Source organism: Canis lupus, chromosome 23 (genome assembly GCF_011100685.1).
Source record: "Canis lupus familiaris isolate Mischka breed German Shepherd chromosome 23, alternate assembly UU_Cfam_GSD_1.0, whole genome shotgun sequence".
Classification (NCBI taxonomy): Eukaryota; Metazoa; Chordata; class Mammalia; order Carnivora; family Canidae; genus Canis; species Canis lupus.
In genome coordinates this window covers 42,107,212-42,162,657 of record NC_049244.1, presented here as the reverse complement: position 1 = coordinate 42,162,657, position 55,446 = coordinate 42,107,212, and the positions used below count along the sequence as shown (strand labels likewise).

At 35.9% G+C, this 55,446-nt stretch overlaps 1 protein-coding gene across 8 annotated transcripts; it reads left to right on the top strand.

Moving 5' to 3' along the window:
• The first annotated feature begins 11,992 nt into the window (after positions 1 to 11,992).
• Positions 11,993 to 46,461, top strand: LOC100688853 (phospholipid scramblase 1-like). Of its 8 annotated transcripts, none has more exons than XR_005377161.1 (9): positions 11,993 to 12,103; positions 22,101 to 22,269; positions 24,716 to 24,758; positions 27,747 to 27,967; positions 29,908 to 30,069; positions 33,500 to 33,530; positions 41,140 to 41,243; positions 42,725 to 42,884; positions 45,908 to 46,461. XR_005377161.1 is itself a non-coding variant. In XM_038571140.1 (8 exons), exons 2-7 carry the CDS (start codon positions 22,177 to 22,179, stop codon positions 41,226 to 41,228), a joined length of 639 nt encoding a protein of 212 aa, XP_038427068.1. In that variant the 5' UTR covers positions 11,993 to 12,103; positions 22,101 to 22,176; the 3' UTR covers positions 41,229 to 41,243; positions 45,908 to 46,433. The 8 variants fall into 8 exon arrangements, 5 of the variants coding, with proteins under 5 accessions (XP_038427068.1, XP_038427065.1, XP_038427069.1 ...); XR_005377160.1 differs by having other exon boundaries at positions 33,500 to 33,661; positions 45,908 to 46,436; XR_005377159.1 differs by lacking the exon at positions 42,725 to 42,884 and having other exon boundaries at positions 33,500 to 33,661; positions 45,908 to 46,427.
• The last annotated feature ends 8,985 nt before the right edge of the window (positions 46,462 to 55,446 follow it).

Here is a 55,446-nt window from a genome sequence, read left to right as displayed (position 1 = left end):
CTTCTATGATATTCCCAGTCTTCTATGATTACTTCACCAGTAGGGTGAAGTAATCATTATTCTTTAATTACAGCATTTTTAAAAAATATTTCATTCCTTTATTTGACAGAGAGAGAGCATAAGCAGAGGGATCAGCAGACAGAGGTAGAAGGAGAAGCAGGCTTCCCACTAAGCAGGGAGCCCAATGTGGGGCTTGATCCTAGGAGCTTGAGATCATGACCTGAGCGGAAGGCAAACACTCAACCAGCTGAGCCACCCAGGTATCCCAAACACAAGCATTTTTAAAGGAACAAAGGATATGGGACAAAAAGGTAAATCTTATAAGGGTATTTGTGGCCTTGTCCTGTTTTCCTATGCCTGCCTTAGAGTGGAGACTATACCACTTCAGCGACTCCTTCCCTCAGAATACTGTGACCTATGGAGATACAGTGTCATGCACTCATTCAGAACCGGGGTTCTCGTTGCCTGTCTTTTACCCAGAAGAGAACAAAGGAAAAGTGTCATTCTGTCACAGGTTTTCATTCTGTCGGCCAAGTTCTAAATCTTGGCTTCTAAATACACTCTCCACTTGAACTGGGCTCTTTAAGAAATGGTTGATCCTAGAGTTGTGTCAGGGAAAAGAACAAGACAAACCTCAAACAACTTGTAGAAAAAGCAAGGAGGTGCTTGATGGGGCATGTCTAAAAGATGAAAGAACCACCTTGAAAGGACTCCTACCAGCAAAATTAAAGACAATTTGAGCATCAAAATATTAATAGCAAGGCATTATTACTTAGTAAAATAGGATACCACGCATTCCTGCAGATAGACATAAGTGTGTAAATTAAAAGTTTGACGAGAACTAAAAGACCTATAGTTTCAAGTCACTAGCCCACAAAATATTTTTAAATTTAACAGGGGAAGAGTAATTTTACAGCAAAGCCTAGCAGCCCCTACCAAAATCAAGTGATTGACACGATCATCCTCAGAGATGGGGGGACAAAATGCAACTGAGTACCACCTGGCCAGATGCAGTAAGATGCAGCATCACGGGATCTATGTTGTATGAGAGAGCTCACAGTGATGGAAATTTTGTAATGCTCAGTGAGCTCACATTGGGTCGTGGTATGCCAGTTATCCAGTACTTGTGTTTATCTGGTCACAAACTGGGCTTAGTTTGCAGTTTGTTGTTATGCTTACTCTCAGGACACCTCCAGCTTCAAAGTCTTCCGGTATTCAAGATGTGAGTTAGTTTGCTAGAGGGTTTCACTAAATGTCTGCTCCTCAGAATCTGTCACTTGCAGCATTACCAGCCGTAATTCACTGTTCTTTTCACTCGGTGCTTGTTAGCCTGGGAGTGGGGAATGGGGGACAGAATGTTCTCTGATGTTCAGTTTAAGTGTCAGTTTTCAGCAAATACTGTAAGTCTCCTGAGGCCATACCCCAATTCCATGTAGTCTGAATTCATAAACTGTGGGGACTTGGCCAATTTATCTCTTTAATCATGTCATCATGCAGCGGGCACTCACAGAGAATCCAGGACTGGCTAGAAATCTCAGAGCTGTGTCTGGGTGTATTTATGGGAGGGGAGTTATTGTGTGATGGGGTGTCAGGGAGGAGTGTTGATAACAACTTTTTTTAAAGATTTTATTTATTTGAGAGAGCACATGCAGGGAGGAGAGGGAGAAGCAGGCTCCCCACAAGTAGGGAGCCCAATGTAGGGCTCAATCCCAGGACCCTGGGACCATGACCTGAGCTGAAGGCAGATGCTCAACCAACTGAGTCACGCAGTTGCCCTGGGTTGATAACATCTTTCAGTCAAAAGTACTCAACAAGTAGACAAACCTAATGATTCTAGTTAGAAACAGAATAAGGAATGTCATCCTAGTAAGTCAAGCTCAGTTAGCGTGTCTATCTTGATTCCCTTTGATAATTAATTAATCTGAATGAAAACAATAATCACTATGATCCCAGTAGCTAGAATAATAAGGCACTTTTTAAATATGATTCAACGCTCCCCAAGAACTATTATGCTCCAAAAAAAAAAGAAGGGAAGAGACAAAGAAGGAAGGAAGGTTACTGTTTGCAGTAGAAGCCAACTAAAAAAATGCACAAGAAATGATGGAATTAGAAAAATCACTATTTGCCAATTATCATCATAATTTGATTCCAGCAAGAAAACATTAATGGCTGCTAAAATCGGTGGTAAAAGTTTGAGGTTCCCCTATATTACTATATCAGTAACATTGTATTACGCTGTCCCAAGCAGCTGCCTATAAGATACCTATTAATCTGAAAAGAATAAGGTAGTGACTATAAAATTACTAGAGGATACAGTTCAGCTAAGCTTCCGATATTATCTAACAAATACCCTTTTTCCTCTAGTTTCCAATGTTCTTCATTTTCATCTGGCCCTCACCTTAAATCCATATTTCTACCATCAGTCTATTCATGATGACGTAGATGTTCTCTAAAACAGCACATATTTTCCCTACCACGTTCCTCACTTCCTTCTGGATACTGACAGCAGAGTCACTTATATCCATATTTCTGTGAACAGTTTACTTAAGGCAATCATAGCTTTTTCTATCATGCTCCTTAAAATTCTTCCAGTTTCTACCTATTCCCAAATCCCAAAACTACTTCTACATTTTTTTAAAGATTTTATTTATTTATTCATGAGAGACACAGAGAAAGAGAGAGAAGCAGAGACAGGCAGAGAGAGGAGCAGGCTCCATGCAGGGAGCCCGATGAGGGACTCGATCCGGGAACTCGATCCTGGGACTCCAGGATCACACCCTGGGCTGAAGGCAGATGCTTAACTAACTGAGCCACCCAGGCATCCCTACTTCTACATTTTTAGGTATTGGTAGCACCCGACTCCCAGATCCCAAAATCTCTACCAGTTTACTAATGCTGCTATAACAAACCACTACAAACTTAGTGGCTTTAAACAATACAAATTTACTATTTCATAGTTCTGGAGGCCAAAAGTCCGAAATGACTCCTACTAGGCATCATTAATTGAATATTTGTGTTTCCACAGAATCCATATGATGAACCCCTAACACCAAAGTAATTTAATTGCTCTAAGGAAGCAATTAAGCTTAAATGAATATAAAGGGTGTAGCCCTTCCAATAGGGTTAGAGTCCTCTCTTCATGCACACAAACCAAGGAAAGGCCTACGAGGACGTACAAAAGGGGGCATCTACAAGTCAGAAAAGGAGCTCTCATCTGACTGTGAGAATAAATTTCTGTATTTAAGCCTTCTAGTCTGTGATATTTTGTTATGGTACTCTAAGCAGACTAATATGCCAGATTAAAATAAAAGTATTGAAAGAGTTTCATTCTTCCTTGGAGGCACTAGAGTACAATCCTTTCCCCTGACTTTTCCATCTTCACAGGCCACCTATGTTCCTTGACTTACAGCTTCTTTTCATCGCTAAAGCCAGCAAATGCTTCCACTGTAACATTTCTATCTCTGACTCCAATTCTGCTTTCTCTCCCACATTCAAAGGACCCTGGGGATTTATATTGAGCCATCCTGGATAATCAGGGATAATGTCTCTATTTTAAGTTTACCTGATTAGCAACTTTAATTCTATCTGCCACTTAATTCACCCTTGCTATGTAACATAACACAGGGTTTAGAATATGGATATTTTGCAGCCACTCTGGAAAACTGTGTGGAGGTTCCTCAAAGAGTTAAAAATAGACCTGCCCTATGACCCAGCAATTGCACTGTTGGGGATTTACCCCAAAGATTCAGATGCAATGAAACGCCGGGACACCTGCACCCCGATGTTTCTAGCAGCAATGTCCACAATCGCCAAACTGTGGAAGGAGCCTCGGTGTCCATCGAAAGATGAATGGATAAAGAAGCTGTGGTCTATGTATACAATGGAATATTCCTCGGCCATTAGAAACGACAAATACCCACCATTTGCTTCGACGTGGATGGAACTGGAGGGTATTATGCTGAGTGAAATGAGTCAATCGGAGAAGGACAAACATTATATGGTCTCATTCATTTGGGGAATATAAATAATAGTGAAAGGGAATATAAGGGAAGGGAGAAGAAATGTGTGGGAAATATCAGAAAGGGAGACAGAACATAAAGACTCCTAACTCTGGGAAATGAACTAGGAGTGGAGGAAGGGGAGGAGGGCAGGGGTGGGGGTGAATGGGTGACAGGCACTGAGGGGGGCACTTGAGGGGATGAGCACTGGGTGTTGTTCTGTATGTTGGCAAATTGAACACCAATAAAAAATAAATTTATTATAAAAGAATATGGATATTTTTGTGAGGCCATTATTCTTCCCATTGTGTGTGTGGCTATCTATATATACGTGTGTGTGTGTGTATAGTACATACATATATATTTTTCCATAGGAATATCCATAAATAATATATAGTATTATGTTTCATTTGCTTTAATAGGATATCAATGGCATCATACTATATATAGCTTCTGTAAATGTTTCATTCACTATTTATTATTTTGTACCTTGTCTATGTTGATATTTGTATCTCTAGTTTGCACATTTTTATGGTTATATATAGTACCCTTTCTTTATGACCATAGTACCATGTGTTTACCTATTCCGTTCTGGATGGACATTTTCGTTGTTGCTAACTATGCTAGTTAATATGTTAATGTGGGTAGGCCTAGGTACCCAGATATTTGGTCACATATTATCCTACATGATTCTTGTCTAAAAAATAGACAAGATTAACATTTAAAGTAGACTTTGACTAAAGCCAGTGACCCTCCATAATATTGGTGGGCCACATCCAACCAGTTGAAAACCTTAATTAAAAATGATTGACCTCCCTCAGAGAAAAGAGAAGTCTGCCAAATAGTGCTTTCACACTCAGACTGCATCATCCTCTCTTCCCTGGTCTCCAATCTGTTGGCCTACCCTACAGACTTTGGACTTGGCCAGCCTCTATAATCATGTGAGCCAATTTCCTTAAAATCTCTCCTTTTTCCCCACTCTGACCCTCCCTTTTGCCTTTCCCCTCCCTCATTCTATTTTTCTGGAGAATCCTAATACACTAATCTTTCTCTATAGTCAATATTCTAGATATTTCTGTGCATGATTCCTTATATGCATATAGAAGAGGTTCTCTGAAGCTATTTCTATAATTGGAATTGGTAGTTCTAAAAGTATGAGCATTTTCAATATCATGAGATATTGTAACATGGCTCTCCAAATCAGTTATACTAATTTATAGTTTCAACAGTAGCATATGAGCATTGCTATTGCTTTATATACCCACCACATCTTGATATGGTCAGTTTTTGTCAACTGATATTTTTAAAGGAATCTCATTGTTCTAATTTGCATTTCTGAGATTTCTAGTGAGGTCGAACATATTTTGATTTCTTTGTTGGTTGTTCCTATTTCCTCTAATATGAATTACCTTTTTACAAACTTGAATCTTTCTTTTTCTTTTGGTTTGCTTATCTCTTTATCCATTCATTTGCAGTTCTTTTTCAGGATACCAATCTTTTATAAATTATATGCATTGCAAATATTTTCTCCCAGATTGTGGCTTTTCTTTCATATTGTTTGTGATGTCTTTTTTTGTGCAGAAATTTATTTTTTGTTAAAATTTTATTTATTTATTTGAGAGAGAGAAAGAGAGAAAGAGCAGGGGGGAGGGGCAGTCGGAGAGGGAGAAGGGAGCAGGGAGCCAGCAGGGCTGGACCCCAGGACCCTGAGATCATGACCTGAGCTGAAGTCAGAGGCTTAACAGACTGAGCACCCAGGTGCCCATGTGCAGAAACTTAAATACCCATATTTATCTATGCTTTTTCAGGATCTGAATTTTTGAGGTGTTTGTTTTTGTTTTGCAGGTTTGTGTTTCATAGGTCATTAATCCACTTGGAATTGATTTTTTTTTTTTTTGGTATAGTGTGAGAGACACCTAATTTTATTTTACATAAATAAGCACTCCAATATCAATAAATTCTTATCTTTTCCTAGGTGTGCAATGCTTAACCTATACCAGAATCAACTTTCACAGATTTTTTTTATCTGTTTCTTGGCCTTCTCTCCTGATCCATATATATGTGAAAAAAAAAAGCTCAATATTTTTGTATTAGTAATTCCCTTCAAATTTCCTTGACAGTGTATTTTCTCTTAAATATTATTTTGATTTGGTCCCTTTAAATATCGGCCTTTGAACCATGGACCATAGAGCAGGCAATGGAGAAAGGCATGCCACAGCAGAACATTTAATGGCTTATTAAAATGAATTAGTCTCTAGTAAGTTTACCAGGTATCAATTATTTATCTTAGGTTTTTTCTTGGTTTTATTTTGGAAGTAAGCTAAATCATAGTAAGAAAGATACATTGTAGTAAAAATAAAACTCTAGAAGTTCGTCAAATTTTGTCATTTAAATAGGTTACTTCAACACTATTTATTTTATATAAAATATTTTAGGATACACAATGTATATTTTTAAATTATTGAATATTACATCTTTTTATTAGAAAAAAATGATGGAAAGTAGAAGTTTTGAGGCTGAAGTATTTGTTGTGTGGACCTGATCAATGATGGCTTTATATGACTTGTAGAATAGTTTTATTTAATACTCACACCTCATGTAAGAAGAACCTAATTAAGTAATGTTTTGTTCTTTTTTAAATTAGTAATGTTTTAGAGATAGTATTAATGCAAGTGGTACTATGTGGATTATAAAATATGACATTGTATAAAACTAGGGATAGCTATTTTACTTACTAGTAAATTATTATTAAACTAATTAACCTAAGTTAATATTAAGTTCATTATGCATGAAAATGGATAATCATTAGCCAGAGAGTGAAGCAGAACAAGGAGAGAAAGGAGGCATAGCCCAAGAATGTTTGCAGCAGGGGTGTTAGAATGTAGTGAGAATCCAGCCATACTGGGGTCAGGTCTCATTCACACTGAATCTATATAAGCTTCACTCCCCCTGCTCCCCCCCACCCCCACCCCCGCCGACCCTGGCAGTGGGGCACTCACCACGTTATGTAACAGTGGCATTATGGTCAAGGAAATCCGAGTATTTAGAGGTATAGTCACCTGTGGACTTATTGGTGTCCTACTAGAGGAAAGTCTTGGGAGAAAATTGTTTCAGAAATTAAAGGAGAAATAAAGAAAGTATTTGAAGTATGCAAAGTGCCTTGACTTGCAGGCCCACAAGTTTCTAGGCATCTCAAGCCTCTTGTTTCCCCTGCTGACTCAGGTCAGAATCAGTGTAGTTAACAAATCATGTACCGCATGACTGTTTGGGACTGTTCCAATAAACAGGGACATGTTATCTAGTTTGTTCTACCAAAGGGAAAAACCCAGGCCTGGGTGTATATTTCCTGATGGCTATCATAAGAGCAGTCACAGCAAGCTTTAATTAAATTGCTGCCCTTGTCCTTCTGTAATTACCAGGAGTTTCAGCCACTTCTGGGTTTGGTGGGTGGAGAAGAGGAAGTCTCAGTGTAAATACTTAAAGAAGAATGGGGGGTGGGAGGAAGATCCAACGGACATCATGGTAACTCTAGTTAACAATTCTGTCCTGTATACTTGAAAATTGTTGAGAGTAGATCTTAAATGTTATCACACACACACACACACACACACACACACACACACACTAAATGGTAACTGTGAGGTGATGGATGTTTAAGTAGCCATATTATTGTAATCAGATAGATATAGATCACATTGCACATCATTAACTTACACAATGTTATTTGTCAATTATATCTCAATAAAGCTGCAGAATAAAGAAACTAAAGAAGAAAACAGATATTAATAAATACTCACTTATCCATCACCAAAAACAAACGAACAAAAATGCTTGTGATTTGCATCAGCTATGTTCACTGACTCATTCTTCAACCTGTGACTCAAAATAGAAAATACATACCCTGGAGACTTGAATGTTTAAGGAGCTTCTGCTGATTCCCATTTGTTTTCTTGCTCATTATTACTCATGCCAAACCCCACTTAGGCATCCAGGGTGAAGAGAATGAAATCTCCACAGAGAAACTCCTCATGTGGACAGAGGTTACACCCAAACAAAGTAGCCTTCATCCCAGATGATGAATAAAGAGCAAACATTCCATCATTTGAGCTTGTGACTTTGAGAGGAGCTTTGATTTAGGATTCATATTGACTAATCAATCAACCGAACCTCTCATTATTCAAATGCCTGCTAGTTCCAGGCAAGTAAGATAAATTCAAGGGGCTACAGATATAAGGCATCAAGGAGTAATGTAATGCAGGGGAATGGGGGAATTGGCAATACAGTCCAGCCAAAAATTTCTCAAATTAAAACAAACTACTTTCTGGTCAAATCCTCACCTGCAAGCTGAACTGATTAGTTCCAAATGCCCCCATTTGTACTGACCTACCAATAGGGTTGTCTCACTTATGCACTACTTTTCAGAAGCAAATAGTCTCTGTAAATAAAATGTAGGTACCTAACACAGCTTATTACAAACATCAGCATTTCTCATGATTAAAGGTGAGAAATGGGGCACCCAAGTGGCTCAGTTGGTTAAGCACCTGACTCTAGATCTCAGCTCAGGTCTTGATCTCAGGGTCATGAGTTCAAGCCCCACATTGGGCTCCATGCTGGGCATGGAGCCTACTTTAAAAAAAAAAAGTGAGAATATGGCAATTTGCAATTAGAGTTAGTATCCCATGTCTGCTACTTGTTTACTCTGTGACTTGTTTTCTTCTATCAGTTCTGTATTTGGGACAAATCCTATAACCTTTCCATGTCTCAGTGTCTCCTATGTCCCAGTGAGCATATTAATAGGGGGAATCAGTTCATTCACTTGTGGCTACACCTCAAAATACTCTCAATACACACCAGTGGATTGTTATGATGATTCAATAGGTTATTATATGGAAAGTTCCTAGAACCATGCCTGGCACATTGAGAGTAAGCATCACAATGGTGTTACCTATTATTATGTTACCTTTTAAAGTGAGATACTATTTTTGGTTTGATATCTGAGACTGTTTATCATACTTACATAGTTCAGTTTTCTGATTCAATTGCTTTGCTTTAAAAAAATACTTAAAAATATAATTTCTAGTTCACGTTGGAACAAGCATACCCATTCTGCCTAACTTATCAGCTAAGGATCTTGTAACACAGTGATTGTCAAACATTAGCATGCATAAAAATTACCTAGAAAGTTTGATGAAATGCAAATTGCTGGGCCCATTCTCAGAGTTTCTGACTGGTGGAGCTCAGGTGCTACCTGATATTTGCAATCTAACACTTTCTAATGTGATATTGATGGTCTTCATCTGGGAACCAGACTTGAGAACCATAGCCTTAGCAAATGAAATGTAATATTTCATGGGGAAAGAAATTTGAAAATGTAAATAGTAAATTTACTTCTCTCTGTGTATATAGATAACTACACACATATAATTAACAGATATATAAGACTTATATAGGATTATAAGATGTTCAACATTTATTTAACATTTCTACCATTGTTTAGTTGCCATTATTAGAATGTGTTTTAAATATATTATTTCATAAACATGGAGTTTTTATTTTCTCAGAATGACTAACCAATCAACTTGTCCTTATCGGATAAATCTTCACTGCTCATTCAGGGCAAGAAAGTATCCTAAATGTCCTTTTTGCCCATTTTCCCTTTCCTCAGTACATCTCCAATCAAAATAAATAAAAATTAAAAATACTTTTTCTTGCCTCCAAATATGATTTGTATTTGTACGTATGAGATTCTCCGAGATTTTCCTTCAAAAAGTGGTATTCCTTTTGAAAAAGTGTAATTATGAAGTGTTTTAAGCTATGTGATGTTGAATTCTCAATAAATATTGGTTACATAATAGTAATAAATAATTTAAGGAAGAACAAGGCCAATTGAAACAATAGTGGGCTTGTATTTTATAAATGAATTTTGCTTATTTAAATTTGTGTCTATGTTAACAGGATAACACTGAAAAAAATTGCTCAGCCAGCTGTTATAAAAGTGGCTGTAGGTACTCATATGCAGGATACTGACTCTAATTTTACCATACCTCACATATTCGTAACCTGTGTTTATGATGCTTTTTATGAATGTAGAAGGGAAATAAGATTTGAAGTAAGCAAAACTGGATGTTTCCAGCAAAAAGAAACAGATTTAAACTGATAACTGATTTTATTACATTTTCTTATCTTGCTGAAAGGTTAATATACGTTATCACATCCTTAAGAGAAAGACTTTATTCTTATCACTCTTTGTTAATGTGTCTAAGTGTCTAAGACATAAAATGACTTAGGTCTTCTCTCATGGTCAAATTATGGAACATAGCTTTTTGGAATTTTGCCAAAAGATCAGACAATGCTCCCAGCTCAGGTGACAGACTCAAGACTCAAGTCTCAGTCTTAAAGTAACAAAGCTCTGTAAACCCAATTTAGTGAGTAGTCTATTTCTCTCTCTTTTTTTTTTTTTCCATGCTTGGTTTTGGCACTCTTCTGTTTTATTGGCTAGTTTACAAATCTCTATCTGTGATGGGTGGAACTGATGTAATTTTTAACCGAAGAAATTTGCTAGGTTCACCTCCATGCCTCTTCGGTTTTATGACAGTTGATATTTAGAGAATTAGTCAAACTACTTAATCAGTAGAAGTTTCTTAAATAAATGATTTCATGTAGCCTTAAGGAATTAAAAGTAATTGATAGATAATTAAATTCAATCATATGAGCAGATAAGAAATAGGTAAAAACTATAGCAATTTGCTTATCAAATCAAAATATGATCAGGATTTGATTTCAGCTCCTGAATTTTCTAGCTGTGTGATTTTGGATAAAAATCTTAATGAGATTTCTCTAAACTTTGACTTCTTTATTTCTATAATTAAGTTAAAATTCCTTCTTTTTAAAGTTTTTGTTAGGATTAAATAAACATTGTTTACAATCATTGCTATTATGTTTATTGTTAATGCATCATTGATTTGCAACTCAGATGATGTTACACTATAAGCATTTTTTATGACTTTCAGATATTGCAGAAAGTTATCTGAGAGGCCATTTTTTTTTTTAAGAGTAATGTGATTCATCCCAGCATTGGGTATAGCTAGTGTTTTCCACACTGAGGAAATAAGTGCTCTCCTATACTACACTGAATATTTGTGACAAAGTGTAGGTTTTGATATATGATTCAAACAGTAATAATTACGTGTGTGTGTATATTTACTAAATAACTTACACACTCCATAGTTTTGTTTTCCAATTTTTGTTTTCCAAATTTTAGTTTTCTTACAGTTTTATCTTAAATTGTGAACTCAATTTTAATTCAGCTTGATTTATACATACCAAACATACTTGAATTTCCTTTAGTGTTCAAAAAAGAAGTATTTGAGAATATATGCAGGAACTGGAAAACTGTATAACTAAATGAAACCTGAAAGTATATTTTATAGGTAAGGAAATTGAGACTCTGTTTTTAAGATATATAAGATACAACTCATGGTATGAATATAACCCTTTAACAATTCTGGTTTTTGAGGTTTCTATATACCTTTTAATTTTGCATGAGTAGGAAACATAACTTTTCAATGACTGAAAGAAAAATTAAGAGGGCAACTTTGGATAAAGAGGTTTGTAAACCTTAACATGTCTCTTTCAAAACTCTGGAAATACTAGAATTTAAGTGAGACATGCTGTCTCTATATTTCTTTTAATAGTTTATTTATTTCTATTTTTTGCAACTCATGACACAAGGTTACTAGAGCCAACAGGGTAGAGTTCTGGGATGACTCATTTGAACCTTCCTGATCCAGAAAATGAAGAGGTTTTCAATGTGCTAATCTGGATGAAGGCTTATGAAGGGGGGCTTCTCAAGAACACCCCTTTGCACAAGGTGCAAAAAAGTAAACTAATATTGGGAGTGTAGGAGCCATACTGCAAGAGAATCATCAGTTTTATATCCTAGTACACATGGAAGTATTCATAGAACTAATTTAACTTCAAAGTTCTGAATGGAATGTTTCTTTGTCGTGGCTGCTTGGGTATCCTAACTCTTCGTCACAACAACTTTGAGAGGCTGTGGATGTGGGCCAGATAGAGCATCAAGCCTCTCCTAATTCACCTCCCAGGTAACCATTTCACATGGAGCTTCCAGAGACTGATGTGTTCCAACTCTGAGTCACCATAAATGACTTCTGCCCTTTTTTATGTCTATGGTCCTCTTTGTGGCCTTTCTGATGGAGATTTTATAACTTTTATTAGGAAACGATAGTGTTTAGGCCAAAAGATCTATAAATTTGCAGAGGCTTTATTACTTCTATTCTGATATAAGTGATAAGCTGGCTGCCTTTTTGGAGAGGATGCCTGGGTTCCTGGATTTAGGACAAATCTCTGGGATCCCACTGAGCTTTCAGTAGCCAAAGGAGGAAGCAGTCATTGTCTCCAGCTGGAGACTACCTATTCCATGCCTTGATCCAATCCCTCTTTTCAGCATACCTGGGTTCTCTTTCTAGCTCCTCTATTTATAAATCTAAATGACAACAAAACACTTCGAGGCTCATTTTTTTTTCTGTAAAACTGCAGAGTAACACCATTAAGTGACAAAACTGGAGTATTCTACTAAATTCTTCCCCAAAGATGACTGATTTTGACAGTCATCTCTACATGAGAGTGCCTTTGTGAAGTTCAGCAGTGCAGCAGAGATAGTCTGGCACACCTCTGGAGCAAAACATTATCAGAGAGTAGACACATTGAAGAGGGTAAGAGAAACAGCTTCACTTTACCCGCATCACCCTCCCCCAGGGCAGCAGAGCTCATTACCAAGAGACACCTTTTTTGGTTCATGATTTCTGCACAGGAGAACGTTGAGCATGTAGGTGAGAGGCCAGCTTCCCCAGATATGCAAAAGAGACCCACTTTTTTCTCACTCTATCCTGAATACTGAGTAGAACAAGGAGTATCTTGGAGAACGGATGAAGGGCTCTGGGAGGGCATCAAAGGACGTGGATCCCACCAGCTCCGTCACAAACTCCATCTATAGCCCAGCCTATCTCTCCTGCAGATCCTCCCAACCGGCCCACAGGCACCCACAACACTCCGTGTGCCTCACACAACACACATTCCTTCCTCATCACCATCTCCCTGTTCATACTCCCCAAAGTGGCAAAAGCTTTTTCAGATAGCTAGTGAGCACAAAGAAAGCCGGCCCAACTATATGGAACTTGAAAAAAATCAAGCAAACTTGTGCAATCAGCACTGACCGAGGGAAAGCAAACAAGAGCATGTGGTCTAGCTTTGCAGCACCAAGAGAAGGCATACAACCTTAAGGATTACTACCAAGAAGGAAAAAGAAATGTGGAGTGGGTACAACCATAGAAAAGTTCTGAGAAAACCTCAGAATCTCCAACAGTGCTGACAGAAGTATAAGAAAGGAAGAAGAGGGCATAATAGTTATTTAAAGTAATAATGGCCAAGAACTTCCCAAATCCGAGGATAGATTTGGACATTCAGGTTCGTAAAGCTCATCGGTTTCCCTAAAATTTTAATTCCAAATATTTTCTGCAAGACACATTACAATAAACTGTCAAAAAAATTAAGATAATAATAAAAATCACACACAAAAAAACCCTTCATATACACGGGAACCCCCATATAAAGCTATCAGCAGCTTTTTCTGAAGAAACTTTGCAAGCCAGGAGAGAGTGGATGATATATTCAAAATGCAGAAAGAAAAAACTGCCAACCTAAAATACTTTACCTGGATAAGTTGTCCTTCAAAAATGAAGGAGAAATAAAGACCTTCTCAAATAAATAAAAGCTAAGGGAGTTCATCACCAGTAGGCCTGTCTTTCAAGAAATGCTGAAAGGAGTTCTTCAAACTGAAATGAAAGAACACTAATTAGTAACATGAAAACTTATGAAAATATAAAACACATTGGTAAAGGTAAGTATATAATCAAATTCACAATATTCTCATACTGTAATATGATAGTGTGCTAATCACTTTAGTATAAAAATAAAGACAAAAAGATTAAGAATTACTATAATTTGCTAATGAATACACAATATAAACAGAGGTAAATTGTGATTTCAAAAACATAAAATGTGAGGGAGAGAAAAGTTTGGAGTTTTTGTATGCAATTTAAGTTAAGTAGTTATCAGTTCTAAATGGACTGGTGTAGCTATAAGATGTTTTATGTAAGCCTCTTGGTAACAACAAAGCAAAAACCTATAGTAGATAGAGAAAAGATAAAGAAAAGGGAATGAAAGCATAACACTATGGAAAATCATCAATTACAAAGGAAGATAGCAAGAGAAATATAAAATAGCTAGAAAACAATAAGATGGCATTAGAAATTCCTTGCCCATCAATAATTAGTATAAATGTAAATGATTAGGGTGTCCAATCAAAAAGCATCCAGTGGCTAAATGGACAAAAATAAAACTCAACTATATGCTGCCTAAAAATAGTTCACTTCAACTTTAAGGACAAGCCTGGACTCAAAGTGAAGGACTAGAAAAAGATATTCCATGAAAATGGAAAGCAGAGATAGCAATACTCATATTAACAAAATAGATTTTAAGTCAAAAATGATAAACAAGAGACAGTAATTATATGACAAAAGGTTCTATTAATGAAGAAGGTAAAAACAATCATAAATATATATATATGAATCCAACATCAGAGCAGCTATATATACATCAAACAAATACAAACAACTCTGAGGGGAGAAATACAATACTAACAGGAGACTTCAATACTCCATTTTTACCATTGAATAGGTCATCCAGATATAAAATCAAAAAGGAAACACTGAACTTGAACTATAATCAAACGACTCTAACGAACATATAGAGAACATTCCATCTAACAGCAGCAGAATACGCATTCTTTGCAAGTACATATGGAACATTCTCCAAGATGGATCAAATTCTTAGCAAATTTAGGAAGACGGAACCTATGCCAAATATCTCTTCTGATGACAATAGTATGAAAATAGAAATCAATAACAGGAGGAAAACTAGAAATTTTACAAATATATGAAAATTAAGCAAAACATTCCATTATAATCAAAGGGTCAAAAAACTAAGAGAGTTCAATAATATTTTAAAATAAATGAAATTGGGGATGCCTGGGTGGCTCAGCCATTTAACGCCTGCCTTCAGACCAGGGCGTGATCCTGGAGTCCCAGATCTAGTCCCACATCGGGCTCCCTGCATGGAGGCTGCCTCTCCCCCTGCCTGTGTCTCTGCCTCTCTGTGTCTCTCATGAATAAATAAATAAAATCTTTTTTAAAAAATAAAAAATAAATGAAATGAAATTGTAAATACAACATACTAAAATTTATGAGATGCACCAAAGCAGTTCTAAGAGGGAGGTTATAGCAATAAGTAGTTACATTAAAAAAAAGGAAAATCTCAAACATTCTCACTATACACATAAATTAATAAAAAAAAGAAACTAAACCCAAAGTTAGAAGAAGGAAAGAAATAACAAAGATCAATGAGAAAAAAAAAAGATCAATGAGAAATAAGTAAAATAGAGACCAGAAAAAAGAAATATCAACAAAACTGGGCTGATATTTTGAAAGGATAAACAAAATCAACAAACCTTTAGCTAGACTAAGAAAAAAAGTGAAGATAAATACATCAAATTAGAAATGAAGGAGACATTATAATTGATACCAGAGAATTATGAGACTACCATGAATGATGATATGCCATCAGTTAGATAACTTAAAATGGATAAATTCCTAGAAACATGCAACCTACCAAGACTGAATAATGATGAAATAGAAAATTTGAATTAGCCAATTCCTTGTAAGGAGATTGAGTCAGTAATCAAACAAATTTCAAAAAAGAAAAGCTCAGAATCAGATGGTTTCACTGGTAAATTCTGCCAAACATTTAAAAACTTAATGAAAATCCTTCCCAAACTTCTAAAAATTTGAAGAGCAGGGAACACTCCTAAACTCATTTGATAAGGCCAGCATTATCTTGATACCAAAACCAGGCCAAGGACACTACAAAGAAAATTATAGGTCAATATCTGAGATGAATACAGATGCAAAAATCCTTAACAAGATATTAGCAAACCAAATTAAACAACATATTAAAATAATCATACACCACGATCAAATGAAATTGATCAAACACCCAGAGATGCAAGGGTGTTTCAACATGAGCAAATCAATCAATGTGATATGACCCTTTAGTAAAATAAAAATGAAAAATCATATGATCATGTCAATAGATGTAGAAAAAGTATTTGACAAAATCTGATATACTTTCATGATAAAAACTCTCAAGTAATTGGGTATAGAAGGAATGTATCTGGATGTTTTCAAAGCCATTTATGACGAAACCACAGCTAAGACATCATACTCAACAATGAACAGTTGAAAGCTTTTCCTCTAAGATCAGGAATAAGACAAGAGAGCCCAGTTTCACCAGTCCTATTCAACATAGTATTTGAACTAGTAACTACAGTAGTTAGGCAGGAAAAATAAGTAAAGGGCATTCATACTGGAAACAGCAACAACAAGTAAAATTATCTCTGTAAATGATATAATCTTATATATAAAAGATTTTAATGACTCCTATAAAAAACTGTTAGAACTAATCAACAAATTCAGTAAAGCTGCAGAATATAAAATCAACATATAAAAACTAGTTCTGGGGGCACCTGGGTGGCTCAGCGGTTGAGCTCTGGCTTTCACTCAGATCACGATCCCAGGGTCCTGGGATCAAGTTCCTCATCAGGCTTCCCATGGGAGCTTGCTTCTCCCTCTACCTATGTCTCCCTTTCTCCATGTCTCTCATGAATAAATAAATAAAATCTTTATACATAAATAAACAAAATTAGTTCTGTTTCTATACACTAACAAGGAACTATCTGAAAGAGAAATTAAGAGTGCAATTTCATTTACAATGGCATCAAGAAAAATAAAATACTCAAGAATAAATTTAACTGAGGAGGTGAAAAACCTTTACACTGAACACTGTAAGAGATTGATGAAAGAGATTGAAGAAGACAAAATAAATGGAAATATATCCCATATTCTTGGGTCAGATGAATTAATACTGTTAAATGTCCAGAATACCAAAGGCCATCATAGATGCAATGCAACGCCTATAAAACATCAAAAACAACTTTCCACAAAGTTTTCAAAATCCTAAAATTCAAACTGAACCACAAAAATACCCCTGATAGCCAAAGCAATCTTAAGAGAGAAAAACAAAAAAGAGAGGCATACTGGTTTTAAACTATACACGAAACTACACTAATCAAAACAATATGATATTGGAATAAAGGCAGGCACATAGATGGAAAAGTATAAAGAGCCCAGAAAAAAAAACCATATATGCATATTTGGTCAATTAATTTTCAAGAAAGAAGAATGTATAATGGGACATGATAATCTTTTCAATAAATGGTGCCAGGAAAAACTGGTAATCACATGCAAAGGAATGAAACTGGACCATTATCTAACATCATACGTAAAAGCAATTCAAAATGAATGAAAGACTTGAATGTAAAACCTAAAGCCTTAAAATCCTAAAAGAAAACAAAGGGTTAAGCTTCTTAGCATTGGTCTTGGAAATGATTTTTTTGATTTGACACCAAAAGCAAAGGCAATCAAAGAAAAAATCAACAAGTGGCATTACATGGAACTAAAAAGCTTCTGCCCGGCATAGGAAACCATCAGTAAAATGAAAAGGCAACCTACTGAATGGTAGAAAATAGAAAATATTTGGAAACCACACATCTGATAAAAGTTAACAACCAAAATATATAACAAACTCATACAACTCTATAACAAGAAAGAAAATCCCATTTTAAAAAGAACAGAGGAATTGAATAGATAATTTTTTTTCCAAAGAAGAAATACAAATGGCCAGCAAGTACATGAAAAGGTGCTCAACATGACTAATCATCAGGGAAATGCAAATCAAAACCAAAATGAGATACCATCTCACACCTGTTAGAACAGCTATTCTGAAATAAACAAAAGATAAGTGCTAGAGAGGATGTGGAGGAAAGAACATTTCTGTACTCTTTGTGGGAAAGGTAAATGTATGCAAATAGTATGAAAAACAGTATAGTAGTTTCTCAAGAAATTAAAAATAGGACTACCATATGGTCCAGCCAATCTTCCTTTTCGGTATATATCCAAAGGAAATGAAACCATGACCTTGAAGACTCCCACATTAATTCCAGCATTATTCACAGCAGCCAAGGTATAGAAGCAACCTCTCTGTCAATGAATGATTGGGCCAAGAAAATATGGTATACACAAAAGAATTCTATTCAGTCTTAAAAATGAAGAAAATCCTGCCATTTTTAACAACATGCATAAACCTAGAGGTTAGTTATACTAAGTGAAATAAGCCAGTCATAGACAGGCAAATATTGTATGGTATACCTGTGTGCAGGATCTTAAAAAAAAAAAAAAAAAAGTTACATTCATAAGACATAGGGTAGCAAAATGGTGGTTGCCAGGGCCTGGGGAGTAGGGAAAATAAAGATAGGGGATCCCTGGGTGGCTCAGCGGTTTAGCGCCGGCCTTTGGCCCAGGGCGCGATCCTGGAGTCCAGAGATCGAGTCCCACATCGGGCTCCCGGTGCATGGAGCCTGTTTCTCCCTCCTCCTGTGTCTCTGCCTCTCTCTCTCTCTCTCTCTCTCTCTCTCTCAAATAAATAAATCTTAAAAAAAAAAAAAAGATAGTTTGGTAAAAGGGTATCAACTTCCTGTTATAAGAGGAACAATTTCTGAGACTCTAATGTATAATGTGTAACTATAGTTGATAACATTGTATTATATAATTTAAATTTGATAAGAGAATAGAACTTAAATGTTCTCATTGAAAAAGCAAGTAAATATACAGGTGACAAGTGTATTAACTAATTGACAGGAAGGAATCTTTTCACAATGTATACATATATCAAATCCTCACATTGTATACCTTAAATATCTTACATTTTTGTGAACTGTACCTCAAAAAAACAGCATGGTGATGCCATAAAAACAGACATATAGACAAATGGAACATAACTGAGACCCCAGAAGTAAATCCAGATAAGATGAACTAATTTTTGATAAGGGAGCCATTAATACTCAGTGGTGAAAGGATAATCTGTATAGGCATATCTTGGAGATATTACAGGTTCCGCTCTAGAACACTACAATAAAACTAATATCACAATAAAGTAAGGCAAATAAGGTTTTGATTTCCCAGTGCATATAAAAGCTTTCTTTACACTATACTCTGTTAGGTGTGTAATAGCATTATGTCTAAAAAACAATGTACATATATTAATTTAAAAATACTTTATTGCTGGGGATCCCTGGGTGGTTCAGCGGTCTGGCGCCTTCCTTTAGCCCAGGGTGCGATCCTGGAGTCCCAGGATCGAGTCCCGCATCAGGCTCCCTGCATGGAGCCTGCTTCTTCCTCTGCCTGTGTCTCTGCCTCTCTCTCACTCTGTGTCTATCATAAATAAATAAATCTTTAAAAAAAAAAATACTTTATTGCTAAAAAATGCTAATTTTCTTACCTTTGTAGTGAATCATGATCTTTTTGCTGGTGTATGGTCTTGCCTCAATGCTGACAACTGCTAACTAACTAATCAGGGTGGTACTTGCTGAAGGTTGGGATGGCTGGATGTGGCAATTTCTTAAAATGAGACAATAGTTTGCTATAACAACCAACTCTTCCATTCATGAAGGCAGAATAAGAAAATAATTATAATACCATCAAAAAGAACAAAGTATAATAAGTTTTACAAGATGCACAAAATCTTGAAAATCAGAAAATATTGTTGAAAGACATTAAAGAAAATCTAAATAAATTTTGTAGATCCTTGTGAATTTGAAGTCTTGATATTTGTTAAGATGGCAATACTACCTAATGTGATCTACAGAGTCAATTAATATCTATCAGAATCACAGGTAGTATTTTTGTAGAAACTGAAGTGACCCTAAAATTTATTTGGAAACATAACATGAAAACCAAAATATTCAAAACAATCTTGAAAAAGAAATAACCAAAAAAAAAAAAAAAGAAAGAAAAAAAAATAACGTTGGAGGACTCACTCTTCTCTCTTTCTAAACTTTTTTTAAAAGATTTATTTATTTATTTATGATAGACATAGAGAAAGAGAGAGAGAGAGAGAGAGAGAGAGAAAGGCAGAGACACAGACAGAGGGAGAAGCAGGCTCCATGCACCGGGAGCCCGACGTGGGATTCGATCCGGGGTCTCCAGGATCGCGCCCTGGGCCAAAGGCAGGCGCCAAACCACTGAGCCACCCAGGGATCCCCTCTTTCTAAACTTCTACAAACTAAAGATGCTGTGGGCTTAGGAAAGATAGACCTATACAACGATGAAATAGAATGAGTCCAGAAATACATCTTTATATTTAAAGCCAATTGATTTTCAGCAAGGGTGCCAAAATAACTCAATGAAAAAATAAAACACACAATCTCTTCAACAAATGGTACTGGAATATCCACTGTATATCCACATGCAAAAGAGTAAAGTTGGGCCCTACCTCACAGTATATACAAAAATTAAAAGGGATCAAAGGCCCGAATATAATACCTAAACATTAACACTATTAGGAAAATCAGAAGAATAAGTCATTGTGACCTTGGATGAAGGAATGGTTTCTTAGATGTGACACAGCACAAAGGTAACAAAATAGATAAATTGGACTACATCAAAAATTTAAACTTTTGTGTTTCAATGGGCATCATCAAGAAAGTAGAAAGACAATCCCCATAATGGAAGAAAAATATTTACACATCTTATAATGGGGCTTAATCCAAAACGTATAAAATCTCTCATAATTCATCAGTAAAAAAGACGAATAATAGATCAAAATGGGCAAAGGATTTAAAGACAGTGTTCTCATATATATATATATATATATATATATATATATATAGTCAATAACACATAAAAAAGCTATTCATTAAAACTAGCCATTAGGGAAATGTAAATCAAAACTACTATAAGATATGTCTTCACACCCATTAGGGTATCCATAATTAAAAAGACTGACAATAAAAAGTGTTGACAAGAATGTTGAGAAATAGAACTCTCATACATCGCCAGAGGTAATGTAAAATGCATTAGCCAGTTTGGAAAATATTTTTCAATTCCTTTAAAATTTAATCATAAAAATTCAAATAAACAGCTAAACTAAAAAGAAAAAAAAATCTCTTCAGTTTGCGTTTTTCTCTCTTCTGCTACCATCCTTTCTTCATTTCTCTTTATCTCAGCTCTCATGTCATAATATGATCATATGGAATGCAATCTATTTAAAACTCACTCTTGTATTCCCTAGCAAATATTTTTCCAAAACACATCCTTGAGTAATTATGATTGATGCTCATCTCTTGCATTTATGTTATCATTTCTTGTTTTTTTATTTTAATGTATCTGAATGACAGTAAATCTTACAATATTTGCCTCAAAACAATGTAATAAATTCCGTAATATCTTAAATGTGTTTATAAGCATGCAGAATTATCCTCCTAAATTTTGAGTTGGAAGCATGGATTTGTGCCTTTATTTCCTAAGTTTAATACTAACACAACCTGAGGAAGATACAGAGGAGAATAATGAGAATTTACTCAGGGCCAAAAAGAAAATTTTGATTCTATATATATTTGTTCTGAGTTTGTTAGAATCAAGGCACTAGAGACAGGTAGTTCCCCAAATCTCAATTTAAAATTTTTTATCTGCTCTTTATCCAGAACAAAATGTTGTCATGTCCACAATAACACATCCTCAACATTGGAGGGAAAGAATCCATCTAGTCATTGTCAAATGGTTCTGAACCTAAAGATGTAAATGTATTTAAATAGATGAGGGGCCATGTAGGAATGTGTATAACAATTTACACAGTTTATGATACTGGTATTAACTGAGACTTCTTTATTTCTGTGTTTCCTTTTTGGTTTTAGTGAGAGTCAGTCTCCATAAATAAAACCTTCAATATTTCAGTTGAAAACAATTTAAAAATAGGTATGGATGATGGTTTATACCATTAAATAAAGAAAAATAGACCTGAAATTGAAGTGGATTCCTGTCTCTAGCCAGGTTAATGTTTCTTTCATGTTAGATTTTACAGATAAAAAAAGAAATCTCTTCAATCTGTCACATTCTTGTGAATTTATGTAATCTTGATTGCTTGATTGATGGCTTTTTCTAATCTCCAACCCACCATACATGGGATGAGAGCACCAGGGACAATACCCAACTGTCCACCTGGACTGGAATATTTGACTCAGGTATGGTAATATGTTTCTTAACTTATTCAAGTGGTAATAATATGAATTTGATAGTCTCAAAATACAGTTTGTGTTATATGAAAAAATTCTAACTGTAGATTAAAATACTATCCCTATAACATTAAGATTTTTACATTTAATTTTAATTTTGATTGTAAATAATATAACATGGTGGCTTACAAATGTATTTCCTGGGAAGTCCATTTGAAAATAAATACTTGCTTTTTAAATTAGGAAATTGGGGACACCTGAGTGGCTCAGTCAGCTAAGCATCTACCTCTTGCTCAGGTCACAATCCCAGGGTCCTGGTTGGAGCCCCATGTCAGGCTTCTTGCTCAGTGGGGAGTCTGCTTCTTCCTCTCCCTCTGCCCCTCACCCTCCCTATCACAGGCAGCCCCAAAAGCTCTTTGTTGATTCAGAGTGTTTGCAGAGAAATGCAATTAAACTCTGGTAGTGTGGTATTTCTCACACCTTCCCACACTCACACACCTCTACCAGTGTTCAGGAAAAAGCTAGAAAACCAACAGTAAAACTAGAAAGGAACCAAAAGCTTTGAGGCCAATAGCCTCAACTTAGAAGATGCCTTTGACTCCATACCCATTGTATTCTATACAAAAAATATTTGAACTCTTCATGCACAGGTAATACCTGCTCCTGCTTCCATTGTTTTAAGCTCATCTGTCTGTATGGTAGTCATGTTTGTCTTTGATAGCTACATACTAAAAAGGCACTTTTATCAATAAGGTTTCTCAGAACATTTACAAAACTAGCTTTGAGGAAATCTAGATAGTTCTTTGCAGCAGCATTTGGATTAGTCATTGTGTTTTCTCACTATGATGTTGGTCTGTGTAAATAACCAATGAAGAGATTCTTCAGTTCATCATTTTTTTGTTTTGTTTTTTTTTAGTATAGTTGATATACAATGTTATATGGATTTCAGATGTATAACTTAGTGATTTGACGAAGTTGTACATTGTGCTATGTTCACCCAAGTGTAGCTATCATTTGTCCTATTACAACCACTGCTATTATTATGTCATTGACTATATTCCTTATGCTGTGCCTTTTATTCCTGTCACTTATTCATTACATAACTGGAAGCCTGTATCTCCCATGCCCTTTTATGCATTTTTTAAAAGACTTTATCTATTCATGAGAGACAGAGAGAGACAGAGAGAGAGAGAGAGAGGCAGAGACACAGGCAGAGGGAGAAGCAGGCTCCACGTAGGGAGCCCAATGCGGGACTCGATCCCAGGTCTCCATGATCATGCCCTGGGCCGAAGGCGACGCTAAACCACTGAGCCATTGGGCTGCCCTCCTTTTATGCATTTTGCCCAACTTCCCACACCCTACTCCTGTCAGGCAACCAATACAGTTCTCTGTATCTATAGGTCTGATTCTGCTCTTCATTTGTTTATTCATTTGTTTGGGGTTTTTTTAGGTTCCACTTATGAGTCAAATCATATGGTATTTGTCTTCCTCAGTCTGACTTATTTCACTTAGTAGAGACCCTGTAGGTACATCCATGTTGTCTCAAATGGCACAATTCCATCTTTTTTATGGCTGCATAGTATTTCATTGTATGTACAGATATATATCACATTTTCTTTACCCATTTGTCTATTGATGGACACTTAGGTTGCTTCCATATCTTGGCTATTATAAATAATGCTGCAATATGCATAAGGGTACATATATATTGTTTTTATTTTTAGTCTCTGTGATCCACCAGTGGCAGAGGGTTCGAATCCCTCTCTTTTCTTTTTTCATTTGTCTATTCATAGGATTACCAAATAAAATACAAGACACTTAGTTACATATGAATTTCAAGTAAACAAATACTTTTTAGATTAAGAATGTTTCATGCATTATTTGACATATATTAGTAGGAATAATTATTCATTATTTAACTGAAATTCAAATTTAACTGAGCATTCTGGGCGTTTTGCTTTGTTTTATTTTGTTTTACTAAATCTGGCAACCTTATCAATTTGGTCAAAGAAAATCACTTACAGCATGTAAGTTCTTCTAGTCTTCACTATCTTTCACATGAAATGGAAGACTGTTTTTCCCTCATTCTTTACTTTCCAAAAGAGAGCCTCAAAGAACTTTATCTGTTTGCCCATGAAAGGCTGGGATTTCTATTTAAGACATCTATATAATTATATTTAACCTATTGTGTTTTCTTTGGCTAAATGTCTAACAGCACTTGTAATTGTTTAATATTACATAAAAATATTTTTAGAGTATACTGTGTATGGATAGCTTAAAAACATTTCACACTTAGACTAGTATATGACATTTGACAGGAAAAAAGAGATGTTGATAATGGATCAATTATTTCAAATATCCTAAATATAGGCAACAATATATATGTGTATTGGTAGGTGCTTTAAGTTTAGTTTAACTACTTCATACCACCTATCTTTATTTTCTACTCTATTAGATAAATCAGTTACTAGTGTGTCAACGTTTTGATCTTCTGGAAGGTATGTGCCAAACACACTGATATATTCACTCTTGAATATTTCTTGTGCTATAGTTCAGTCACTCCTTATAAATTAAAGTGCTTCATGTGTCTGGGTAAAAATAAACCTTGAAATATGAACAGAATATATAGACACGTATAATATATGACTCATAGTTGATGACAGGATAAATGCAATAGTAATCTTCTCATGGAAAAAGACAAAGATAATGCCTCCGGATCACTCCTGAAAATGTTAATCTGCATTTTTGTCTTGCTAAACAGTAGGTCTATTTCCTGAAAGGGTTTTCCCATCCTAAATTCCTCATATACAGGTATTTCAGAGAAGCAGTGGTTCCATATCCTTCAGGAATTCTGCTAGTAGAAGAATGCAAGTAAGTTTCTGGGCAGTCCAATTTCACTCCCATTCTTTAGAATGCAACTGTTTACCTCTATCTCCTCAGTTTAGTACAAGCATTTCTTTCATGTATATGAAGCTATAATACATGTAAATGAAATGAAACCAGAGTTTAGTTAAAAAATAGTTATCCCTATTGTGACATTGTATATATGCATTAGAAGATCTGAGACTAAAATAGACATTCGTGGTTTGATTTAATTCATAAAAGCTTTTCAACTTAAGCATATTATAAATGAATGTTTTCTTCAGGGTTTTCCTGCTGCCCTACACTGAATTATTTATTTTATGAATAACCAGAATCCCCACTGAGTACCTATAATGGACAAGACATATGCTAGCAATTTTGAGAAAAATCAAAGAATAATCAGACCTGGGCTTTCCCTGAAATATAAGTGAATATACTTAAATAAACACACAGCATGAAGTCATAAAAGTCATGAGAGAAGGAAAATAGCAAAAATATTGAGAAAAATCTAACTATCCATGTTATAGGGAACTAATTCTCCAAACCAGTTATTCTCAACGTATGGTTGCCAGACTGCCAGCATGAACATCACCTGGGAACATGTTGGAAATCAAATTCCAGGCTTCATCACAGACCCACTAAATCACAAAATCCAGAGGTGGAGTTCAACTATCCGTGTTTTATCAAGTCCTCCAGATGGTTCTGATGCAGGCTAAAAATTTAAGAACTACTGCTCCAAGTATTACTTTCACATAATTTAACATTGTGCATTTATTTAATAGAATGAGACAGCTCTGTAGAATTGTCAGGAATTCCAAGATATATTGCTAAGTATAAAAAGCAATTACAGAGTAGTACATATAAAAGTGGGTTTCTTTATGTGTTTGTATATAATACATTCAGGCTTTGCTTATGTTTGAGATATCTAGAGATATGTATCTAGAAGGATACATATAAAATTGAAGAAGAGAAAAATAGAGTAGGCCAGGAAGAAAGAATTATTTTTAATTTTATACCTTCTTTTGCATTTTTTTAAAGATTTTATGTATTTACTCATGAGAGACACAGAGAGAAAGGCAGATACTTAGGCAGAGGAAGAAGCAGGCTCCCTGCGGGGAACCTGATGTGGGACTCAATCCCAGGACCCTGGGATCAGGACCTGAGCCAAAGGCAGACGCTCAACCGCTGAGCCACCCAGGTGCCCCTTCTTTTGCATCTTTAAATCTGTGTCATGTATACGTGATATCTACTCATAAAAGTGAATTAAGTTTAAAAGACAAAATATTTTTTCATAAATCTTGAATCATGGTTTATCTTTGAATGTTAAATAAAAATGAGTATCTTTCAGGGTATCAGGGTGGTTCAGTCGGTTAAGAGGCCAACTCTGGATTTCGGGTCAGGTCGTGATCTTGAGTTCATGAGATAAAGCCATGATTTGACCTCTGTGCTCAGTGGGGTGTCTGCTTGAGATTCTCTCTTTCCCTCTGCTCCTCTTGTCCTGCACGCACACACATTGTCTCTCTCTCAAATAAATGTCTTAAAAAATGAATATCTTTCAAATATGTTTATATAATACAAAAACATATATATACATATATGTTTATATAATACAAAACATTTATATAATACAAAAACATGTTTATATGCCAAAAAATCATTAAAAGTGAGGAAATTCTGTAACTGTTTCAAAGGTTAACATTAAAACAAAATGGTAAATGTATATTACAGTAACATATTCATTAAACATACTCATTCAAGAACACCTAAAATTTTAAAAAGTAGGAGAAAAATATCATCCATGCACAACTACTGATACATTTCCTTTGAAAACTTTAAAATATTCTTTTGATGAATTTTTAAAAATCACTTTTAATCATTGTCCACACAATTTTTTATCTTTATTCTCTTAATGTTTTTGTCATTTTTGTTATTTTTATTTATCTTAAACTGAATGTTTTAAATAGCAACACAATAATCCTCAAAGGGGATACTACATATTGCTACTTTTTGGGTATTTACTTTGCCTGCATTTTACTTTTTCTTTTCTAAGTAGTGCAGTAATGAATATAGGGTATAGAAAACACCTTTTTAAAAAAAATTAGGACTAGTTTGTTTATATGATCACAGAAATAAAATTATTAAGATAAAATATATTTCCATTTGCTTGTAAAAGAGATGAATCTGATCATTATCTAATGTGGATAATATATGAGTGCTTATTGTCTCCCTCAATTTAGCATCAGTAAAATATTTTATCTTGGTTTTTACTATCCAGATTAAATATCTAATGTCTTTTTCATGTCCTGAGGAAGAGAAAGATGAAGAAGAGGACTAAAATTTAACAAAACTCAAAACATTAATAGTAAATTGGGTTAATACCTCAGAAATTCAAAACTGATTCCAAAAAAGCTATGCATAGAATTTTAGCAGTAAAAGGAACTAGAGAGTAACTAGTACATCTATTTTATTTTTTCCATAATGAGAAACTAGGATACCAGTGAAGATAAATGTCTTAAACCCAAGCAGTTTATTATCAAATGTACATTCCCAATTTGAAGATAATTTGATAGGCAATTTATATGTCTCACACCATTAATAGATGACCACTTTGTTTCATTCTTTAGTTCTCGGTTGTTTTGAAACTAGTAAGAAATATGAAGTCATGAACAGCCAAGGACAGAGAATTTATTTTGCCGAAGACAGAAGTAATTGTTTCCTCAGATACCTCTGTGGACCTTCAAGATCTTTTACCATTACAATTTATGATAACATAGGCCGTGATGTCATAACTGTGCATAAAGCTCTAAGATGTAGCTGTTGCTGGAGAAACTGCTACCTACAAAAGGTCAGTAAATATTATTTCTACATGATTTAGAATGTATTTGAGTTCCTTCAAAAAAAGCCTCAAAATTGTGCAGTATATTAAAATATTGGGCTTGGCAACAAAGAATATTCTGGAATGAAATATGTTAGAGAGGAAACTATAATTTGTACCACATACCTACAGAGTAAGAATACACAACACTGTAAATATTTTTCAGGTAATGAAGATCACAAGATCTTTGGAGTTTTAGAAGTTTTCTATTCTGAAATATTGTGTTTTATATTTGCACTTGTCTGCAAGCGCTTCATAGCCATCTGATAGAGTGCCAACAAATTAGAGGCTGTGAAGTCCCATCCCATTTTAAGCTGTGTTTCTCAGACTGGTCCTTTGAGCTTTCACTGAGTAGGATCCCTTTCTTTTCTTTCTTGTTAGTGATATCTGGATTCCTTGGATCTCAGGAATTTGTTGTTGTCATTTATTTCATTACACTTGCTTGTAGTTTGAAAAATGGAGCTATAATTTTTCCATCTACTTTTGATAATAAATTTGATAGTGGTTTTGTTTTATTTAGCTATCATACTTGTTCTGTCCTTACTCATGAGAGTTTGGGGAAGATTCACAAACTGCATTACAACTGCCACCTTCTTAATTTCGTAGTCTTCATTTATATTTTAAATGAACAATATAAATAAATAAATAAATAAATAAATAAATAAATAAATAAATAAATAAATCAGATATGATGGAAAGAAGAAAGGAAGGTAAGAAGGGAAAAAGAAAGGAAAAAAGAGTGAGAAAGAAAGAAAAATACACTTAGGAGAAACAGTGCCCCTCAAACTCTTGTTTCTTCGGCCTCCTAATATTCCTCTGCAGATGGAACTACTTTCATGAGTTTAAATCTTCTCCCAGAATTATTCTATGAGTAGTTGTGTAATGCATACATATGTATGAAATACATGTGTCTTATAAACACAATTGGCAGACAATCTTTTATAATTTTTTTGGACGGGGAGGGGCAAAGGGAGAGGAGAGAGAGAATCTTAAACTGGGCTTAGAGCCTGACTCAGGGCTTAATCTCACAACTCTGAGATCATGGCTTGAGTTGAAACCACGCTTAACCAACTGAGAGCCACCCAGGTGCCCACTTCTACCATTTCTTAACATATACAATACAACTTGAAGATTACATGAGTATGTTTTGGGCTTCTTCCATTCTTACAAACGGCTGGATAATAATCCATCATGTTTATGGTAGACTGTAATTTAAACAATCAATATCTGAACTAGGTTTTAAATCAAAAGTATTTCAGTGAAATCATATTTACATTTGCATAGAGGGACAAAACTTCCTGGCATATTGGTAATAAAATAATTGTTGGCGGGATCCCTAGGTGGCTCAGTGGTTTAGCACTTGCCTTCAGCCAGGGCATGATCCTGGAGACCCGGGATCAAGTCCCACATCAGGCTCCCTGCATGGAGCCTGCTTCTCCCCTCTGCCTGTCTCTGTTTCTCTCTCTCTCTCTCTCTCTCTCTCTCTCTCTCCGTATTTCTCATAAATAAATAAATAAATAAAATCTTTAATAAAAATAAAAATAAAAAATAAAATAATTGTTGGTATGACTATAGTTTAAGACATGTTTTATGGGCATAGCAATTTAAAAAGTAATCTTCATAAGCACCTAAAAATATTATTATCCCCCATTTGCAAATATACAACGAATTTCAGAGGTTTAGTGATATGCCCACATTTCATGTAGTTAGTGAGCAGCAGCAGCAGGTCTCACCTCAGGGGTTTCAGTACCTAAATCCTGTGCGTTTTCATTTCCATGTCCACTCCTAAATATAGGGCATGCCTTAAACACAGAAAGTTCCATTCATATATATACAAAAAGCTAATAGGAAACGACTAATTTGTTGCTCACAAATCAAATGCACAATCTGCATTTCTCTATCTTTTGTAGCTAAAAGTTGAGGCTCCTCCTGGTGAAAAAATTGGATATGTGTACCAATACTTTCACCCATTGTGGCCAATGTTTAAAATTAAAAATGCAAATAAGGAGGATATAATGAAAATCAGAGGACCATGTGTGGTTTCCAGCTGTCTCACGGATCTAAATTTTAATGTGAGTAGTTATGTTTTAAGATAATCATGCTAAAAAAAAAGATGATCATGCTCAAATTTGTTATTTGGTTATTTTGCAATACATTATTAAATTTGATTAAGATAAAATAAAAACATGTTATCATGATGTTATAAGTATTTGACTACTTTTTAAATTGAATATCTAATATAGTTTCCTTGCAACATTGAGTCCTACATGTTTATGCCACTTATAAGACATTTTTTAAGCTATATTTCAAGTATATAGTCACCAAATAACAAATTTGGTATTTAATATTTCAAGGAATATTGAAAGAGAAAATGAAACTTTACTGCAATGAACAATGACATACTTGGGCATTAATTATAAATAACATTAATGTTAATTTTTATAAAATCCTGAAACTTATGATACAATCTTGTTAGATTATTTTTTTAATATTTTGTTTATTTATTTGAGAGAGAGAGAGAGAGAGCACATGCATGTACAAGCAGGAAGGAGAGAGGCAGACAGAGAGGGAGATGCAGACTCCCCACTGAGCAGGGACCCTGACTCAGGGCTTGATTCCAGGACCCTGAGATCATGACCCAAGCCAAAGGCAGACACTTAACCAATTAAGCCACTCAGGTGTCCCCAATTTTGTTATATTTTTATGTGCTTACTGACATATATCTCAAATTATGGCCAATATTCAGATAATAATTTGGGAGGTTAACTACTAAAAGTACTAAATATAGTTAATAAAACTAAACAACCCACTACACTTAGTTAAATATGGATTCCTCAGCAGCAGAGACTATTGTCTCAGTTTGATATTTGATTTGGAAAAAGTACTGTTTCTCAATCTTTTATTAAGAACGTGTTTGCTTTTTTTTTAATACCTGAAATGATTACCTGATTTTTTTCCTTCACTAAAGCTATATTAATTCAGTTTTGTGATACTGATTCTGATTGGCACCTGCATGTACAATTAAGTAAAACGTATTTAAGCAAATGAATTATGGCAATAATATAGTTAGTTTGAAAAACTTGAATAAAACGAGCACACAAGACTACTCTTCTGTATTTGAAGCTGGAAACCAATGGAAGAGAGTGGCCTATGCATAAAACTCTGGTCGCCAAAGCTATCTTGGTTCATTATTAATGATATTAAAAAATAAAATGCTTTCTATGTATTGTTTTATATCTCACATCATAATAAATCCTACTTTAATCAAAATTCTTCAGAACTTTCTCTGAGGTGTATAAAATATTTCCTATTCTAAGTTTGAAGCAAAGTCATTTCACAGCTGGCATTTTTGAGTAAACTCTAAGAATGAGGAACAAAGGGAGCTAACAGTTCTGTGAAAAAGTCATCTTATGTGTGAATGTGGGCAACCCTTGCAATATTTTTGGTAATAAGGAAAGAGATAAAGCAGTAACTTGTTACAGGCAAACTATGGTAAAGGAAATAAGCCATTCATCACAGGAACAAAATTTAAGAAAGCACAAAAAAACTTAATAATTAAGATAAATGATACTTGAATGTAATCTTTTTAAATCAAAACTAATGCAAATCCATTATGAACAGAATTTATTAAAAAAATTTAAGTGAAGATAGAAACTAACTTTACACTTGTATGACTTGCCTCATTGCTTTACCCTACCCCTCTTCCTGGCTGAATGGGGCCACAGGTATTAAAAGATATTTTTATGAAAGGTATGTTCTTAGCATGTTTTGATTTTAAACGAAAGGGGCCAAATGGGAGGGAAAATGTAGAGAAACTGCGGATGTCAAATATTTGATGAATCCTGTCTCTTGCTTGGTATGGGACCAACGCACATGTTGGAAATAACCTTCATATCAGTGCAGAAATAGTCCATCATTAACAGGAAGGAAGTAGGACGTGTTGGCATGGATACAACAGTATATACACTAATATGTGTATTTTTTCAATAAATATACATACACTAATGTAAATATATTTTCTCTTATGACTTTGTTAACATGTTCTTTTCTCTCACTTCCTTTATTGTAAAAATATAGTATATGGTTCATATAACATACAAAATATGTGTTGATTGTTTATGTTATTAAATACAATGACTTTCTAGGGTTAGCTTCTGGGATTTTAGCAAATTCCTGTCCAAGAGCTTCTATTATCTCTGCAATGTAAAATATACGATCTTTTCCTAAGGATGAGGGGAAATGGTGTTGTCAGGTATAAAAACTCTGGGGAAATTTTGACAAAGTTACACAAAAGTACTTTCCCCAAATTCCTTAACACTATTTCCAAGGCTATGTATAATACATCACTGCATACCTCTCTCTTCTCACTCATTTTATGCCACTAGCTCCTTCCCTCACTTTGTTCCAGCTATGTTCCTCCCAACTCAGGGCCTTTTCACATGTTGCTGACTCTCTCTAGGATGCTGTCACTCTCCCTACTCCTGTGGCCACTAATTCCTACTGATCCTCTAAGTCTCAGCTTAAATAGTGCTTTGCCCAAGAGGTTTCCTCTAAAATCATCCCACCTGTTTCTTTTGGTCTATTATCTCCCTATTGTATTCCATTATATCACCTAACTTTACCCTCATGGCATTTATTACCAGACAAGTGGTAGGATTTATCACAGGTTTGTGTCTTCTACCTACATGGGTATCTCCTATGTTGAGAAATAAATATTAGTTAGTAAGAGAAGTAACTAACTAAATATTAGTTAGTAAGGGAATTTAGATGAGTAGGGAGAAAATGAAAGTTTCTTAAGAAAGAGTTTACTGTGTGAAAGAGCTGAAAAGCTAGTGGTTTTCATTTGTAATTAAGTTGATTTTCAGATCAAATTTAAGCAAATTATATTTATTAAGCATATATATTATCATAATTTATATGTTATCATATATAAAATACCATATATGTAATAGTTGACCTTTGAACAAGTTTGAACTACACAGATCAACTGCAGATTTTTTTCCAATAAGTATATATACAGCACTATAAAGATATTTTCTCTTCCTTGTGATTTTCTTAATAACATTTTCTTTTCTCTAGCTTACTTTATTATAAGAATATAGTACATAACACATACAACATATATCTATTAACTGACTCTGTTATCAGTAAGACATTCTGGTCAACAGTGTGCTATTAGTGGTTAAGTTTGGGGGGAATCAACAGCTTTACACAGATTTTCAACTGCCCAGGGCTGTCAGCACTCCTAACCCCTGTGTTATTCAAGGGTGAACTGAATAATCAGTTGTATACCATCAATTTAAAAATCTCCTTTCAGGTAGATATTGTCTATAGGTGTTTTTCCAAGCTCTTATGTGTCCATATTGCACATTCAATTTATTGCAGGATATAATCAGCATGATAATAACTCATATGTGTCATATTTAATTACTAAAATTGATATAGGAATACCTATTTTTATTTCAGAGATTTTTCTCTAAGGTTATTATTTTTTTCTTTTAGTTATTGTCTCTGGATGAAGAAATAGTTATTGGTAAGATTTCAAATACATGGGCTGGATTTATTAGGGAACTATCTACCAATGCTGATAAATTTGGAATCCAGTTTCCACTTGATCTTGATGTTAAGATAAAAGCACTGATGCTTGGAGCAAGTTTCCTCATTGTGAGTCTGTTTTTATTCTGGTTAGCATAAAATGGCATTTTCTGAGATTGCCATTGAACCTTTGCTGATATTTTTCCTAAAATCATCTACTTTGACTGCAAATTGTGCTTTTTGGGTCTAGTTCTAAGCCCCCAAGATCATATCACAGATTCAGTGTTCACATTGCAAAGGATGTAAAAACTAGAGTGTCCTGTAAATGTGATCACTAAAGTTGAAATCTTTTGCCTTGATGAAAAACAAGACTAAATTGCTGATAAAAAGAACAAAATGGTTTGTTCATTGTAACCTACTGTTATTTCCTACAATTTAAAATTTTATAAGTTTTTTTTTTTGCACATTTCACTTAAAAAGTAATCATCATTAATTTGGAAACTATGGATAGGTAGACATTGTGAAAAGGAAAATATTACTCTTGATTATAATTGGGTTTTAGGGGAAAAAATGAACATAAGAATTACTTTCATTCTGTAAATATTGTTAAATTACAGAAAATGGTAATAGATATATGCAGGGCTAGGTCAAACACTGTCTTGTAAATAGTATTAAAAGTTTGGAGAAACAAAAATAAACAGATTAAATAGTAGATTGGAAATAGCTGAAGAAAAAGTAAACGAAGAGTTACAATTGAAAAAAGTGATTCATAATGTAGTAGAGACAGACAAAACAATATGAAAATCAAGAGTTCCAATACGATAGGATAGAGAACAGATAACTGCTAAAAAAGATTTCAGAGCCAAGAAATATGAATTCAGTGACGGTAAAGGACAAGTACCCTAAGTAATGTAATAAAAATTAACATCTATATAAATCAGAGTGAAACAGAATAGCAAAGGAACATAAGTAACCAGAAAAGGAAAAGACAGATCACACACAAGTAATGAGACTGACAACTGATTTCTCAATAGAAACAGTGGAAGCCAGAAAACAAGATAGTTAAATCCTTCAAAATACTTATTAAAAAATAATCTTAACTCTCAAATTCTATTTTCTTCAAGACTATACCTTAAAGATAATAATAAAATAAACAAATTTGCATTTTAAGAAACTCACACTTTTACAATACATAGATTGCTGTAAAGTGTTAATAACACTTCAGGAAGAAGGAACATGGTCTGAGAAGGATCCTCTGAGATTCAATAATATCAATGATATTATGAAATAAATATCTGAAATAAAATAAAATGCTAACCATATTTTTGAATGTAAACACATTCTAATAAAATAAAATAATAGTAAATGCCTAATTTGTAAAGTCAAAAAAAGCAAAACAAAAATATTAGCTAATAAAAGTATATCAGTTATAAGAAACTTATTAGAATAGAATTAAAATAGAATTAATATTAATAGAATTAAAATATTCTAAGGTCTTTGTAATGTTCAGGAGATAAGTTTAATGTGCATGTTAAAATGTCATAGATAACAACTGAAATAACAAAAAGACTGTAAATTTCAAACTAATACAGAGGAAAAATGGGAATAAAAGACAAACACTACACACACACACAAAAAAAGGAGAAAAAAATCAGAGAAAGTGGGGCAAACAGAAATAGAAAATTAAAATGTTAGAAAAGGATCCCTGGGTAGTTCAGTCAGTTGAGTATCCAACTGATTTGGCTTCAGTTTAGGTCATGATCTCATGGATCATGGGATTGAGCCTACATCAGGCCCTGCAATTAGCAGTTTGCCTTGAGATTTTCTCCCTCTGCCCCTCCCCCCACTAGCATTCTCTCTCTCTCTCTCTCTCTAAAATAAATAAACCTTAAAACAATAAAATAGTAGAAAATATCAATTCAGTCGTATCAAAAGGTCATTTAATTATATGATTTTTTACAATAACCACAATAAATGTAAATGAGAAAAACTTGCAAGTTAAAAAAAAATGTTAAATTAGATTTTTAAATTACCTATAGGCGCTTAATAGGAAATATATCCAAAATAATGACAAAAACTTGAAAGAAAAGATTGGTGAAAATATAACAGAAAAATAGTAACAATAAAAGCTAGTAAAGCTAAATTAATAACCCAAAAAATCGATTTTAAGTAAAAAAAAAAAATTAGTAGGGACAGAGAGAGAAGGTAACTACATAATGATAAAAATTCTATTCAGGGGCAGCCCAGGTGGCTCAGCGGTTTAGCGCCGCCTTCAGTCCAGGGTGTGATTCTGGGGACCCAGGATCAAGTCCCAGGTGGGGCTCCCTGCATGGACCCTGCTTCTCCCTCTGCCTGTGTCTCTGCCTCTCTCCCTCTCTGTGTCTCTGCCTCTCTCTCTCTCTCTGTGTCTCTCATGAATAAATAAATAAAATCTTTAAAAAAATTCTATTCAAAAGAAAATAATAATTCTTGACTATGCGTACCTAAGATCAACCTAAAAATACAGAGAAAAATGTTATACAGTCAGAAAGTGGTAAACTCATTATCATAGTGGGAAATTTATGCACCCCTTTCAATTTTTTTCTTGTTGTAGGAGACAGAACCTTAGTAAAATTATTCAAAATTTGAACAAAAAAGTTAACAAGCTTGATTTAATGGATACATGTGGCACATTGCATTAAACAAGTAGATAATATAAGTTGTTTTCAAACAAAGGTTTTTACAAGACCTATTCTAATAATGGATCCAAGAAGCAAGTCTCAACGAATTTCAGCAATTGGTATCACTTGGACCTTGGCATCAGGGCAAATAACATTATATTAGAAATTGATAAAGATAATTATTTTATAATATTTTGTACATGTGGAAATGGGTATATAATTCAGGGATAAAAAGTGCACAATAAAATTTTAAAATATATGAAATTGTATAATAACTAAAATATTATATCAAAGCTTTTGGAATGCAAGTAAAGTTAAACATCAATGTATAACTGTAAATACTGATGAAAAGAAAAGTGGAAAATTAATAAGCAAAATATTTATCTCTAGAAAGTTAGTAAAAAAACAGAATAAACCCAAAGGAAGTATAAGGAAGGAGATACTGAATTATTAACAAAGAGAAATGAAAAAACAGCATCCACCCCTAGTCTCTAGATGAGAAGAACTTTTAAAATAAGTAAATCACAAAGTAATAGGCTACTAAATTAGAATATTTTAAACTTCTTGTACCTTAAAAAAACTAGAATATTAAATATTCAATAGCAAACAATAAAAGTAAGGAAATATATGCTTCGGATTTGGCCAAGGAATAATATCCTTATATTAATATAAAAGTTATTTAAGTAGAAGAAGAAAAGTATCAAATTCCCGACCAAAATGAAAAATGAATATAAAAAAATAATTCATACATCCACAAAAGAGGGAATACAAATAACCCATAACCATAAGAAAACATTTTCAAAAACATATGAAGAGAAGCAAAAAAGAAAAAGAATGGAATATCCCTTTTCATTTTTCCAATGACAAACTCACAATGTTCATGAAAGTTTAGGAAATCAGACAGACATGTAGGTACAGGTACAATTTGGGGGGGAACAAACTGAAAATATCCATTAAAGTTTTTAATGTTCATATTATTTCAGATGCATTACTTTCTTCTGAAAAACTGATACAGATGCAGACATATAATTAGGTTTACCCTAGTAAATAGCAATGTATACTCTATGTAGCAAATATCACTCTAACAAATTTTAAAAAGCTAAAACAACCTAAAATTTAAAGTATGAGATTAAACACTTTATGACATAATTCTAAAACAGAACATTAAAGACTCAAACTATATGTCACAAAAAATGAGTTTTGTTTTTTTTTTAAGATTTTAGTTATTTATTCATGAGAGACAGAGAAAGAGGCAGAGACACAGGCAGAGGGAAAAGCAGGCTCCATGCAGGGAGCCCCACGTGGGACTCAATCCCAGGTCTCCAGAATCAGGCCCTGGGCTGAAGACAGCACTAAACCGCTGAGCCACCCGGGCTGCCCAATAAATGAGCTTTAATGGCGTGAATAGTTAGGATATATTATGCACTGAAAAGATTAGGATATAAGCATATTATGATACTAATTGTGTGTGTCTAGAAAGAATATGAATCAAAATATTAATGGTAGATTCTATGTGGATTGAAAATATAACTTTTTCCCTTCTCTATTCTGACACTTTTTTATACTGAGTATATATGATGAAAAATATATAAATAAAATGAAGTAGAATTAGCTGGTGTTCTCTAAGGGCCTTTATATTCAAATTTTTTATTTTAGTGTGTTTGAAAGTAGTCACACACAACCTATAGGGTTCCTCATAGGTCTGATCTTCAGCATTCTGCTTTAATATGTTTTATAAACATGTTATTATAATACAGGACCCCAAAATCATTCTCATGTCTTAGATCTACTATTAAACCAACCTAATTACATTTATTTTTCATTTTTATTCTAGGACTACATGTACTTTGAACTCTGGTCATGAGTTTCACCAGCTTTCAGCAAAATTAAACAACTTTCACTGAGAATATTTAAATGAAGTTTTATTTCACTAAAATTATTTGTGTAATTTTTTCTGAATAAACCACACCAAAATTTAGGAACTTAAAGTAATATTGTATTTATCCTGGGATTCCGCTGTACAGTTCTCCAGGTTAAGACCTGGATCATACTCTTCCATGTGCAGTCAGTTAACAGATTGGCTGGGAACTGTATCATCCCAGATGTCAGAGGCGATAGGAGCAACAAGTCACATATTTTTCATCATCTAGGAGGCTAGCCAAAGCTTCTACACATAACTATGTTACAAAGCATCAAGAAAACAAACTTACGTGTTCATTTCAAGCCTATGGTTCAGTTATACTCACTAATGTCCCACTGGCCAAAGCAAGTCACATAGCCAAGTCCAGATTCAATAATGGAAAAATAGACTCAACTTCTTTATGGGCATCACTGCAAAATACTATCGCCTTTTTCAAATCTCCTCCCAATTGAACATTGTATAATGTCACAATTAATGTGACCATTAATAGTAATTGTCACAATTATTTCATCCTCTCCACATGCCAAATATTCTCTTGGGACTCCCAAAGGTCTCTTTCAATTATGGCATCAGACTTAAGTCCAATATCACATGATCTGCATCTTCTGTGAATCCAGGTGAGGTATATGCATCAGCTCCTCTTGATTCAAAGACTTAAAACTAAAAAGATACACCTACCATTCAATAGTGAGCCAAGATCAAAATAACCACAATAAAAAAAATAGAATTCTTATTCATAGCAGTCACTGGTCAAAAGCAACTTTAGCATTCAAATAGACATGAGTTGCCAGTTCCCCTTACTGTAGAGACAGAACATTCTCCCCTTTGGACAGTAGCTTTCTAATTTCTAGTTCATTGTTCTCCAAGGCTGTGTCCTCTGGGATTTTGGCTCTGTCTTCTGAGACATTTTTTTCCAAATGAAATGGCCATCTTTTTTTGTTCGTTTGTTTTTAAATTTTATTTATTTATTCATGAGAGACAGAGAGAGAGGCAGAGACACAGGCAGAGGGAGAAGCAGGCTCCATCCAGGGAGTCTGATGTGGAAGTCCTCAATCCCAGGACTCCAGGATCACACCGTGGGCTGAAGACAGGCACTTAACCACTGAGCCACCCAGCCGTCCCAAATGGCCATGTTTTTAACTGAGTAGAATTTGCAGACTTTTGCCTACCTACAGAAAGTTGGAGACAGAAGTGTCTTTTCATTTTAAACAGTCTCAGTCTCTTCTAGACTATACTTGTCCTACTCTCTTAAAAATTGTGTGGCTTTTCACATATAAGATCCCGTCCATTCCACTGGAAAAAGCCACATCTACTTTTCTTTTTAAGAGAGGCCTCTGTGTCTTATTCATGGCTAGTCTAACTTCTTTAAATGATGGATGAGTTTCAAAAGTAGCCAGAGAACACATTCTTAGGCACAAGCACTTTCCAAGCCTCTCATTGTAATGAGGTTGTTAGCATCCCATTGGTTCATTTAAGACACACGGCTAAATCCACATTCAAAGGATGTTGAAAGAGATTTCACTCCTTAATGGAAGGTGCTGTGGACGTTTCTTTACAATCTTCCACATTATTTGACAGGTGATTTTTCTTGATTTATGTTTGCTATAAACTGTTTGTGTCCCCCAAAATTCATATATTGAAACCTAATCCCCAGTGTGACAACAGTATTTGAAGGTGGCCTTTGGGAAGTGATTAGGTCATGAGAGTGGAGCTCTCATGAAGGGCACTGGCACCCTTTCACAAGAGGCACCAGAGAGCTCCCTGGTCCTTTCACAGTGTAAAATTGTTGCAAGAAAACAGCCAAGTATGAATGAGGAAGTGATTCATGCACTTCCTCACCAAGCACTGAAACTGCCAGTACCTTTCTCTTAGACTCGCCAGCCTTCAGAACTGTGAGATATACATCTCTGTTGCTCATATGCCACTCAGTTCATAGTATCTAACACCCTATACTAAGGCAGTGTTACCTATGAAACAGCTTTTAACATGTGATCTTATTTTTTCAATTCTATCTCATTGTGTAATTAAGTAATCACTATTTATGGTGCCTTTTAGATATGGCTGGTTTCAATGACAGCCAAGTTCCAAAGAACAGGCCATCCTACACCAGAACTACACAGATACTATCCTAAGGGAAGCAAAAGAGATAAAGACCCAGTGAAATGTAATAAAATATGAGGCCTATTTCCATTCAAAGGTTACTTTTCTTCCTTACAAAAGTGTCTGAATAAAAAAAAAAAGTGTCTGAATAGAACAGCCCTTGTCACAAGGGCTTGCCATTTTATGTTATGGATAAATCCTAACCTAGTAATAGAGATCTCCGCCTGCAGAAGAAAATAGCAGGTTTTCATTCGCAAAAGCTCATGCTTAGAGTGGATGTTAAATAGATCATTCTAGAAAGATGGAATAAAAAATTTGAAGAAGTCAGCAGTGGCTCATCTTGAGAGTCATGTACTGACTGCCCTTCAGTGATGCAGAGGTAAATAGACCCATGTGTACTTCTAAAGATGTAACATCTGTGTAAAAGAGATTAACATATAAAACACCATATTCTCCTCCCTTCCAGAGGACTACAGGACCTTAACCTATGAACTTCTTCAGTTTTCTTTTCTTTTCTTTTTAAGGTTTTATTTATTAGGGAGAGAGACAGAGAGGGAGAGAAAGAGAGAGAGCATGAGCTGAGCCTGAGACTGACCCAGGTCTGAATCCCAGGACCCAAGGATCATGACCTGAGGCAAAGGCAGCCTCTTAACAGACTTAGCTACCCAGATACCACCCTTCCCCCCCACCCCTAATTTTCTATACTTTGTTACATTCCCCAGGAGTCTTAACAAACTTTTAGTAGGCGAATGGCCCACACATCCTCAGGTTAAAAAAAAAAAAAAAACACTTAATGCTGAATCTCTTACCACACTGGTGAGGAAAGACTTGGAACCAAGTTAATTTAAAGAAGAAAATTAACATGATTTTTCACTCCCAAATTTTGTGAAGCAATTTCAATTACAAACTCTCTGTCTCATCCGCAGTTCCTTCTGTGAAACTTATCTGTCTACAGCCCCTGGAAGACACACCTACTTTTCTCTCTCCATCCAGATCTGATTGGATTAGGCTTTGACATCACTGGGACAAGGTACTCAGCCCCTCTAAACTTTATATGTGGCAAAACTACCTGTATGTTAAAAGTACCTGCTTAAAACACAGTTTGGAACATAAAATTAGGGAATTTTAGCACAATGCATGGTACATACTAAATGCTTAGTATATTAGACAGCACTATTACAGACACATTTAATCAAATGTTGATAGTTCATATAGTCACATATCCACAATGTAACATTAGTATATGAAGAATATTAATACACTATTCACAAACTGATATCATGTTTATTTGACTCTATTTATAAAGATATAAACTTTATTTTGCACTTTCTTAGAGTTGTTAAGAGGATGTTAAAAGTGAATATTTCTGCTTTTGTTTTGGTCAGGCTTCCAAAGTCTAAGCACAAAATATTAAGATTTCAATGCAAGTTTCTAAACTATTTAGATAGGATATGTTCCATTCTAGTACAAGGTTCTAAACTATTTAGATAGGATATATTGGAAAAAATAAACTTGTCTTCCGCTCACAACTTAACAAATGCATCTCATGCAATTAAACAGTTATAAGAGAAAGAAGATTAAGTATAAGCTATAGTATCTCTTTCTAGTTTTTTCTCCTTTATGCTTTGGGCATGGGGGTCAGAAGCTAAGAAGACACCACATGGGCATTTTGACACAGGTAAAATGGTTTCAGGGACAAAGTGTAGCTCTATTTTTATAGATGATATGATGCTCTTCTAGCACCCTGAGGATTGGGAGTTCTGACAGCACCAACACCCAGTGTCTTTGGTATGAACATCAACATTCCCATAAAAGGTCGTGGTATAGTTGAGGTTTCTTCAGATGATTTTAGAGATAGAAAAGAAGGCAAGGGCACAAGAATCAGAGAAGAGCATACAATGGGGAAACTAACAGGGATAAATTGCATTTTGAAAATACACAGAGTACCTCTAGGGTATACTGTCTGGTGTGACTTGATGACATTATGAGAACTGACTGGGAGAGTAGTGATATCCTGCTCACACTTGGTAGGAAGCTACTGAGCTAGGATGTATTTGAGTTAAGTATTATTGTTATTGTTATTGATACCCTAAAGAGTATTTTATTTCTATCAGTTATTGAAGCTACATGAACTGGAGTGGTTTATTGTTGTATTTGTTTTCTGAATGTGAAGCTGCCAAGAAGCAGCATTAACTGGGTGCCTCATTTTTTTTTCAATTATTGAGTTTGTGAATATCTGGGATTCACATATGCTCACAAAATTATCAGCCAGTGAATACATTTGATAGGGAGCAAATGAGATTTTTAATTGCCTTACAGAACCAATGCAAAAGAGTTTTAGAACAAGCTGACAGGAATTTAAACATGTACTTCAAAATAAGATGTTATTGTGTATAAAAATATATTATCTGTTAGTCTATGCATGTGGATATGACACCCTATCACTTTCTGAGAAAAGTAGATTATGCCAGAAAATATTTTCTAAGTCATCTACCAAAATAATCACTGCAGATGAGTGCTGCCATTTTTGGGAAACCCCAGTGCTCCTGGCTGTTATGCTTCTGGACATCCACTACAATAGTGGTCCTCAAACTTTAGCATGCATCAAAATCATCTGGAGGGATTATTACAATTCAGACCACTGCACCCCAGCCACAAAGTATCTGATTCTGTAAGTCTTGGTAATAATTTGCATTTCTAAGTTCCCGGGTGAAACTACTGATACTGCTGAGGGGAACTTTAAGAACTTTTTCAGTAGAATAAATTTCAGCTAGAATTCTGAGTTGCTGAAGGGACCAATTTGAGCAGATCATGAAGGCCTATTGTCCATTTTAGAGGACCACTGGAATCATCCATATGGCCCTATCTTTAAACATCATGGTTGGAGATCTTCAGGTATGTCCTATAGAATGCATTATTGATTTAATAAAATCATAACAATTATGTCAGCTCACAGGAACCAGCACTGGAAACTTTCCCATCTCTACCAAGAACTTCAGTATGTATTGCCTTTGAATGTGCATGTGAGATGTCAACTTTCCTGGCCCTTTCCATCATTGAATGACTGTGTTCTCAGAACTGTCTCACAACCATCATGTAGGAATCATCATTCCTAGCAATGTAATTGGATCAGTTGGCATCTGTTCCACAAGCAAATTTTACAGGATAATTTTGGACAATTATTAGTATTCAAACTACAAGATGACTAGAGAAGTTTGGGGTTTGGATTTGTTTGGGCTTGCATGGATTCCATAGGTTTATAACCAAAAGCTATTGAATGACCGTCATTTGTCTAAGCATTTTTGTGCAGATATTGGACACATTGGTAGTATAGCACTGCTTTCATGGTTTCTATGTGAAAAACAAATGCCAGATTAATATGGTTACACTTGTACATACTTCTTGAGCTAATATGTCCTGATTACATACATCAATGTAGCCTAGATGTTGTCCAGAACTTAATTTTGACACATCAGAAATTGCTGATGTCACTGCATGACTATGTACCTGTCAGGTAAATGTGACCATTCTATACCACTAGTACTAGCCTAAAATGCTTGAAGTCATCAAAGCAGACCTTCCTTAACTTCCCACTAATCCATCAACAAATTTATTTAAATTCATGTTCATACTTTCTTTTTTTCTCCTTGTCACAAAAGAAAAGGCACCTACCTTTCTTCCCATCAAAAAGGCAACCAAACTACCGGTGCTCCAGATGCTTTCACCCTCCCAAAGCATCTTGCCCACTTAATTACTCCTTTCTCTCTCTTATCTTCAATCATCCTCCCTAGAGCAGACTGTTACTCAAAGTGCGGTCTTTGAATGGCAACATTAACACAATCTGGGAGTCTTTTAAAAAGATAAATTCATGGGTCCCACCCTAGACCTCTCTGTTTTAACAAATTCTCAGGTAATTTTGTCACTAAAGTATGAGAAGCACTATAATAGTGCAATGGCCCTCAGACTTATCTACACATTGGAATCACCTGGAAGCTTAAAAAAACCACTGATGCTTTGGACCCACCCCCAGTGATTTATCTCATTCATCTAAAATACAGGCTGGGCACTGGATTTTTTAACAGATTTTTTTAAAGAGTAATTTTAGGTTCACAGCATAGAAATTTCCCGTGTGCCTTTTTTGCCCCCACATACTCACAGGAATTCTGAAAAGCTCTCCAGGTGATTCTCGTGTGCAGTCAAGTTTAGGAACTACTCTCAAAAATATTTTTCTTATCAGTATTTAAATAGAATTTTCTTATTTTCCTCAAATTCCCCTCAGTCATGTATCTACCTCTAAAATTCTTGTTCTTTCATATATAGACTTGAATTTTCTCTCTCTCTCCACTTCCTCATCTCCTATTTACCATCCAATTCACAGTGATTTCTCCTGCATTTTCTCCATTCTCTTGTTTTCAGCAAAAGATATTTCTAGACCTTCCCTTACTTGACTTCTCTGGGCATTTGGTGCTGACTCTTCCTTTTCATTGGTTTCCAGACAACCCAATCACTGGGGTTGATTCCCCACTTCTCACTCATTCTCAGTCTCTTAGATTTCCTCCTGTGCATATCCCTTAAATGCCAACATTCCTCAAGTTTACATCTCAGGCTGTCTTCTGGACTCTATAGCTGTTGCAGAGCAGGAAGATTGGGAGCATGTGGAGTATTTTTTTAATTAAATTTTAATGTATTAATGAATAATATGTGAAAAGTCTAAAACGCCAAACATAGCTGAAGACTTAGAGGTTTCTGTCTACTTTGCATTTTCCACAAAAACAAATAAAAATAACTTAATGGGATTTTTGTTTGGAATTTCATTGAATCTACAGATCAATTTGAGGAGAAATGATACTTTAACAATATTAAAACATCCAATCTGAAAACATGATATATTTCTCTTTTACGTAGTTCTTTAATTTTTCAAGTAGGATTTATAGTTACCAGAATAGAGATTTTACTCTTTTATCATTACCTTGTTTTATAAGATATTTGATATTTTGGTACTGTCACACATGACATCTTTTAAATTATATTTTCCAATTTTTGTTTCTAGTATATGGAAATACATATCATTTTGTTCACATTGATTTGCATACTATCACCTTACTAAATTTGCTTATTAGTTCAAATAGTTTCTTTGTAGGGTCTTTTGAGTTTTTTTATACACACAATTGTCACTGGCAAATAAAAATAATTATACTTCACAGTTCCAAATCTTTATGGATTTGCTTTTTTTTTTCCTTGCTTTTTTGAATTAGATAAGCCTCCCAATATTATGTGAATAAAAGTATTCACCAGACATTCACCAGCAGAAGACATCTTTGCTTTGTTCCCAACTTTCTCTAAGGGAAATATTTTCTGATATTTCATTCATATATGTTGTTAGTTCTAGGTTTTTGGTAGCTGCTCTTAGCCAGATTGAGAAAGTTTAACTCTGTTTCTATATTGCAGAGATTTTTACCAACTTAAATTTAATTTTATGACTTTTATGCATCTGGTGATAAGGTAATATGTTTTTTTTTTCTTATTCTGATAGGCTATGAAACCACATTATTGATTTTGGATGACATCAATCTAACATTTTGTTTGTTTTTGCTGAGTTGCATTTGCTGAGTTGATATTCTGTTAAAGATATTTACGTCTATGTTCATGAGTGATTTTAGTCTTTAATTTTCTTTTGTAATACTCCTGTTATAGAATCAAGATCAGAATCAGCAGTGTTCTGCTGATAGATGTCAAATCATCAGCTTTCCATGGAAATAAAAGGCCTTGGTTTACAGTGATTGAAGATTACCTTGGTGAACATATTCCCACAACAGCTGATTTCAATCTATCAATATGATGTCACTGAATGCAGAGATGGGAAGAGATGCTCACAATTGTCTCTTGTTAGCCTATGCAAGCTGGCTCCCACATACCATTGTTCTGACCTAAAAAAATAATAAGTTGGGAATTGTTCCATCATGCTTTATACTCTGAATTAATTGGTATAATATTGGTATTTCTAGGTCTGCCTTAAATTTTTGTTAGTGATAACAAGGTTTTGAGTAATTCATTTGATCTTATGACTCCTGAAATATATATTTTTTTCCTTTTTCTTAATGTAAAAAAATGCTCTTTTCTACAAGAAGCATATCCTCAGTTGCACTGTGTCTTTGAAAAGAAGCTCATATTTAGTATATAAATACCATATTGCCATATTCCAGGAAAAAGAAAATAAAATGAAGAAAAAGCAAAAATGAAACTTTATAAGCCTACTACCTGACAAGTACATCTGTTGGCTAAATAATTGGCAGCGGATTTTGTCAAATGCTTTTGGAGAAAGATTTATGTTAAGAATGATTCACTTTGTCTTATGCTAGGACACTAGTCTAATCAGTGGCTCACTCTCTCTTTAGCTAAAACATTAGCTGAATCACACTGGGAAAATAAAAGCCAGAGGTGGAAATTAATTGGAAACATGGCTTTTCTGTAATGAAGCACTTATGTATCCAACTGGGGAATTCATTAACTTTTAGTCTGGGGAAGTTTCCCCTCATCTAAAAAAATGCATAATTGAGATTATGTGATTGAGACATACAATTGCCAAAATAGGACTACGAAGGAAATTTGGCTTTTCATCACATCAAATATTCCATCAAAATTTGACTAAATTTTAAGGGTCCAAATATAAAAAAGATGAACAACACTGTATTCCATCACTTAAGAAGCCTAGTAAGGGACAAACACATTTAAGCCAAAAGAACTCTAACAGGTGTTAAGAGCAATTCATGAGATTTATATAAAGTGCTATAGGAACACAAGGAGAGGTGGAGGGGGACAAGAGGGCGGAAGAGTAGGGTCGCCAAGTCACCTGGCCCCACCAACTTACCTAGAGAACTTTCAAATCATCCTGAACACCTACGAATTCAGCCTGAGATTTAAAGAGAGAACAGCTAGAGTGCTACAGAGAGAAGAGTTCACACTTCCATCAAGGTAGGAAGACGGAAAAAAATAAAGAAATAGAAAAGCATCCAAGGGGGAGGGGCCCCAGGAGGAGCCGGGCTGAGGGGGGGGGGGTGAGAGCCCCCAGGACAGGAGAGCCCCCCCCCCACCTTCGGAGAAGCAGGAGCTTCACCAACCTTCCCGGGCGGGGGGGGGGGGGAGGCACTGGCAGGGAGCTGGGGCAGGAGCCCAGGAGGGGCGGGGGTGCCCTCAGGCTCCCGGGGGCACGAACAGGGGGTTGGGGGGAGCGCCACACCCTGCGGCCGAGCTCCCTAAAGGGCTGCAGTGCATCGGGCTGGGCCGGGGAGGAGCTCAGGCGGCAGCTCCACGGGGAGGGGGCTGCACGGCCCCAGGAGCAGCTCGCGAGGCGCAGGCCCCGGAGCCCAGGGCGCCGGGGCCACAGCCAAAGATCCGGGGCTCCCCCAGAACAGGCGGAGCCGGGAGGACACAGGGCAGCAAGGACGCTCCTGCCCCCGGGCATCCCTGAGCTGTGCAGATCGGCGCCTCCCACCCTGGGAGCATCCAGGCCCCTGCACACTGGAAGCTGTGGTAGTTACTGTGGGAGCTGACTCCAGGGCTGAAGAGCTGGCCCCTGCCACTGTCATTGTTCCGCCTGGCGTCATCTTGTACCTGGGACTGAGCAGGGGCCTCACAGGATACACAGCTCCCACTGAGCTGTACACCTGGCAGGGGGCTGGGCAGCTCCCTAAGGTGCACACACCTGAGAATCAGCACAGCAGACCCCTCCCTCAGAAGACGAGCTAGAAGGACAGGGGAAGAGCAAGTTCTTGACCAACCAGCACTGGAAAGTTCCAGGAGAAGTCTAGGGACTTACAGTATATAGAATCAGAGGATACCCTTCCTTGTTTGCTGTTTTCTATTCGTTCCCCCCGCTCTTTCTCTCTCTCTCTTTTTCTCCTTTTTCCAGTACAACTTGTTTTTAGCCACTCTGCACCGAGTAAAATGACTAGAAAGAAGAACTCACCACAAAAGAAAGAATCAGAAACAGTACTCTCGGCCACAGAGTTACAGAATTTGGATTACAGTTCGATGTCAGAAAGCCAATTTAGAAACACAATTATAAAACTACTGGCAGCTCTGGAAAAAAAGCGTAAAGGATTCAAGAGACTTCATGACTGCAGAATTTAGATCTAATCAGGCCAAGATTAAAAATCAATTAAATGAGATGCAATCCAAACTGGAGGTCCTAACGATGAAGTTTAATGAGGTGGAAGAAACAGTGAGTGATATTGAAGAGAAGTTTATGGCAAGGAAGGAAGATGACGAAAAAAGAGAAAAACAATTAAAATACTATGAGGATAGGTTAAGGGAAATGACAGCCTCAGAAGGAAAAATCTATGTTTAATTGGGGTTCCAGAGGGCACCTAAAGGGACAGAGGACCAGAAAGTGTATTTGAACAAATCATAGCTGAGAACTTCCCTAACTTGGGGAGGGAAACAGGCATTCAGATCCAGGAGACAGAGAGATCCCCCCTAAAATCAATAAAAACCATTCAACACCCTGACATTTCATAGTGAAACTTGCAAATTCCAAAGATAAAGAGAAGATCCTTAAAGCAGCAAGAGACAAGAGATCCCTAACTTATATGGGGAGAAGCATTAGGTTAACAGCAGACCTCTCCACAGAGACCTGGCAGCCAGAAAGGTCTGGCAGAATATATTCAGGGTCCTAAATGAGAAGAACGTACAGCCAAGAACTTCATCATGCAAGGCTCTCATTCAGAATAGAAGGAGAGATAAAGAGCTTCCAAGATAGGCAGAAACTGAAAGAATATGTGACCACCAAACCAGCTCTGCAAGAAATATTAAGGGGGACTCTGTAAGAGAAAGAGGAAGTCCAAGGAAACAATCCGCAAAAACGGGAACTAAATAGGTATCATGATGACACTAAATTCATATCTTTCAATAGTAACTCTGAACGTAAATGGGCTTAATGATCCCATCAAAAGGAACAGAGTTTCAGACCCATCTATTTGCTGTCTTCAAGAGACTCATTTTAGACATAAGGACACCTACAACCTGAAAATAAAAGGTTGGAGAACCATTTACCATTCAAATGGTCCTCAAAAGAAAGCAGGGGTAGCAATCCTCATATCAGATAAATTAAAGTTTATTCCAAAGACTGTAGTAAGAGATGAAGAGGGACACTATATCATACTTAAAGGATCTATCCAACATAAGGACCTAACAATATTTATGCCCTGAATGTGGGAGTAGCCAAGTATATCAATCAAATAATAACCAAAGTTAAGACATACTAGGATAATAATACACTTACTTGGAGATTTGACCACAGCGCTTTCTATAATCGATAGATCTTCTAAGCACAACATCTCCAAAGAAATAAGAGCTTTAAATGATACACTGGACCAGATGGATTTCACAGATATTTACAGAACTACATCCAAACGCAAGTGAATACACATTCTTCTCAAGTGCACATGGAACTTTCTCCAGAATAGACCATATACTGGGTCACAAATCAGGTCTTAACCGATACCAAAAGATTGGTATCATCCCCTGCATATTTTCAGACCATAATGCTTTGAAACTAGAACTAAACCACAAGACGTTTGGAAGGATTTCAAACATCTGGAGGTTAAGGACCATCCTGTTAAAAGATGAAAGGGTCAACCAGGAAATTAGAGAAGAATTAAAAAGATCATAGAAACTAATGAGAATGAAGATACAACTGTTCAAAATCTTTGGGATACAGCAAAAGCAGTCCTGAGGGGAAAATACATCGCAATACAAGCATCCATCCAAAAACTGGAAAGAACTCAAATACAAAAGCTAACCCTGCACCTAAAGGAGCTGGAGAAAAAACAGCAAATGAAACCCTCACCCAGCAGAAGAAGACAATTAAAAAAGATTTGAGCAGAACTCAATGAAATCGAGACCAGAAGAACTGTGGAACAGATCAACAAAACCAGGAGTTGGTTCTTTGAAAAAATTAATAAGATAGATAAACCATTAGCCAGCCTTATTAAAAAGAAGAGAAAAGACTCAAATTAATAAAGTCATGAATGAGAAAGGAGAGATCACCACCAATACCAAGGAAATACAAACGATTTTAAAAACTTATTATGAGCAGCTATACGCCAATAAATTAGGCAATCTAGAAGAAATGGACGCATTTCTGGAAAACCACAAACTACCAAAACTGGAGCAGGAAGAAATAGAAAACCTGAACAGGCCGATAACCAGGCGCTAAACCGCTGAGCCACCCAGGGATCCCTCTATCAAACTTTTAAAGAAGAAACCATACCTATTCTACTAAAGCTGTTTGGAAAGATAGAAAGAGATGGAGTACTTCCAAACTCATTCTATGAGGCCAGCATCACCTTAATTCCAAAACCAGACAAAGACCCCACTAAAAAGGAGAATTATAGACCAATATCCCTGATGAACACAGTTGCAAACATTCTCAACAAGATACTAGCCAATAGGATCCAACAATACATTAAGAAGATTATTCACCATGACCAAGTGGGATTTATCCCCAGGATGCAAGGCTGGTTCAATACTTGTAAAGCAATCAATGTGATTGATCATATCAACAAGAGAAAAACCAAGAACCATATGATCCTCTCAATAGATGCAGAGAAAGCATTTGACAAAATACAGCATCCATTCCTGATCAAAACTCTTAGAGGGTACTTTCCTCGACATCTTAAAAGCCATCTACGAAAAGCCCACAGCAAATATCATTCTCAATGGGGAAACACTGGGAGCCTTTCCCCTAAGGTCAGGAACAAGACAGGGATGTCCACTCTCACCACTGCTATTCAACATAGTATTAGAAGTCCTAGCCTCAGCAATCAGACAACAAAAAGAAATAAAAGGTATTCAAATTGGCCCAGAAGTCCATCTCTCCCTCTTTGCAGATGACATGATACTGTACACAGAAAACCCAAAAGACTCCACCCCAAGATTGCTAGAACTCATACAGCAATTTGGCAGTGTGGCAGGATACAAAAGCAATGCCCAGAAATCAGTGGCATTTCTATACACTAACAATGAGACTGAAGAAAGGGAAATTAAGGAGTCAATCCCATTTACAATTGCACCCAAAAGTGTAAGATATCTAGGAATAAATCTAACCAAAGAGGTAAAAGATCTATACCCTAAAAACTACAGAACACTTATGAAAGAAATTGAGGAAGACACAAAGAGATGGAAAAATATTCCATGCTCATGGATTGGCAGAATTAATATTGTGAGAATGTCAATGTTACCCAGGGCAATATACACGTTTAATGCAATCCCTATCAAAGTACCATGGACTTTCTTCAGAGAGTTGGAACAAATCATCTTAAGATTTGTGTGGAATCAGAAGAGACCCCGAATAGCCAGGAGAATATTAAAAAAGAAAACCAGAGCTGGGGGCATCACAATGCCAGATTTCAGGTTGTACTACAAAGCTGTGGTCATCAAGACAGTGTGGTACTGGCACAAAAACAGACACATAGATCAATGGAGCAGAATAGAGAATCCAGAAGTGGACCCTCAACTTTATGGTCAACTAATATTCAACAAAGGAGAAAAGACTATCCACTGGAAAAAAGACAGTCTCTTCAATAAATGGTGCTGGGAAAATTGGACATCCACATGCAGAAGAATGAAACTAGGCCATTCTCTTACACCAGACACAAAGATAAACTCAAAATGGATGAAAGATCTAAATGTGAGACAAGAATCCATCAAAATCCTAGAAGAGAACACAGGCAACACCCTTTTTGAACTTGGCCCCAGCAACTTCTTGCAAGATACATCCATGAAGGCAAGAGAAACAAAAGCAAAAATGAATTATTGGGACTTCATCAAGATAAAAAGCTTCTGCACAGCAAAAGAAACAGTAAATAAAACTAAAAGACAACCTACAGAATGGGAGAAGATATTTGCAAATGACGTATCAGATAAAGGGCTACTATCCAAGATCTATAAAGAACTTATTAAACTCAACAGCAAAGAAACAAACAATCCAATCATGAAATGCGCAAAAGACATGAACAGAAATCTCACAGAGGAAGACATAGACATGGCCAACATGCACATGAGAAGATGCTCCGTATCACTGGCCATCAGGGAAATCAAAATCAAAACCACAATGAGATACCACCTCACACCAGTGAGAATGGGGAAAATTAACAAGACAGGAAACAACAAAAGTTGGAGAGGATGTGGAGAAAGGGGCACCCTCTTACACTGTTGGTGGGAATGTGAACTGGTGCTGCCACTCTGGAAAACTGTGTGGAGGTTCCTCAAAGAGTTAAAAATAGATCTGCCATACGACCCAGCAATTGCACTGTTGGGGATTTACCACAAAGACACAGATGCAGTGAAACACCAGGACACCTGCACCCCGATGTTTCTAGCAGCAATGTCCACAATAGCCAAACTGTGGAAGGAGCCTCGGTGTCCATCAAAAGGTGCATAGATAAAGAAGATGTGGCCTATGTATACAATGGAATATTCCTCAGCCATTAGAAATGACAAATACCCACCATTTGCTTCGATGCAGATGGAACTGGAGGGTGTTATGCTGAGTGAAATAAGTCAATCGGAAAAGGCCAAACATTATATGGTCTCATTCATTTGGGGAATATAAAAATTAGTGAAAGGAAATAAAGGGAAAGGAGAGAGGATGAGTGAAAATATCAGTGAGGGTGACAAAACATGAGAGACACCTAACTCTGGGAAACGAACAAGGGGTAGTGGAAGGGGAGGTGGGCGGGGGATTGGGGTGACTGGGTGATGGGCGCTGAGGGGGGCACCTTGACAGGATGAGCACTGGGTGTTATGCTAAATGTTGGCAAATTGAACGCCAATAAAAATTAAAAAAAAAAAAAAACTATGGTGGAAACTTCTGTGTATTATAATAGTGAGCTATATATTGAAGGGAAGGTTTAATTCAACTCTCTCTGTACCTGTGTTTTAACAAACACACACAGCCCTCTCTCTTTGCACAAGCTTACCATACAGTGAAGATTGGAGGTATCAATCTACTGTGATGAGGGCCATGGTAAGAGAAAGCATGGGGTAGCACAAGGACCCAGAAGAGAGACAGGTTAGCTGGCAAGTTCACAAAGGGATTCTGGAGGATAGGAGTGTTGGCAGGCAGGATAATTTAGAGTTTAAGATTTGGGACCTGAGGAGCACCTGGGTGGCTCAGTTGATTAAGCATCCAACTCTTGATTTTGGTTCAGGTCCGAGCTCAGTGGGGAGTCTGCTCAAGATTCTCCCTCTCCAGCCCCCCAACCCCCCCCCCACGACTAAAAATAAATAAATAAATCTTTAAAAAAAATTTTTTTTAAAAGGAACACAAGGAGAGAGCAATACATTCTCTCTAGGTGGCAAAGTCTATCGACAGTTATTGTCTATCTTGCTCTTTCCCCTATTGCCCCCATCCACAGATTTAGTATTTTGAATATTAATTTTAAAAGGTGTCAAAGTATCCCTTCAGTAAACCAGAGGAAGTCACTTGTTCCAAGTACTATGGTTCGCTAAGAAGTTTGCTCAAGTCAAATGAAGGGCATACATTCCCAGTGGGATATCCTCCTTTGGAGAACTCCAGAAGCATCACCATTGGTGAAGAGCACTTCAGCAACAAGTGGACACAGCACATTCAGGGCAAATGAGTATCATTCTCATAGGAAAGAGAAAACAGATGTCTGAGAGGTGATGAGAGGAAATGAATCAGTCTCAAAATTGTCCAAAGAGATCTTGCTTATTGATTAGGGCAGGTTTTATTGTATCTTTAAACATGAAGAGTGTTAAAAGCTGAGATATCTCCCAGGAGCAGGACCAGCTACATGATCTACAAACTAAAAATGCAGAGTCACTTATTCAAATACCAGTAAAATTTCAACATGGCACTTTATACACTGGAGCAAGCTAAATCTTTGTCATTTGGTCTAGAATGGGAAAACATAAGCTTTGAAATGTAGCAAATGAAGGTATGAATACCACTTCTATCACATTTTACCTACTGGATATTGTACAAGTTACAAAATTTCCCATGTTCCTCACTACAATGTGGCCATACAAATTAAAACTTCCATTGCAAGTTCCAATAATATACATGACTATACATGTACATTTTCCTCTAGTGAGTTTACAAATAGTTAAAAGTATTTTAAAAAATAGTTTGTGCAAATTAGCGGCTTTACAATATTGCTGTTAGTCTTAGAATTATAATAATGTTAAATTAAAACAATCTATTCTTTTTTTTTTAATTTCTGTGTCCATTGATGACATCCTTTTAGTTGTGAGCTACCAATCACAAGTTAAATCACTATAAAAGTTATTTTAAGGGATCCCTGGGTGGCGCAGCGGTTTGGCGCCTGCCTTTGGCCCAGGGTGCTATCCTGGAGACCCAGGATCAAATCCCACGTCGGGCTCCTGGTGCATGGAGCCTGCTTCTCCCTCTGCCTATGTCTCTGCCTCTCTCTCTCTCTCTCTCTCTCTCTCTCTCTCTCTGTGTGTGTGTGTGTGTGTGTGTGACTATCACGAAATAAATTTAAAAAAAAATTTTTAATTATTTTAAGATCAGATTATCGAGGGAAGGGAGGCAAGATGGTAGAAGAATAGGGGCTCTTTCCTTGTTACATCTGGTGCCCTAAACTTACCTAGATAACTTTCAAACCATTTTGAACACCTATGAATTCAACCTGAGGTGTAAAGAAATGTAGCTGGAATGTTACTGAGAAAAAAAAAAAAAAGATTGCTTCTTACAAGGTAGGAGGGTGGAGAAGAGGAAGGGAGGGGATATAATGGGAGATAAATGGAGGGGAGGGCCTGGAAAGCCGCTCCAGGAAAGTGGCACAGCATACATTTGGGAACTTTAGAAATCTGCTCCTGAGAGTCTTCCCTGACCAAAAAGTGCTCAGTGGGGAATCAGGACAGAATCACAGGAGGATCAGTGAAGTCTCAATATTCCCAGAGACACAGTAAGAATAGGGATGCCTGGGAGAAAACTCAACTGGTGCCATAAACTGAAACTGCTGTGGGATGGTGGTAAAGGACTGGAACCCAGTGACACCTCCCCTTGGGGCATCTGAGAGAGGTGAGTGGGTGTGTAGTCCAGCAGCTGAGCACTCTCTATCCCAGGACATGGCAGCAAAGAGAAGCAGGCTATCCTCCATTCCCTCCAGGATAGCAGAACCAGGGATCTGGCCATTGCCATTTGTTTTTTCTTCTTTACCTGGGAGAGGCTTAGCCTCTAAGGA

Bases quoted from the DNA above. Each gene is read 5' to 3' on its own strand.
- LOC100688853 (XM_038571137.1), top strand. From the start codon at position 22,177: ATGGCTTTTTCTAATCTCCAACCCACCATACATGGGATGAGAGCACCA. The intron at 22,270-24,715 runs GTATGGTAATAT...CTACTCTATTAG, and splicing joins GACTGGAATATTTGACTCAG to ATAAATCAGTTACTAGTGTG. The intron at 33,662-38,026 runs GTGAGTCTGTTT...TTTTTATTCTAG, and splicing joins TTGGAGCAAGTTTCCTCATT to GACTACATGTACTTTGAACT.